We start from the raw sequence: 70,801 nt of genomic DNA, 5'->3' as shown, positions 1-70,801 counted from the left end.
TAAGTTAGCTAAAAGGAAGACTGTGCATCACAAAGCTTAGGGAATGGTCAAAGCAAAACCACAGAATGTTTCAAAATGCAAGAAAGATGCCCCTCAAAGTCTGAATCTGAATTTACTAGAGGTTAGGGCCCTTTTATTATTATTATTATTATTATTTTTAAAAGGAGAGAGAGGGTGACCTCTCCTTGAGCAAGGGGGTTGGGGGCAGGCCTTGATAGAGTTTCCAGTGCCAAATGATAGAGCGCTGAATGGCACAGGGCCTCACCCCCGCCTCCTCCATTGTCCCCCATTCTGCTTAATGAAGGCTCAAACCAGAACAGCCAATGAGGCTTGGAAAATCCGCCTGTTGTGTGAGAGGATTTTCCATAAATCTCCCTCATTCAGGCAGCGACAGCCCCGTGCCTATGGAGGGAGGGCTGCCTGGCTCCTGAGGCCCCTCCTTAAGAACAGGTGCTTTCTGGCCAGCTCCTTGCTTCTCTGGGCCTCTTGGCTCCCTTGGGGGAGGGGGTTGGTGGGGGGGGGAGGAAACCCACCCAGCTTCCCCAGAGCCATCTCCAAGGAAAATGACCTTGGGTCCCTTCCGGCCTGCCAGGGCGAGGACATGGGCTCTGACTCACCAATGGCATGGCAGTATGGAGGGTCGCTTGGCATAAATTTGCTTGCCACCCGTTCAAGTCCCACCTTGTGAAACTTTATAGACCTGCGTTATGAAGTATGGTAGCCACTAGCCACATGTGGCTATTTAATTTTAAATTAATGAAAATTAGGTTTTACAAATTCAGTAAGTCTGAATTTAGTTTATGTGCATAGATTAAGTGCTCAGAAGCCACATGTGCCCATCTAGAACCTTTTCACCATCTATTCTATTGGACAGCTCTGCCTATAACCACTGCTAGGCAGAGTAGCCTTGCAGAGGTGAAGATGGACCCATTCAGGGCAAAATTCTGGCATCAATATCAGGAACAGAAATCTGGTACTGACAGTGGAGAAGGCCTCAAGGACTCAGGGAGCCCCATCTGGGGGGCAGACAGCCCCTGTCCTCAGGGAGCTCCCAGCCCAAAGAGGGTTAACTAATTCCTTGGCCAGATCTTGTTTTCCCCGAGCAGGTGAGGAGGAAAGGGTCCAGCTGTCACTTAGCAGGCTCATTAGTGATGTCTTCTGGGGCCTTGCCCTCCCCATGGGTAATTATTAACAGGCCTCAGGTGTGAGAGAGCATGCAGCCCGGTCCCCCACCCTCCCATCCAGCTGACTGGGCCAGCTGGGCATCTTGGGGGGCCCAGAGCTGAGAGTCCCACCTGGAGACAGCCCCAGGCTGAGTAAACCACCCCCCTGCCCCCCACTCTGAGCCAAGCCTTGCTTCATGTTCGATAAGATGAACCTCCATCCAGGGACAGGGCACTGACCAGGAAAGCTGCCGACCACTTCCTGATTAAACAATAGGAAGTGTTCAGCATTGGGGGTCCATCCCTGCAACGTCACAAGGGAAGGTCTAATCCCCCCCAGATCTAGGCACGGCCTCTAGCCTCATCAGCAGGAATTTTCCACATTTGCTGAGATTTCTGTTTGCCTTCTCCATTAGCTTAACAAGCATGGATGGAAAGATGACTAAGGTTATTAGTGACTGACTGTAGCTGGGACAGAAGGGCCAGGAGAGGATGGGGTGGCAGGGGCTGGAGTGTGGCTGAAGAGGCTGTGAGTCAGCCAGAAATTGTGAGTACACGGGGCCTGGGCCAGGCTTGTGAGCCTCAGGCCTGAGGGGAGGGGGCCCAGGAACAGAGATGGCAAGTGATGGCTTCAGCCTTGTTACCGTGGAAACAGCATGAAAGAGGTTGCAAGTCCCTGGGTGGGTCAGTGGGCCTGGGAAGGAAGAGGCCTATTCTGCAGCCGCAAACCGTGGCCCAGCCAAGCCCGGCCCTCAAAGGACCCATGTTCACACATATTGACAAGGGCCTGGGGATGCCACCAAGGAGCCCCACCTGGACCTCTTGCTGGTGGGTGGAAAGGGTGGCAGGAGGAGTGAGCTGTTAGAACCTTCTTCCTGTGGCAGATCCCAAGCAGGCCTCCGGCCATTATCCATTTCAGTAGGTTTCTGATTCTTTCAATCACACACCTCTATCGATAAAAAATCTGTGATGTGTGCCCCAACAAATTTATATTTCTTTATAATTTACATGTACTCTCATACTAATAAATTGTGTACATTATTGAAAAATACACAAAAACTAGACATTTTAAAAGGATGAAAGAAAAAATAAAGTCAGCTGCCAATTCTTTCCCAAACATTGACAGATCAGTCTTGTTGCACCCCGTTTTGGAGACCACCGATTTACTTAAAGAGTGTGGGTGACACATTGTTAACTAAGCTCATTAACAAGCAAATCTTGTGTGTGCAAATTTGACATCAGCCATTCCCCCCAGGTGAATATTAAGATTAGTTGCTATCTTGAAATTAGTTTGAACGTGAGTGAACCCTTGTGCGAGGGTAGAGATGGTGGCAGAGCCGGTGTTGACAGCTGACAACAGGCTGAGAGGTTCTCCCACACACACCCCATCATCACTTTGCCTGTGTTCTTCCCTCTGTGTGGAAGGCCCTTCCACCTTTCTCCACCTTGACAATCACTCATCCTTCCGAACTCCAAATCTCTGCTCTTTTCCAGGATATCTTCCCTGAATCTCAGGCTGGACAAGGGTCCTGCCTCTAAGATCCCACAGCCCAGTATGGATACCTCCATTCTGGCATTTACTACATTGCGCTGGAATGTGTTTAACCCTCTGCTCTCCCTAGACTGTGAACTCCTACAGGGCACTGGGTTGCTATATTCATCTTTGTATCCCCGGCCACCAGCATACACAGACATGGACATACCCACCCATATGTACCCCTTGACTGGTGTTTCATGGGATCACCTCCCAAATCAGCTACTAGTGCCCAAATCCTTCTCTCCGGGGGGAACCAGACCAAGACACTGACATATATTAGGTGCTTAACAAATTCTAATTAATGAGGGTCTATTGAGCAACGTCTGTGTCCAAGACACGGAGGGTTCAAAGAGGGGAAAGCTCACTGGGCTGGAGCGGTAGCAGAAGGTTCCTGAGGAACCTGTGGATAGAGTTGGGCCATCCAGGACGGGCAGGGTGGAACAGGCAGATGGCAGTGGAGATGGAATTCCCAGGAGAAGGAAGAGCACGAGCAGAGGTGGGGATGCTGGAAAGAAGGCGACCAATCCAGAGGGCAATGAGGAAGCGTTGAGTGACACACCTCACCCTTGCCCCAAGGGGTTTCCCTGTTCCATGTCTAGATCCTGGGTTCCTCTTTCTCTGAGTCCGGAGTCTCGGCAGCTAGACTTGGGGCTTGGCATCTCAGGGGAGGAGCTTCTCAGAAATTCCACGCACTGGCAAGGAGCAAGCCCCCTCCCTGCCTCCACCCTTTGGAGCACTGCTCCCAAGAGCTTTCCCAAGACGGGCAAAGGGATTCGGCTGACTTCTGGGAAGGCTGATGCCTCCACCTGCCCCCTCTCCCCACGTCTGGAGAAGGGAGGGAGGCAGAAGGAGAGAGCCAGGGGTGCTCTCTGTTCCTCTGTTGATCATTAAATGCAATTAAAAGTAGGCAGGAAACAAATCTGGGCACGCCAAGAGTGCCCTGTAAATCCCCTCGTCCACCTTGGCCTCTGGGGTTCCTGCCTGAGCTGGCAGCCCTCCAGGCAGTGGTGGCCGCAGCAGCAGCAGTGACGTCCATCCTGGGCAGCCACACTCAGCCAGAAAAGGGCGTCCAGGTTTGCTCTGAGGCTAAGCCCCCACCCCTTAGAATGAAACTCAGAGAGGGCTGGCCGAGGAGTCCAGATACCTCATGCCCAGGCTGGCTCTGCCATCTGCTAGTTGGGGGACCTTGGGTAAGTTCCTTACCCTACCTGTGACTCAGTTTCCCCAGCTGTACAATAAAGGAAATGAATACAGAGTCCCTTCAGCTCTGATGTGTTATGTTCTAAGTCTGAGCTGCATTCTGCCCAAGGTTCTTCAGCCCAGATATTTGAGGGACTGACCCACAAATCTCAAACTAAACTGCTCTGGGGCCCCAGGCTGGGGCCAGAGTGCTATTGTAAAGACCATGACAATTCGGAAGGAGGGAAGACCAGCATTTGAACGCTCAGGCAGGTTCCAGGGGGTGAGGATCCTCACTGGCCCCTCTCTGAGCCAACCAGGCCCCAGCAATACCAGGCCCACATATTTTACGGTCAGGTTGCCTCTGGTTTCTCTCCTCTCTTCTCTTTTCTGAGGAGAGAGTGGTGATCACCTGGAGCAAGAATGGGGTCACAGAGAACACACCATGCAGTTAACCTTCTTTTCTCCTTCAGCAGGGTCTTGGGTCCTGAGAGGCACCATGGATACTATGATTCCAGGGAAACCAAAAGGGGCTTAGCACCCAGTCATTCATTGGCGCCTCGCATCTTGTGCTTCTCGCATGCCGCAGAGGGCCAACATGGAAGAACAGCATGGTCTTTGGTGGAGGAGGTTGAAACTCAGGGAAACTTCCCCACTGGTGTGAGGTCCCAGGGACCTGGCCACGTCCCGGGAAAGCGCTCTAAATTAATACACACAAGGCCCCATCCCACCCATCCACAGGCAAGCCGATGTGGCTTTTCCAGGCACGTGGCTTTTCCAGGCATCTTCAGATATGAAGATGACTTGGGTGGGTCCTGCCATGGTTAGAGTCTCTCCCTGGAGCCAGTTGTCCACAGGTTAAAGCAAATAAGGTCAGGAGCACGGGCCCTTCCTGGACCCCTTAGCCCTGGGAAATACTCCACTCTCCGACACTGGATCCATCTCACCCCAGCCAGACCTTGTAAATAAAAGCATGTCCAAATTAGAACTATAGTAAGATACAATTCCTCACCTATGAGATTGGCAAAAATTCCCTGGTGGCGCAGTGGTTGAGAGTCTGCCTGCTAATGCAGGGGACACGGGTTCGAGCCCTGGTCTGGGAAGATCCCACATGCCGCAGAGCGACTGGGCCCGTGAGCCACAACGACTGAGCCTGCGCGTCTGGAGCCTGTGTTCCACAACAAGAGAGGCCGCGACAGTGAGAGGCCCGCGCACCGCAATGAAGAGTGGCCCCCGCTCGCCACAACTGGAGAAAGCCCTCGCACAGAAACGAAGACCCAACACAGCCAAAAATAAATTAAAAAAAAAAAAAAAGAATCCAAAAAAAAAAAAAAATTGAGATCACGCTTTGTTAGGCCAGGCTGTGGGGAAATAGTCACACTCATCCATTGCTGCAGGAAGTTTAATTGTTACAGTCTCTGGAGAACAATTTGACAATATGTATCAAGATTACAAAAGCATATACCCTTTGACCAACAATTCCAGGTCTGGGAATTGATGCCACAGATATACCTAATAGTGTGAAATGACGCATGTAGAAGATTATTCACTGCCTCATTGTTTGTAAAAGCTAAAGATGGAAATGACTTAACAAGGGACTGGTTGAATAAATGACAGATCAGCTGTGCAATGGAATACTATGCAGCTGTAAAGGGGTGGGGAGCAGCATCAAGACATTCTTTATGTACCATGATCCAAATTCCTCGAAGATAAACTAAACTGGAGAGGTGAGGTACAGAACCATGTGTAAAGTATGCTACATTTTGTGGAGGAAAGGGAGGAAATAAATAGGAATAGAAACTTTAAAATGCATGCCTTCCCTTGTGGAGACAGGGTAACAGCTTAAGAGCCTTGGAACCAACTTGCCCTGCCCATGCCTCCACCTTGGACTGAAGAGTGAATGAGGTAACAGGAGAAAGTCAAGAGCTCTGGACGTTGTTACCAACCAGGGGAAGGTACCGCTAGAGCCTGGCTGCAATTAGTCCTGTCCCCAGGCCTCCCCCTCATCCCCCAGGGTCTTCTCACTTACAAGCTAACCTCAGGAAGTAAGTTTGAGCACACTGCCCGTGGCCTCATTAGGGCCAATTGTCCTGGGCCAATGAGGAAAGAGCAGAGGTGGGGCTTAGTATGTAAATGAGGCATTGTATCTGGTAAAAGCAAGCCCTGCCCAGGTCCCCCTTCAAAGAAACAAAAGCTTAAAGTATGCTGGTTGTCGCTGGCACTCTTCACACCACAAATGATGATTTGGCTTCAGCACTAAAGTGTATGTCCTCCATTTGAAATTGATTGCTTGTATTCTTTTCTTTGTAGTTAAACTGCAAATTGATTTCCGGTTTTTGAGTCGTGTAAAAGCTGCTAGTGAATGGTGTTTTATATCTAGTTGTGTGTCTGCCTATATCTAAGCGAACCTGATTGAAGTTAATACTGGGGCCCCCTAAGGATATTTTCCCCTTGAAATGAGGTTCTAGTTGGGGAGGGGGGGTATCCTCTTGGGAACACAGTAGGCGCTTAGAAAATGTTTGCTGAAATAATTATCTAACTTAAGTAGGAATCAGATGGAAGCCAGAAGGTCCTGTCCCCCTCCCCATCCACCGTTGATTGCAGTTGGTGAGGAAGCTAGGCCTTCATCAAGGGGAAGCAGGTGCCCACACCTGGCCTGCATCCTCCACACACCTGCCTGGGGCCTCCAGTTTTTTTGCCTGATCTTGTGGTGGTGGCAGACCAGGGCAGACCACTGGCGACAAGGGGCGTGGTCCCCCCAAGTCGACTGGAGCGAGTTCCTGAGATAGGGATGCAATGGCAGGAATGTGAGGGGCCAGAGGCAGTGATGGACCACGCCAGCCCAAGAGCTGAACAAATATTGACCCTAAGCAGGGCGGCCTCTTGAAAGCCCTCCACAGGATGCCTCTCGCTGTTCTCCTATCTCCAGCCACCCTCACCTAGTGCCTCCAGCTGTGGGGGAGGGGAGTAAAGGGCTGCTGCTCTCCCTTTGGGACCCAAGGCCCAGAAACCCTGGGCGGGGGACACTGTGTCAGCCTCGCTGATCCTGGTATGAGGTTCTGGGAGCTTCCAGGCCCGGGTCTCACTGTCCTCTAGGCTCTCCGGCCTAGATGTGGGTGGCACCTGGAATAGGATGTGGGCTTCCCTGGAGTTGGCTGCCCTTAAAATGCCCCATGGTGGCCCTTGTCCCAGCGCATTCATTAAAAAAAGAAACTCACTACAGGCCATGGGCAACTGTGTAGCAGTCAACTGCCTTCCCAGTTACTACTAATAAGTAACATTTATTAAGAATCTTCTGCATACCAGGCACTAAATGCTTTACATGTATTAACTCATTTAATCCTCACCATAACTTTAAGAAATGGGTATTATTTTTTTATCCCCATTTCACTGAAGCAGACACCAAGGCACAGGGAGAGTGACAAATGCCAAATAGAGAAAAGTCTCTCAGAGATATCATTCGGCCATTCAGGGTGTGGATGTAGAAATGTGGAGATGGGAGGTACTTTGAGAAGGTTGGGTACCTGCCACCTTTTACAGATGTGGAGACTGAGGCCCTGAGGGGGGGATGACTTGCACATAATTACTCGGGGCTGCAGAGCAAGGGCGCTGAATCAAAGGTGCTGCTGACTGGTTGACATTCCTAGGAAGCTGACCGCTGAGCCCTAGGGTTACCTGAGGTCTTGTCTTCCAAGAATCCCAAATGCTTTGTTTTCTTTTCCTGCAAGCCTGATACTCTGGGTAAACACCCCCAGCCCCTGTCCCCGTTGGATCTCTTTCTCCTCTCCCACCTCACTCATCCTCACCCTGACATTTTCTCACATCACCCCAGCAAATTGCTTTCCAGGTCCCAGTCCCAGGGCCCTGTCTTCTGTGGCTTCTCCAGTATGTTTTGGAAAAACCTCTATGGGTCTCCCTGAGGGCATTGGGCTGGCTGATCCCCAAGAACATGCCCTCTATACCTCTGAGGTGCTAGGAATCTCAGACTCTATTTCTGTATTCCACAGAGTGGCTTCTGTCTCCACCTGGACCCTGCTTGGACCCTGCAGGGACCCTGCAGGGAGCTGGGGTCTGCTCTCAGTTTCACAACCAGGTTGGGAGAAGGTCAAGAATGGGGACAGGAAGACAGGAAGGGTGGGGAGCTCGGAGAGGGGCATTCAAGAAGGGGTTCACTCATCACCACCCCCTAGTCTCCTAACCAGATTTCATCACTCCATCCCCACATGGCTTGCCAGCCTCCAAGGCCTGGGCTGGACCCCTAGGACCCCTCTGCTGGTGGGGGAAGAGTTCTAAGAGAATGTAAGCTGGGATGGGATGAGTTGGGGTCTGCGGCTCACTGGCCTCAGAGGCTGGCCTCCCCTCAAGGATGCTGAGGAGCCCTGGCTGGGGGTGGGGATGGGCCCCTCCAGCTCTGCCAAGGGCAGTGCCTCCTGCTCAGAAGGAAACACAGCCTGTGTGTGTGTGTGTGCCCTGGCCTGGCCCTCCCCAGGCTCGCCCTTGCCTCCCAGGTCAGTGACCTCTGGAACTCCGAGAATACTCAAGAAATGTCCCATCCTTCTGCTTGTCTTCAGGTCAGAATCACTGAACGAGATCCCCAAGCAGGGAGAAGCCTCCTGGGTGCTCGTCTCAGCTCTCACTGCCCACACGCCACTTGGGAAAAGGGCAGGGCAGCCCCCCAGAGCCCCACACAGACCTGCAGGTGGCCCACCCTCACCCCAGCCCAGCTGGGGCCTCAGTCTGTGTGGTGGTGTAGAGTCCACATCTTGCAGGGGAGGCTCTCAAAGAGGCACCAGGCTCCCCATGTCCCCAAGACATGCACTCCCAGGCTCCAGGAGAGACTGCAGGCAAGAAAGAATGATGCACAGATACCTTCCAGGGACCAGGGACAAGCACTCAGAGGAAAACAGTCTCGTGTTGACACACTGAGCAGGCTGGGAACTAAGGAGGTATCTTGGGATGGGAAGGGGAAGCCAGGCCCAGAGCATAAGTGGGTGCTTCAGAACACAGAGGAATCCCTCCATTTCTTTTTTTTTTTTTTTTAATTTATTTATTTTATTTATGGTTGTGTTAGGTCTTCGTTTCTGTGCAAGGGCTTTCTCTAGTTGCGGCAAGTGGGGACCACTCTTCATCGCGGTGCGTGGGCCTTTCACTGTCGCGGCCTCTCTTGTTGGGGAGCACAGGCTCCAGACGCACAGGCTCAGTAATTGTGGCTCACGGGCCTAGTTGCTCCACGGCATGTGGGATCTTCCCAGACCAGGGCTCGAACCCGTGTCCCCTGCATTGGCAGGCAGACTCTCAACCACTGCGCCACCAGGGAAGCCCCCCCTCCATTTCTTTTACCTGATGCAGATGAGCTGGGCTTGAGAACTCCCTAGGGCAAAGCTGTGTCTCCCTGTCAGACCGGAGCTCCCTGAGGATGGGGCTGGGTCTCCCCTCAGACTGCGGGTTGTCTGAGTTTTTTTCCTCATCAGACTAGAAGTTTCTAGAACAGGGACTAGGAGCCAAGAATAGAAGTTAAAGAAGACCAATTCCAAGCCATGACCAGAAAGAACTCACTTTTTTTTCTTTGTCATTTAAATTATTTTTATGGAAAATAAAGCCCACACACATTCTGGATATCAAAAAATTTTCAGTTTGGTCATCAAGTTCACCTACTCTGAGAAACACATCTTCATCTACCAGAAGGAAAAGATGAACAGCTAAAATTTCATCTCACTTGTTTTTTAAATTAGACAATATATCCAGATGGTTCTAATATCGAAATAATACACAAGGATACACCGTGAGAATTCTTACCCCAATACCTCCATTCCTCCCCATTCCGGCCACCATACGTAATCACTCACAGCAGCCTCTATGTGTCTTTCCAGTGTCTGTTAATGTAAATACAAGTGAATATTCTTGCTTTCCCCTACCCAGATAGAACTTTCTGGTAGCTAGAACTAGTCCAGTCAATAGCCCAGGTTTGTATCTCAGGTGTGATGCTGACCAGACTGACTTTCAGGCCCCTCGCCTGAGTGGGGGTGACCACCTGTAGCCCCACTTGCTGTGAGGAAGGTGGCAGCCTAGGTAATGGCCCAGCATACAGCAAGTGCTCAATAAGTGAGTGCTTATTGGTTGGGGGGGGGTTAAAGGAGAAATCATCTGAACTCAATCTGTTCCCTATGCCCTTAAATTGGGCTAAGCTGGGCTTGTGGGCAAGTGGATTTGGAGAGAAGAGCTCTCCAAGTAAAGAGGGCAGGGAGGGAGGGGGGACCAAGAAGTGGGGTGAGGCCAGCACAGATGTAGAGCAAGTGGCACTTCTGAGGTCTGCGGGTTCTGAGAATCTCCCCGCCAGGCATCCTGGTTCTGGAACAGAAATCGTGCCCGTGTTTCCCTGGTAGCTCAGGCCCAGCAGCCTCGGAGGCCAGGTCTAAAGCCCTATCTAAGGTACACAGCGTTATCTCCATTCCCCTCGCCCGGGGAACCCAGGCCTCCCAGAGGTCCTGGCTCCCACTGCTTCGTTAATGTTTACCATCACTGGAAATCAGCAGGCACACACAGAGCGGGCGGCCCTCCCACCCGGAAACGAACGCACACAGGGGCTTGTGAAAGCCACATGCAGCTGATTGCCTCTGAGGGTCCCTGTGAGCCCCTCCCACAGCCAGGCAGGCACCAACATCAAGTCCCTGCACCCCCCGCTGGCAGCCCTGGCTCCTTCAAGCACAGGGAGGGACAGTGAGACAGATCACCCAGACCTCACTGTCCAGCCCCCACGTGGCTGGTGCAAATCAAGACGTGCTGTAATGATGCCAACTGAGTGTAGAATGCATTCAGATTGTGAAGACTTAGCCTGAAAAACACATTAATTATCTCGATTAGTTTTCATCTATTGATTACTTGTTGATAATATTTGGGGATATATGAGGTTCAATCAATACATATAAGTATATAAAATCTATTATTAATATTAATTCACCTGTTCATTTTACTTTTTTAATGTGGCTACTAGAAAAATTCAAAATACAGACATGACTCATTACAATTCTATTAAACAGTGCTGACCAAGAGCATTACAGGAAATATATCTTGGAGGCTGTACCCTTTCCCTCCTGTCAGAACCAGGATAGGGTCACACCACCTCTTCCGGCCCCTAGAGCCTGTCCCGCCTCCTGCCATCAGATTGGGGTCCTCTGAGGTCAGGGGCCAGGTCTCTGCTCTCTCCTAATTTCACCCCAGTGCCTAGACAGCTGGGAGGAGGGAGAGGTGGCAACGTGGGAGCCGGCCATCCACACCCTCCGTCAAGTCAGTGAGGGCGTGGCCCAGGGAAGGCCCTGCCCCCAGCCCTGTGGCCTGCCATAATCACAAGTTGCTCATTTCATTCAGTTTTGTCTTAAGAGGAGGCATCATTTTCCCAAGACTTTGGATGCAGTCATTCAGCAAGTTGTGGAACACACCTGGCTTAGACACGGCTTGGAATGTTCACAAATGGCAAAATGTCATGGGGAATCCACAGATAAATGTAGGAGAGGTCATGGCACACAGTCTGTCTCCTTTCAGCCTCATTCCACCATTTTTTTTTTTTTTTTGAGTGTGGATTTTTTTTTTAATAATTTTATTTATTTGTTTATTTATTTATTTATTTATTTATGGCTGCGTTGGGTCTTCGTTTCTGTGCGAGGGCTCTCTCTAGTTGTGGCAAGCGGGGGCCACTCTTCATCGCGGTGCACGGGCCTCTCACCATCGCGGCCTCTCTTGCTGCGGAGCACAGGCTCCAGACGCGCAGGCTTGGCAATTGCGGCTCACAGGCCCAGTTGCTCCGCAGCATGTGGGATCTTCCCAGACCAGGGCACGAACCCGTGTCCCCTGCATTGGCAGGCAGATTCTCAACCACTGCGCCACCAGGGAAGCCCTCCACCATTTTTTGACACACAAACCCTTCCTAGGAGGGCTCTTCTTGGAATGGATGATGTCCCCATGTCCACTCTCTCCCAAGCTCAACATTTTAGCTCTTTACCCTCACAAAGCCTCCTTTCCAGGTCCTTACCCTCTATGCGCACCCTGCACACACTAACCATATCTCCCCCTCCACCCTCCCCAGCTGAAGCTGGTTCACTTCGTGTGCTGTTCTCAGCAGGTCAGTCACCTCCCTCGCGCTGAACCCTCCCTCCATTAACCCAGCCTATAATTGCCTTGCTCTTCAATCACTACACGCTACTGTTGACACATCATGAGTTGTCAACAAGTCTCCAAGTCTTTTCCACTAAGTCCCTCTGCTGCCTCCCACTTAGACAGTTGGTGTTGGGGACCCCAATGCAGGGCCTGGAAGATGCCATCTTGTATCACTGGATGCCTCGTGGCCACCTGTTGCGGCCCTTCTGGGTCCTGATTCCCTCGCTGGTGCTTCACTGCTCTGGTCAGTTCTAAGGTGAATCCTCAGACTTCAGCCCAGTTGCCTTCTCAGTACCATTTGGCACAGTTGGTCACCCTCTTATCAAAACCTTCTTTTCACTTGATTTTCAAGCCATCACACTCTCCTGGTTTTCCTCCTTCTCCCCTGGCTGCTCCTTCTCAGCCTCCTCCACTGGTTCTTTCTCAGCTCCCCAGCTCTGTAACATTGGAATTCCCCACAGCTATTCTTTGAACCCCTTCTCGTCCTTATTTTCACTCACTCCCCTGGTGATCTCATCTGGATCAGAGGCTTTAAATATTATTTATAAATTAATGCCTCCCAAATTTAAATCTCCAGCCCAGGCCTCTCCTCTGAATCCCAGACTCACACATCCATCTGTACATTGTCATCTCCACCCGGATGTCTAAGGGGCATCTCAGACTTAGCATTCCATACCTGACCTTCTGATTGCCCCACTCCCACCAACATGTCCACCCACAGGCCGCACCATCTCAGAATTTCGGTCCCGTCAACTCCATCCTTCCAACGGCTCAGACCAAAAACCTTGCAGTTACATTCAACTCCTCTCTTTCTCTCCCATCCCATATCCAATTTGGCAGCTAATCCTGTTGGCTCTATATTGAAAACATATCCAAATCCAACCATTTCTCTGTCACTTCCAATCTGGTTCAACCCACTATCATTTCTCGCTCGGATTTTTGCAAGAGCCTCATGACTTTTGCCCCCGCTCTTTGGATTACTACAGTTTCCCTGCTCTGCCCTCCCCCACTACAGTCTATTCTCAACCCAGCAGCCAGAATCATCCTATTAAAATCTAATTCAGATCCTAGCCCTCCTCTGCTCAGACACTTCAAGGGCTCCTGCCTCACTTGGAGTAGACGCTGAAGGTCTTCACAGGGGCCCCCAGGCCCTACATGACCCAGCTTCCCTTTCCGTTTCCTCTCCATCCCCTCCACACTCCCCCTGTTTCTCTCTGCTCCAGCCATGCTGGCTACTTGCAGCTCCTCCAACACCTGAGCTTGCTGAAGCTTCCAGGGCTTTGCGACTGCCCTCCCTCTCTGGATAGCCTCACGCTCCCTCCCTCCTTCAGGTCTTCGCTCAAATGTCACCTTCTGAGGCCTCCCCTGACCACCACATCTGGGACTGCCACCCCACCCTCTAGCACTGTTTATCATTCCTTCCCACTTAATTTTTCTTCCTAGCACTTTTTTTTCTTTCTAATATACTATATACGTTTCTTATTTTGTTACTGTCAGTCTCCTACCACTAGAATATAAGCTTCAGTGGCGCAGGGGTTTTTGTCTGTTTTGTTCACAGCTGTATCCTTGACTCCTAAAAGAAAACCTGGCACATAGTACATGTTCAATCAATATTTGTTGAATGAACAAGACAGGACTAATAACAGATCCCCTGCCCCGGTTGGCATCCATTGGAAACTGAAAACTGTCCTCTTCTAGACCTATGTGTGTTCATTAAGCAATACCCTTGGCATACGGCCTTCTAACACACTACATAATTTACTTAATTTTTCTGGTTTTCATTTATTGTTCATCTTTCCCTGTTGAACATAATCTCCATGAAGGATTTTTTTTTTGATCTATTTGCTTCATTGATGTATACCAGTGTCTTAGAGGAAAGCCCAGCAAATAGTAGGCCCTCCAAGAATGTCTGCTGAATGAATGGATGACCATTTATCCAGCTACTGATCCATAAAACCACTTCAGGATCCAGCTCTATTTCCCCATCTTGACCATCAAAGTACTCGAGAGACTTTATCAAGAACTCTGTGGAGTTCCCATACTTCCCACAATTCCCACATCTTCCAGTCTCCAATCTTCCTGAGAGTCAGAAAGTCCATTAGTCAGAAACCTTAATATGAGAAAAGTATATGAAAACTAGAGTTTTCTTCTCTCTGATTACGCAACACACTGTTCGCCAAAACACGGGGAAATAGACCCTCTCATATATTCAAGATGGGGACAAAAATTGGCACAACTCCTATGGAATTTGACAACTTGATGATATCTATCAAAACTAAACATGTGCATATTCTTTGGCTCAGCAATTCGACTTCTGAGTGTTTATTCTATAGAAACACATACATATCACATATATCAAACATTCAGGAAGTGACATATATGCAAGGTTATTCGTTGTAGAGATGTTGATGAGAGAGAAAGCCTGGGGACTGCGGGGGGCTGGCTGAATAGATGATGGGGCATTTGGACCATGGTTACCCCCAGGGCGTTAAGAAAATGAGGTAGCTCCACATGCACGGCTATGTAAAAATCTCCAAGATATATTGTTAGAGGAAGAGAAAGATTTAAAAATGACAAGTGAAATATGCTACAATTTGTCTTTTTAAAAGGATAAGTAGGTAGATAGGTGGATGGATGGATACATACATGGATAGATAGATAGATAGATAGATAGATAGATAGATAGATAGATAGATAGATGATAGATGGATAGATAATATGCATCACCAATGGTAACACTGTTTGCCATTGAGGATGGGAACTGGGAGGCTAGGAGTCGGGGGTAAGAGAGAGACTTTTCACTGTATACCCTTTGGTAATTTTTGAATTTTATTCCATTTTATTCTGATCTATGTCTCAACACTCTTGTTTTTAATTGGACTGACACACTAGTCACAGTGAGCCCATGCTGGCTCCTGGTGACCCCTTCCTTTTCTAAGTGCCCACAGACCATTTCTTTCCCAGTCTACAAGGATCCTGGCCCAGGACTGCCCTCCACTGTGTAGCTGCATGTTCTGACCTCCTCCTCTTTTTGAAACTCAGAACCACATTTCCACTTTACTCTTTGAAACTCAGAACCATATTTCCACTTTACTGCATACCCATGCCTTAAACTTCTTCCGAAGGGGCCAAATGTACACAGCAGTCTTGTTCACAAGCTTCCTTTGTGCCTGAAATGGCATTTTATACGGGGAGACCTCCGGCACATCCCAGGAGAAGCTGGTAGGAAGAGCTTGTCCTGCCTCCAGGGCCCCCTGGGCTTCTCTTTCCTCTCCCAGTGTGATCCTGTCCTCTGGGTATGAAGGCAGGTCTCCTGGTCTCTGGAAGAGGAGCAAACCCCAGGAGCGCCACCCTCTAGCCACACCCCGCCCACATTCTGCCACCAGGCCCAGCTGCAGCCTCTTTCTCCCTTGGTCTCCCCCAGGCTCTGGTCCTGACCAAAAAATCTTGAGTGGCCCCTAGTATCTTTCACAAAGTTCTGCCAGTTCTTGCCTTCCAGACACCAGCTTTACAGGCCTGCAGTCCTGTCTTGTATGTGCCCTTCTCTTTTCTGCTCAAGCCTTCTCAAAACAGCAATCTGGCAAAGCCCATGCTGCCTGCTGTCTCTTTGGCCACCTCTCCTCTTCCTTCATCAGTGGAACATAAACCAGCCTGTGTGTGATTGCACAGTCTGATGTACATTTTTGGGAGCTTCCAAGCCCTCTTGAGATATCTTTCCCTCCCAGAGATTCATGCCATGGAATCCTGACTATCTCGTCGCTGAAATATTGTCAGGCTGACTTTGGAAAGTCTTACTACAGGCCCTCGGCAGCTCTTGTCGAGATGTTTGCAAGAACATTCTTGTTTCAGTCTGAGCTCCTCCCAACCTCTCTCATCCATTCTCCCTACCAGCACTGGGTGATCTTTCTAATGTACAGCTAACCAAGCCCCTCCACTGCTGAAAGCCATTCAAGACCCTACAGGATAAAATCCAAGGTTGCCGCATGACTTACAAAGCCCAGCATGGTGTGGTTTCTGGTCACGTCTCCACCTGCACCTCCCACCTCTCTCTCTCTCTCTCTCTAACTCCATCCTTTAACTAAATATTTAATTGTGCACAGTTTCCTGGACTCACTATATTATTTCACATCTTTACGCTTCTCCTCCTGTTGTTCCTTCAAAAGAGGATGACCTTCCAACTGTTCTTGATAGGGGTACTCAAGACCTCACTCAGGGGCCACCTTTTCCAGGGAATCTTCCCTGACCTTTCCCTCCCCAGGTAGGGCTAATTCTGCTCCTCTGGTTTCTCTTTGCTTCCTGGGCCTGAACTTGGCTCTTATTACACATGGAAGACACTGCTCATTCTCCCTAACAGCCATACCCCCTACCCCTTCCTCCTTGCCACCAGAGCCCATACCTTTTCAGGTGACAATGTATCCAGGCCAATAGAATCTAAAAAAGAGTGGGTATGTGTATACACATAAATGATTCACTTTGCTGTACAGCAGAAACTAACACAACATTGTAAATCAACTATACTCCGAAAACAAGTTTTTTAAAAAAAGAATAAACCCTATTTTCTCTTTGGTCTTTTTCTTTTCTGCTTTGAATATAAATGTAGGAGGCACCATAGCCACCAACTTGCAACCATGAAGCAACAAGCATGTGGACAAAAAGTTAACACGTTGAGGATGGCAGAGCAGAAAGAAAAAGCCAGAGTTTTTTATAACATGGTTGAGTCCTTCCATCAAGCCTGAAGCCACCCGCCCCCAGACTTCCTGCTGTGTGAGATTGATAAATGTCTTTATTGCTCAAGCCACTATCCATTGTGTATTCTGTTACTTGAGATCAAATGTACTCCAAACTGCCATAACATGGTATATGAAAATGCTCTTGTTGGACTCTGTCTCCATGACTAGATGGTATGCTTTTTTTTTTTTTTTTAACATCTTTATTGGAGTATAATTGCTTTACAAGATGGTATGCTTTTGAGGGCAGGAATGGTGTCTTATTCCTCTTGGTGTTCCCAGAGCCTGACACAATGACTCAAGAAATGATGGTTCAACTAAACTGAACCAACTTCCCTTCCCTGACTGTTAGGAGTAAGGGACAGGCTCACCTTTATCCCACATTTCCCGTATCGCTGTCACTATGCCAACCCACTCTGTCAACCAATCCTCCTGCCCCCATTCACCTCCCCCAACCCTCTGAGAGATGAAATGGTCCCCAACACCTGTTAAGAACTAGTCAGATGCCTGGCGAGTCCTGGCAGATGAGGTGCCCCCCACCCCTGTGTCCCGCCCTGGGCCAGGTGGGCACTGTGCATCAAGAAAGCACCATCCCATCCTTGTCCTTCTGCTGCCCCAGAAGCCCCATGGGCAGGACACACCCTGTTAGCCCAACCAGAAGGTTCCTCCTTCCCAGTATCTGGATCCAGATTCCTACTGCTTCGGGGTATCTCACCTTCACTCTCTTTAGGAATAGACGTTCCTCAAAGGCAGAAACTTGGCCTTCAGGATGGAGCCTAGCCTAGCCAAGTACAGTAGACACCTCAGTAAAAAAGAGGGCACTGCATCAGCCACTCCCAATGGCACTACCTACTACTGCCTTTCCCAGGGCTTGGCTCGGGTAAATGAGAACTTCCAGAATGAACTGCCAGCCCTGCCAGCTCATTATTAATAGAGGTACAAAACATACTTTTTAAACCTAATCATGCTGAGCATTTAAACCACTGATAGCATTTCATATTGATTTCCAAGGGCTCCAAATATGTGTACCCAATACTGAACACAGAATTCATCTCCTGGTTAAATGTAACAGAGTGTCACCCTGGGGACAGCTCCCCCCCCTTGCCCACATTCTCACCTGGTGACCAACCTCACCTGGGGCCTCAGCCGATAACCCTGCACTGCCTCCGTGAAGCCTGCAGACTTATGCCCATGGCAGGGAGGGCTCGAGACAGCCCCCTCCCTGACCCTGGGGGAGCTCTCCAACATGCCCACCCCTTTCTGCTCCCACCAGCCAAGCCACGTGTGTCCCAAGAACCGCTTTATTTGTCCCTAAATCTGTCTGCCAGTTGTGCTTGTTATTGTAATTATGTAATTTAATCAACTATGACACAAAACAATGAAATATGACTGTGAAAAGAGTTTTCTTTTTTTATTAAAAAAATACAAGTTGAATGCTTTGGAAGTTTTGGTAATAGCAAACCACTGAAAAAATTGCCATTGAGTCAAGTGGGAAAAAGACAGACTGTAAAGAGTGGGAATGGCAGGCCTGGGAGGGAGTCGGGGGGGAGTATGGGGGGTCCAAACATCTGGAAGAATCCTGCCCTTGATTGGTTTTTGGTTTTTTTTTTAAGATGTGGACCATTTTTAAAGTCTTTATTGAATTTGTTACAATACTGCTTCTGTTGTTTATGGTGTTTTCAAATTTATTTTTGCCACAAGGCATGTGGGATCTTAACTCCCTGACCAGGGATCGAACCCACACCCCCTGCATTGGAAGGCAAAGTCTTAACCACTGGACTGCCAGGGAAGTCCCCTTGATTGATTCTTAAGAGGTATGAAGTTCTCGCTCTACTTTAAATAAACCAGAACTGGAGCTCAGAGAAGACAAGAGTGTCAGGGGTGGTTTTATGCAAGAAAGACCATTCAGCACTCAGGAGAGCCTGGGCCCAGGGGAGGAGGCCTCAGCCACACACCTAAACGCAGGCAAATGTTAGTGCATCCATGAGTCTCCAGTTAAAATGAAATATTTACCCTTCATACGTCTAATTATTTTATGATCCCCATGCTAACCAGCCAACTGCAAGCCTTGATGTTATTAGATAGGAGGGCTTCGTTGCTCCAAGTATAAACCCTACAGCAGAGGGCTTATCACTCTGCACCTCCATTTCCTCATGGATTATCATTTGACCTGCCTCGGAGGGCTGTGAAGATTAATTGGGAGACTGAAATAGTTAGCAAATCGCCCAACACATAGGAAGCACTCAACTCACCAGCCAACCAATTAAGCAAGTCGGAAATTTTGGAACCACTGCCAGCACCTCCCTCTCCCTCACCTCCCAACTCCTTCTACCCAGCCCATCGTCGTAACCCTGCCAAGTTCACTGCTAAAAAAGCTCCTGACTCTGTCCTAGGAGCTCCATCCTCATGGCAACCACCCCAGGCCAAGTCACCACCTCGCTGGAGGACAGCACCAGGTCCCTACCTAGTCCTGCTGCTTGACCTCTCATCCCAACCCAGAGTCCAGCCTCCTCCAGCAATAAGAGGGATGTTTTAAAAACACAAATCTGATCATGTCACTCCTTTGCTTAAAACTCTTCAACAACGTTTCAAATTCCTTTAAATGGCTGAGAGAGCCCTACACACACACACACACACACACACATATGCATGCACTCAGAGCATTCCAACTGCGCAAGCCACCTGTCAGCTCCTCAGAATGCACTCTGCCCCGCCTGCCTCAGGACCTTTGTACATACTGTGCCTGCCACCTAGAACAGTCCTTACCCCTTCTGGGCCTGGTAAATCCCTCCTCACCCTTAAGGCCTCTTAAATGCCGTTTTCTCAGGAATTCTTTCCCTTTCACTTATACAAAACTTATTTATTCGGTACCTTCTACATGCCAGGCACAGTTCTAGAAACTGGGAATACAACAGCAAGCAAGAGAGACAAAATCCCTGCCCTCCTCAAGATTATATTCTAGTGGGAGAGAAAGATAATATACAATTAAATACTATTTTCAGATGGTGGTAATAAAAGCATCTAATCAAAATACAATTCATTTTATTATTAGAAGAAATAAATTATTAGAAGACATGATTTACATTTTTAACTGTTTAAAAAATTGTTTCAATAATAAGGCATTTATTTTGATATATATCAAATATATGATACAAAGTATGATACCTACATGTATACATATATATAACAGGGACTGTTAAAATTTAGTTCTAGAATGTTTTTTGTTTGTGTAATTTGGAAAATATGACTGCAGCATGTTCCCTCAATCAAAAGATAAAATAAAATACAATGGCACTGCTCATGGATATACACACATGAACACACATTCCTCAAAACTGACATGCAGAGCCCATTACAGGCCACAGGCTCACACATGTACATACACAAAGACACACCAGGCTTGAAACAACACCCACACACACAAACTGACAGTCATAAACACACAGAGACCACCCCCCAAAAGCCGGCCCTGCCTGCTGGAGGTGTGATTACCAAGGGTGACAAATCTCCCCCCCTCCTAAGTCACCATCATTCAGATGATAATCAGCAGCTGGGGTGGCAACAGGAGGCCCTAAATTCTACCCCCATTCCCAACAGTTACCCAGAAACCTGACCCCCCAGGCAGAGGCTGAGGTTAAATTAAAATAAAGAGAGATCAAGGTACCTTGTAATTTTGTGGTCACTCTCTACACTGACCTCTGCTCAGCCCCTAAGCCCAGCATCAATACCAATCCCGTTCCCAGCACAGACCACCCCACTCAAGGCACAGGCACCCACGAGCGCACACTCTACCCACACTTCACACCATCCCCATCCTCACGTCCCTGCACACACACTTACAAACCACACACTCCTACACAAGCCCATCCCACTCACATGGAGATGCAGGTCAGCTACCAGGCTTCTCGGGAGATGGGAACATCTGGGGTGTGAACCCGGGCTCCACACCCACACATACCCAGTGCCCATGACCTGCCTTCTCTCCTCACCATTGCCTGAAAGTTGTGACTCACTGCTCTTACACCCAGAGCCACCCAGGCAGGGCCCAAGCCAGCCTCCAAGCCTCCCCATCGTCCACTGGCACCTGACCCACCAGCCACACTGCTCGCGAGCATCAGAGGAAAGGCCAAAGTCTTCAGGACAAGGAAGGTCCTGAGGACAAGGTCCCTCCTGAGTGGGTCGGGGCAAGTCACAGGATCTGAGGTGACGTCAGGGGACTCGGGACATCAGGAGCCCAGGGAGGGTTGACCCCTGGGCAGAGGGCACAGCTGACTGCCCAGGTCCATGTGGGCCTGGCACCCTGGGGCTCAGCTGGCCGTGACAGCAGGGCCTAGTGAATAGATGGCAGTGGGGCAGCCCACAGAGGAGTCTGTCCGATTGCCACTGGGGAATCATCAGGGATGTCCCTCCGCCCTCGCTCTGGGGCTTGGCTCCCAGGTGCCTCTGGAAGTAACAACAGTGCCAAGGAGATGATCACAAGAGTCACCTCTTAGAGTCTCTGGAAGGAGACAAGACCAATACCCTTTCAGAACGTCTTCTCTCTGATTCCCTGGTTCCAAGAGAGAACCAGGCAGCTGGGAAGCCATACGGAGAGCAGGCACAGAATGGTTCAGGCCCTTCCATGGGAATAGAACAGCCCTGAGACTCTGTGATTCTAGGACTTGGGGCAGGGGATACAGAGGAGAAAGAAAATGGAGAGAAGCAGCCCTCTTCCAGCTCCCACTGTCCTGAACTGTCACCTAGCCCACCCAGCCCCGGTGCCAGGCCAGCCCCAGGCTCCCCTTTAGGAAGTACTGAGAACCAGTAGTTTTCCTTCCTAGAGGTCCTTTCCAGAGTGAAAGGAGACCAGGACCCAGCTGTACAGCAGGACAATGGAGAACAAGACCAAAAGTGTCAGGAAGATGCAGCAGGAGAAACTAAGGTCGGAGTAAGGAAGGACTGCCTGGTTGACAAAAGAAAATTTAATTCAGTTAATAAATACTGTACGAGCAACAGCTCTGCATCGGGCACTGTGCGAGGTGCTGGGGCCACAGTGATGTAGGGAGTGTGTTCTCCGCCCTCAAAGAACTGAGACTATAATGAAGTAATAAGAACATCCAGCACCTATATAGTGTGTACGATATGCTAAGCGCTGTTCTCAGGGTTTTTACACATCATATGACTCTCATAACCAGTCTTCTAAAGTAGATACTATTTTTACTCCCATTTCAAAGATGGCAAAGAAACTGAGGCATAGAAGGGTTAAGTAACTTGCCCAAGGCTGCACAGCCAACAAGAGAGGATTCAAACTGGGCACCCTGGCTCCAAAGTCCGTGCTCCTCGCCGTCTTGCTCTCCTCCTCCTGTTGGCAGCAGCAGGCTGTCTTGTGCCCATTTCTCCATAGCTCTGGGGCCCCTCATCTTTCCCAACCCTCCACCCCAGCCTGAATCATCTGTCATCACACTTAGGTCATCTTCACCCAATCACCAAACACACACTGAGCACCTGCTATGTGCCAGGCCTTGTGCTGGTGCTGGGAATGCAGCCCACAACCAGGCTGGAGTCTGGCCCCGGGGAGCTCTCTGTCCCTGGGTGAGGTCAGCCAGGTAAACAGAGCATCAATGTGGGGAGACAGGTCTAGAGGCAGCGTAGATATGGGCCACTCTGGAACCCCGTGTGAAGGAACCACAATGACAGAAGCAAGAACTACCGGCATTCATGGAAGTTTAAAATCCTTTGTGTATCAAAAGATACTATCAACAGAGTAAAGAGGTGACCCACAGAATGGGGGAAAATATCTGCAAGTCATATATCTGAGAAGGGATTAATACCCAGAATATATATACAGAACTCCCAAAACTCAACAACAACAACAAAAACAAACAACCCAATTAAAAAATGAGCAAAGGACTTGAACAGATATTTCTTCAAAGAAGATATACAAATGGCCAATAAGCACATGAAAAAGTGCTCAACATCACAGATCATTAAAGAAACACAGATCAAAGCTACAATAAATATACAAATATACCACCTCATACCCATTAGGATGGCTGCTATCCAAAAACCCCAGATCACAAGTGTTGGGGAGGATGTGGAGAAACTGGAAATTTCGTGCACCATTGGTGAGAATGTAAAATGGTGTAGCTGCTGTGGAAAGCAGTTTGGCGGTGCCTCGAAATGTTTAAAAAAAAGAATTACCATACGATCCAGCAATCACACTTCTGTGTACATACCCAAAAGAACTGAAAGCAGGGTCTTCAAGAGATATTTGTACACCCATGTTCATAGCAACATTATTCATAAGAGCTAAATCATGGAGGCAACCCAAGTGTACACGGATGGATGAATAGATAAGCAAAATGTGGTCTATACATACAATGGAATATCATTCAGCCTTAAAAAGAAAGGAAGTTCTAACATATGCTACCACAGGGATACACCTTGAGGACTTTTTTTTTTTTTTTTTTTTTGGCTGTGTTGGGTCTTCATTTCTGTGCGAGGTCTTTCTCTAGTTGCGGCAAGCGGGGGCCACTCTTCATCGCGGTGCGCGGGCCTCTCGTTATCGCGGCCTCTCTTGTTGCGGAGCACAGGCTCCAGACGCGCAGGCTCAGTAGTTGTGGCTCACAGGCCCAGTTGCTCTGCGGCATATGGGATCTTCCCAGACCAGGGCTCGAACCCGTGTCCCCTGCATTGGCAGGCAGACTCTCAACCATTGCGCCACCAGGGAAGCCCTTGAGGACATTTTATTAAGTGAAATAAGCCAGTCACAAAAAGACAAACGGTGTATGATTCTACTTACTTGAGGTATTCTGCGTAGTAAAAATCATAGAGATAGAAAGTAGAATGGTGGTTGCCAGGGGCTGGGGGAGGGGTAACGGAGAGTCGTTCAGCGGGTCCTGAGTTTCAGTTGGAACAGATGAAAAAGTTCTATAGATGGATGGTGGTGATAGTTGCGCAGCAATATGAATGTTCTTCATACCACTGAACTGTACACTTTAAAATGGTTAAAACAGTAAATTTTATGTTACGTGTATCTTACCACAATAAAAATAATTAAGTAAAAGAACTAGAGGCAAATCATAACTGCAATGCCAGCCAGTCCGAGGTAAGAAAGTTTGCCCGAGGCATGGACAGGAGAGAGGCCACGGAGAAAGCAGCAAGAGGGAAACTTGGGTGTGGGTGAGGGCAGAGCTGGCCTCTGCCACCAAACCTCATTATGTCCTGTCACTTACTCGCTCGAGGGCTGTTTCCTCATCTGTCTAATGGGATTGAAAAAAACCTGCTCTGCCAAACCCATAGGAGATCGCATGTGGAAAGGGCTTGGGAAAGGGCTTGGGAAAGGATAAACGGGCAGCTTGCTGTATTTGAGAGACAGGTGACAACCGTTGAAAGGCACAGCCGGGGATCTAGTGGAAGGCGTTAGATTTACACACCTGGAGAAAGCATTCCTGAAGAACTCTGTGAATAAATGTAGGACAGGAGCGTGAGCTTGAGACAGAGCCTTCCCAGAGGCAGGGACAGGCCTTTCCACAGAGGGCTTTCCTGTGAGGGTCTTCTTGTCCATCCCTCTGCCTCCTCCAGGCCTGTCCTACTCTACAAGCCCCTCAGAGCCCCTGCCCCTGCCCCTGCCCCTGGGGAGCACCCGGGGCTGCAAGGAGGCCACAGTCACTTGCAGCCACGGAGCCCAAGGCAGTGACAGGAGGATCCAGCCAGGCTGAGCGCAAGGTTCCCCACCCCCCCTCCCCCCGGGGAGGACAAGAAGGAGAGACATGGGCTGGATGGGTAAATCTCGAAAGCTTTCTGGAAGCCTGGCCAAGCCAGCCTGGCGAGGGAATAGCAGGGCCACAGCCCATCACCCACAGTGGCAAAAAGCACAGAACGCTGACACAACCCAGGCCAGGGGTCAAGCCCCACTCTTCTCCTTGCTCTCTGTGCGATCTTAAGCTTTCCAGTTTTCATTTTCTACTCTGGTAAAAACGGGGGTGACATTTGTACCCTTCTCATGGGATTGTTGTAAGGAATACAGGCGAATCTATATACTGTCCCCAGGGTCCCACGAAGTTATCATTATTATTACTTGTACTCTGCTTCCCAAGGCTGGGGGGTGGGGTGGAACAGAGATGAGAACAGAAGGACTTAGGGTGTTGCTGAGTCAGGACGGGGCGATGCTGGGGCACCTTCAAGTGTCTGCGGGTGAGGGGCCCAGGGGCCTGCCCAGCCAAGGCCTGACCTCCTAAGTCCCAGACATGCCCCTCCCTTCGGTTTGGCTAGGAGCCCCCTTCCCACCTATGGGAATCCCAAGCCTGGCATGTTTTATCCTCTCCCAAAAAATTGCTCTCCTGTCAGTGCCGAGGGGCAGCACCCTGGACTTTACCCTCCCTTTGGGGCTCACAAGTTCCCTGGGCTGTTTGCCCTTAAAGACCCAGGTCCCTCCTCATGGCCCATGGCCAGCCAGGAGAGGAAGCAACCCCAAGAGGAGGTATTCAAAGGAGCCATCATCTTCCTCTTTGGGTCTCTTCTTAGCCCTGCCCTGGGCCACCCCTCGGTCCCCACCTCCTACTCAACCCCACACACACTGACATCTGGGTCTGTTGGTGACCCAACAGGTAATCATTAGCCTCAGGGAGAAGTGCTGGCCCTTTAAGGCTGCCCTGGGAAGAGATGACAAAATCACCCCACTGGACTTTGTGCCCTGAGGCAGCTGTAGAAAACAAGGCCTGGGAGCTACGTGCAGCCTGCCCAGGCAGGCCCACAGCCGGGCAGTCCAGCCTGGAGAGCGGCTTTTCCTGGCCCCTTTCCCTTTCCCTCTCTCTCCCCCTGATAAGCTTGCCCTGCCAGTGAATAATGGAACCAGGCTGTGCACTCAGGTCCCCAGGAGTCATACTCTTGAAGATGGGCATCCTTCTGCCCGAATTGTGAGGCTTGGTTCATACCCCACCTTCTTCCAATAGGTGTCTCAGCCTGGATCATCCTTTCAATGTCCATCTGTCACTGTGCGAGAAGGGGAGCCCTGGTAAGGGCCGCCCATCTGTGCCCAGCACCCAGCCCAGAGCCCAAGGTGCCGACCCAGCAAAGGCACTGGCCTAGCGAAGACAAGGGCAGGTGGTGATCTATGGGGGAGGAGCCAGGACACTTGGGTTCTGGACCCAGCTCTGCCCTGAACCATCAGGGGCCTCGGGAGTGTCTCTGCCCATCTCTGAGCCCAGTGTGTCTGCCTGCAGGCGTTGGGCCTTCTCATTGCCAGCCAGTGGCCGTGGCTCTGCAGCCCTCGGATGGCGATGATGGAGCAGGTGGTGCTGATGCAGGGGATGGCCTCCACCCTCCTCTTCCCTGTGAACCAGGACCACAGGTGGGTCACAGGCATATCTTGGGCTAAACAAGATGGGCAAAAGCTCTCTTAAATGGCTTACGCCAGATGTATGGCTGTGTAAGAATCTTTCAGACTTCTTCAGGGAAACTTTCTCTGACATCCCCAGCATTCGGCCCCAACCCTGAGGCACTGTTCTGGTAAATATCTCACCTCCGTGAATGCTTTGTACCTCCTTGAGGCCAGGAACCGTATCACCTCTGACTCTGAGAGCCAGAGTAAGCCCAGTGCCTGGCACATCAAAGGCCCTGGGCAAATATCTTTTGAGTGAATAAATGAATAAATGTCAATGGTTTTAAAATATCAGCACTGCACGCAGGGGGAGCCCCAGATCTGAGTGATGATGTGCAGGTTGGGCCAGGCTGGGCCCAAGCTCTTTCATCAAAAAGCTAGGTGAGCTTGAGAAATAATCTGAGCTTCCTGGCCCAACTTTGGCCCAGATTCTACAGGCCAGTTAGTTGGTGAGCGTCCATTAGGGGCCACACGGGAGAATCAGAAGACATGGTCTCTGCCTTTGCAGAGCTCACTTGTGGTCGAATGCACCCCTCTGAAATAATCTGAGATCAACAGCAAGGAGAAATCAGGATGGGATAGATAGACCAAAGGTAGGAATGGGAGGATGATAGAACAGGGTGGAAGCAATCCCAGGAGGCTTCCCAGAGGAAGTGAGTTTGGAACTACAGTACAGACCCAGGACATGAGTCTCATTCATCCATTCATCCAACCATTGAAACAGACATAGTTAATAGCCAGGCCCTGACGATACAAGAGCAAATGAGCATAGCCCTTACCTCAAGGAGCTTACAGCCTCATTGGGAAGCTGGCATCTAAATTCAGATGACCACACAGTCTGAGATGTGACCTGAGATATATAGACCATGTACCCGAAACTGGAGGAATGGGGAGCCTCTTGGGAAGGTCAGCTGTGAAGAAATCCCCACCAAAATCTGCCCAGTGGATCTGAGCTTCAAAGGGAGCAGGAGACGCAGGTAATGAGAAGGGGCAGGAGGAACCTTGTAAGGCAACAGGTACCTGGCAGGTAAATGAGGTTAATGAGGACCTCCTGTTTCTCCAGGTTCTTGGCGACCCCACCTTTGACCAACAATTTCCTGGCACTGGCTCAGGCTGCCAAGGGGGACAGAGGGGGAGGAAGAGGATGGTAAACAGCAGGTGAGGTCAAAGGTGGCTTTGGAAGGCAAGGGGCACATTCCGAAAAGTCTCCCCAGCCTCAGGCCTGCAGCAGAGCCCAAAGTCCGATAGCAAACCCACACCTGCATTCCAGACATCCAAAGAGGCCATAAATACCTGAGAACCCACCAGAAAGGATGCTTTTGGCTGCCTGGGCATTCCTCCCTTTCCCCACTCCACAGCTCAGTTCCCCTAAGCACCACTTTCTCCAGGAGGCCTTCTGGATTCACTGGAAGGAGCTGAGGATTCCCCCTCTCCCCGGGCATGACCACCTCCTCCTCTTCTCCCCTCTCCTCACTCCCCTTGGCCCAGACTGGCCGGTGGGAACCCTAGAGAGCTTACTGTATGCAACCCTCCTGGGCAGTGTAAGGAAGCCCTGAAATTTCTCAGCCAGCAGCCAGAGCTGGGGGCCACTCTGACCCTCACAGGCTGTGTGACCTTGGGCAAGTTACCAAACCTCACCAAACCTTGGTTTTATCATCTGGAAAGTGGGGATGCTGACAGGAAACCCCTTCCCAGGGCTTTTGGAAAGAGTAAATGAGAGAAAGTATGTGAAATAAAATTAGGCATTATTGTTCTAAAGGCTGGATGTAACTAGAGTTCACCCAAACTTCTAATGTGACTGATGAAGAAACTGAGGTCCAGAAAAGACCTGAAAAAAATGAAAGGACTGGGTATTCTCCCCTCCCCCTCTTTCTCCTACGATTCATCTTCTCAGTTCAGTCTGGCCTTCTAAACATGGGTTCCTAAACTTTAGGGTCACAAGCTCCTTAGAGAAAGCAATGAAAACAAGGACTTTCTCTCCCCAAAAGGCATTCATCGACATACCCACAACTCTGTGCAGGCAATTACAGGGGGTTCATTTCCCCAGATTGGAGACCCTTGCTCTATGACAGAGCAGAAAAAGAGAGGCTGTCACAGTCCCCAGGGAAGCAAAATGACACGAAATGACAAGGTGAAAATCCTGAACTTTGGGGAGCAAACCTCACCCAAGGGTCCCCCAAAGCTGATCCTCAAGGTCCTGGGAAGAAAGTCCTGCCTGAGCCCCCCTCCAAATCGCTCATCACCATGTCCCTTACCCCAACCCATTCATTCCCTCTCAATCCACTAAAACCTCCTGAACTGGTTAATTCTGGTCCTTGAAATTCAAGCCGAATCTTAGAGACCATCTGTGCAAACCTCTTTATCTCTCCAGTGAGGACTACAGACAACAAAATGTATACCGACTTGCTTGAAGTCACCCAGGTAATCGATACAGGGGCCAGGCTGCCTTAACCAACTCAGTCCCACAAGCAGGCGCCAAGGACCTACTTTGGGTTCTGTGCCCTGCTGGCAGGGGTGGGGCAGCCAAGAATTGATGAGTTGTAACTTGATTGGCCAAGCAGGCCTAAAATCCTTGGAATGAGAGTGCAAACAGGTTACCAGGCTCCTGATTGTGTAAGAGAGCTTGCAAAATCTCTACAAGTTCAGCAAAGGCAGAGTTGGAGCATTCATCCATTCGACAAATATGTATTGAACCCCAAGCACTAGACATGAACATACAGTGGTAAATCACCTGGACAAGGTTCCTGCTTTCCTGGAATCCTAGAGAGGGACAAAGATGATAAACAAGTAAACACATCAAATTAATTCAACTAGAGATAAATGCTATAGAGAAAGTAAATACGGTAAGAGCTGAACATCTCAGCGATGTAATTTACATTGCGGGGGGAGAGGTGTTCAAGGAAGGCCTCTTGGAGGAGGTGACATTGATCTGAGTCCCGAAAGGTGAGGAGAAGGCATCCACACAAAGGTGTGGAACCAGAATGTTCCAGAAGGAAGGAACAGCAAGAGCAAAGTCCCTAAGGCGGACATGAATCTGATACGTTCAGGAACAGAGAGGTCAGTGTGTGCAGGGGGTGAGGGGCCCTCTCGGGGAGGTTGTCAGGAGGCAGATGAGGAGGACAGACTTTATGGTGCACAAGGAGGGTTTAAGCAAAGACAGCATGATGCCATGTGTGTGGTGTCAAAGCTCATCCTGGCTGCTGGGAGGGGCAAGAATTGGAGGGGCTAGAGGGGGACCAAGAAAGCCATGGAGCCCAGGCCAGATGGTGGGAAAGGGGGAGCAAGGGATGGAAATATTTTTGAAGTAGAACAGGCCCCAGGGTTGCTGATGGATTTGGATGTGGGAGATAAAGCAAAAGCGCTGATCAAATATGAATGCCAAGCTTCAGGCCTGGGCAATGGTGGTGATGGAGGCACCGTTTACAGGTACAGAAAGAGGTTCCAAGGGAACCAAGGGTTATGAGTTGTAGACCTGGGGAAAAGCTCAATGTCCTTTGCTCACAAAACCTGTCCCGTTTGCAGATGTAGAGAACAAACGTATGGACACCAAGGAGGGAAAGTGGCAGGTGGGGTGGTGGTGGTGGGGTGAGTTGGGAGATTGGGATTAACATATATACACTAATATGTATAAAATAACTAATAAGAACCTGCTGTATAAAAAATAAATAAAATTCAAAAATTCAGAAAAAAACCAAAAAACAAAAAAACCTGTCCCGTTTGAATGTGCTTTATAACAGTGTGTCCATATGACAACAAAAGATAGAGCCTTTGAAAGAATTCAAAGGAGGTTGTGACAGATGGGGGAAGCAGAGGCCGGGCTCTGACAATGGTCAAAAATGTCCAGAAATGTATCAATCATGAGTAGAATTTCAAAATTGCTTTCCTTCTGGGTTTTCCACACAGTGAGGCAGACGGCCAGGCTTCTCCCCTGGGGCCAAAGGAGAGCGGTCAGGGACAGCGGGGTTGGCAGGGAGGCCTCGTGCCCAGTGTTTGTGGTTCTTTAACTCTTGCTCACTCTCTCATCCCATCTTCATATTATGGGAACAGTGATCATTGGATTTTGACTTTTTTTTTTTAAATAGGAGTTCCTTTTTATTGGAAAAAAAAGTATCAGCTGGAATCATATACAAAACCACACTCTGGGTACCACATTCTGAGGGAAACATGGGCATGGACCCTGCAGCCAGAGCTCCCACTGGAAGCCTCCCGGATTACAGGGTTCCACTGACCACTGCCCCTGGGCCTATCACTGCAAACCCCAGAGAAAGACCCAGCAAATTCCTTCCTCCAGGGATTCTAGTTGGGAAACTCAGCCTCTTCTTCCAACTGTGTATCCCGCAAGGCCCCACTGAACCCCAAACCCACAGTCTTACCCAGCCACAGTCTCAGGCCCAGGCTCAGCCCGGCCTCTCTCCTGGGCCTCTGCTGACCTCAGCCACATCCTTCCTCTTTCTCCCCCATCCCAGTCCCTCCTCCATGTGGTCCTTCTTTCCTTCTGACTGAAGCTGTCAGATGTCTTCCCTCCTGGCTGGTCTAGCACCAGGCCACCTCCTCTAGGAAGCCCCCAGGGGTTAAGCCTGATGCCACCACCATCCACCTAGATGTAGGGTTTCCAGCCCTCCTTTCCTTTCTGCTCTGTACGCTGATGTGTGATGACCCTGGAGAGTGTGTGTGTGAGAGACAAGCCTGGAAGAACACATCTCCTACTCAGGATGGGGGATCTTAAGGGGTCTTGAAGTGACCAGTGAACCCCCTCCCACTCTCTTCCTCCAGAATTCCCCCCTTTATGAGCCTGTCCCTGGCCCTGCCTCTCACTCTCCCTAGGCTCTGCCTCAGGTCCCTTCCATCCAGCTGACAAATATTTACCAAGTGTCTATTCTTTGCCAAGCATGTGCTGGGAGGGCACCAATGGATGGGGGCGTGGGGAGTAGGTAAGTAGTAGAGATGGAGAAAGACAAGATCTCTCCAACAGGGATGGGTGCTGTTCACTCACTCGACAAATTGAACACCTATGATGTTTTGGGTGCTGTTCCAGGAACTTAAGATATAGCAGCAATCAAAACAAAGATACCGGGCTTCCCTGGTGGCGCAGTGGTTGAGAATCTGCCTGCCAATGCAGGGGACACGGGTTCGAGCCCTGGTCTGGGAAGATCCCACATGCCGCGGAGCAACTAGGCCCGTGAGCCACAATTACTGAGCCTGCGCGTCTGGAGCCTGTGCTCCGCAACAAGAGAGGCCGCGATAGTGAGAGGCCCGCGCACCGTGATGAAGAGTGGCCCCCACTTGCCGCAACTAGAGAAAGCCCTCACACAGAAACGAAGACCCAACACAGCCATCAATAAATAAATAAATAACAAAAGTGATTGTTTTAAAAAAAAAAAAACAAAGATACCTGTCCTTGTGGAACTTAAACCCTAGTTGGGGAGAGAGACAATACACAAGGCACATAACGAATAAATGCCATTTTATAATGTGAGAAAATTAGAAAGTGGTTGTGCTTAGAAGAAAGATAGAGTAGGGTAAGAGAGATGAGGGTGTGGGAAGTATGTTGCCCTTTTAAGTAAGACACTCAGGGTAGGCCTCCGTGAGAAGGTGATTTCTGAGCAAAAACTTGAAGAAGGTGAGGTAGGGAGTCCTGCAGATATCTGGAGAAAGACTCTTCCAGGCAGAGGAGAAAAGCTGTGCAAAGTCCTGGGCCAGGAGCGGGCCTGATATGTTTGAAGAACAGCAAGGAGGCCAGTGGGGTTAAAGCAGTGAGGAGGAGAGTTGCTGAAGGTGGAGTCAGGGAGGCAACCTGATTGGGAAGGGATCATGTAGGACCTTGAAGGCCATGGTGAGGAATTTGGTTTTTACTCTGAGGAAAATGAAGAGCCATTGCAGGGATTTGATGCACGCTTTCCACGTTACGTGGTGTGACTGATAGACAGTGATCGGGGCGGGTGTGTGTGTGTGTGTGTGTGTGCGCGCGCGCGCGCTATTTATTTATTAGCTAATGAGGTCAGGGAGGTCTCTCTGAGGAGGAGCATCTAAGCTGGGGGCTGAGGGGTAGAGCGTGGACATGCCCACCCTTCTATCCCCTCCTCTTCCCCAGTCTGTCAACCAGGGAAAAGCCTTCTGTGGTCCAACTACCCCTCCCTCTCCTTTCTGCCCCCTCATCCTCTTTCCCTCCCTGCCTCTCCTCTCCCACCCCATTGCTGACCCTCCTTCCTCTCACCTCTTTTTGTTTTCAGCTTCACGCCTGGAGAAAAGGGCCTCTTCCTTCCCACAGCTCTTAGAAGACAGTTGTAAAAAGCAGAAGGAAACCCTGCAGCAGGCCCTTGGCAGAAGGGAGGGCAGCAGATTACAGTGTCTGGTGCTGGCCGCTCACCCTGTAATCATCAGGGTGTCTCGGGTGCACAGGGACCCTGGGGCATGCGCCTGCCAGGCCAGGACTTCCCAGCCTCAGCCAGCCCCTCCCCAGGCCCCCACCTCAAGCATGGGGCGGGGGGCATCTTTTGGGCCCTGGCCTCAGTCCAGCCTTCAAGCCCTGACAGGGCAGAAGCTAAGAGGAACCACCAAGCTTTCAAACACAGCCCTTCATGGTACAGAGGGTGAGACAGAGGCCCTGAGAAAAAATTGTGCAGCTCTAGGTCACATAGTAAGAGTCAAACCCAGGACACTGTCCCCACCCCAGACTGTCTCATCCTGCAGCCCAGGCCTCGCGCTCAAGAAGCCGGTCTTGGCATTCCCTGTCTCAGACAAAGAAGGGAGGGCTGTCATGGGTAGACGTTGTGCTCTAAGGGCAGGGCAGGGCGGCGTACTGCTGGACACGGGCTCCAAGTGGCTGGGAAAACTCTTTCCCGTTGAGAGTGACGCTAACCCCACAGTTCTGGGAGAACAGGGATGGCTCTGCCCAGCTCTGCTCCCACCCCACTGGAGGAACATGGCCAGCCAGTGGGTTAAAGGCTCAGGAGGAAAAGAAAGCCAATGGGCCCTCTTGTCATCCCCAGCACAGGGGCCTGGGTTCGAGGCCTGAATGAGAGCCTCCTGTCATCTAGGAAAGGGGACTCGCAATGTCAGCCTCCTGGGTCATCTGTCTGTCCGAGAACAGGCCCGGCTCTTCTTGGTTGTCACGTGCCACGCGTGGCTGTGGCCTCCAGCACCTGAGTCATCTGTGACTCATTGCCCTCTGTTCTTGGTCTCAAGAGGGCTGGGTCAAGTGGACTTGGCATGGGGATGGTAAGACCTGTCTGGTATCCCTGGTCCAGGCCTGTCCCTCCCCCTCCCTCCACCCTGTTCGGAGATACAGGAAGGGCCAGACCACAGGCAGAGGACACGGTGTGAACACACCTCTGCTCACAAAGGACCCAGAGCGGCTCGTACCAGATCCCCCCCCCCAGTTCACACACACACACACACACGCACGCACGCACACACACACGCGCGCGCGCACACACACGCACACACACACACGCATTCATGCTGGGTGGCCCCACCTCCCCCAGAGTCTCCATCTGGCTCAGAGCCTGGGCCTGGGACTTGGGCTCTGCTGTTACTCCCTAGGTGAACTCAGGCAGGATTCCTCCCCTTTCTAGGCCTCAATTGCCTCCTCTGATTCTGGGACTCCCCGATCTCCAAGACCTCTTCCAGTCTGTAATCTAAGAGGCGACTTTCATGAAGTGATTTCAGACCTGTGGTCAGCCAGCAAAGGGAGACCTGGGAGGGTGATGGTGGCCACAGCTAAGGGGGAGGACTCCTTCCTGGTACCTTCCAGATCCCACCACACCTAAGGCTACAGGCAAGCAGGGGAAGGGATGGTAATGCCCTGGCAGACTCTTCCCAAACAAGCTGGCTGAGGGCCTCCAGGGCCCCTCTGCAGCCGCCATCCCCAGGCCTAGGAAGGAGCCTTCCACAGGGCTCCCCCTCTCAGACCGGGGCTCCCCGAGGACGGGGCCGTGTCTCCCCCTGAGACCAGGGCTCCCCGAGGGCGGGGCCGTGTCTCCCCCTGAGACCACGGCTCCCCGAGGGCGGGGCCGCGTCTCCCCTCAGACGGGGGCTCCCTGAAGAAACTAAGGCTGTGTCTCCCCCTCAGTTGAGAGCCCCACAGGTCAAGAGCTTTTGGTTCCACTTTTTTTTCCAAACCAAATCTTCCCCTTCTTGCATGATCCTGACCCAACACCAGAGCCAGTTCCCCTTTCCGCCTGTTTTACATACGTGACTTGGATCCCAGGGTGACAGCTCCCACAGGAATAGAGATGAGCAGTGATGTAGCAATCTGAATAGCGATCTACCAGGCCTTTTGCATCTTCCACCTGTTTTACCTCAAATCATCCCAGGAATGTGGGTCACACCTAGATCGCATTCCCCAGAGGAAAGACAGGGCAGAGTTTCAGAAAGCCAGGGATTTTCCAGGTCACACAGCATGGGGTCCCTAGCTCCTCACCCTCTGTCTGTAGTGTCCACGCACCCAGACCCTGCACCTCCTGCTGAGGGCCGCCTCTCCCACCCCCAGGAAGGGGTTAATGAGCACTAGGTCTCGCAGGGTGGAGGGCAGTTGGGAAAGTTAGGGAGGGAGCAGTGTTTCTCCACTTGGCCAGAGCTTCAGTTTCCCAACCCAGTGTTACTGTGGGGCAGAGAAAGGAGCCAGGAAGGCGGGGCACCACCAGGCTGCAGATCCCAGCACTGTCTCCTGTCTGAGAGTCAGAGGAACCAGACTAGCCCCTGAGGGCTCTTGGCCCGGAGAGGCCTGGCCTCTGGGGATGGGGGCCCAGGCCCAGCTGAGGCTTCTACTTCAGAGAGTGAAAAGGAGCCCCAGAGAGGAGGCTGCTGGCAGGGCTGGCATCCAGGAGGTGGAGAAGTAGCAGACACCCTCTTCTGGGTCTCCAGTTGCCCATGCCACCCTTCTGTCACAGCCTCTGAGATATTGCCTTCCCGAAGTTTTTGTTTTACCATAACTCATGTGAAAAAAATACATCCTTCATGGGACTCCCTGAACACCTATGCACACACACATACCCCAAGAGTTTCAAGAAACAGTACTTACCCTTATTACGTGCAAGCTTCTCTGAATATTTTCTACCCTGTTCTCTTTCATATTTTAGAAAAAGCATCCTGCTGGTTGCAAACCATCCCACTGACCTCATGACCCATTGATAGATGACAATTTGCAGTTTGGAAAACACTTCTGCAAGCTCACCAAGCTAGATCCATCGCCAATGCGCAGATGGGGACACTGAGGCCCAGAGGGGAACCAAAGCCTTCCCAAGGTCACCGGGCTGGTCAGTGACAGAGCCCCAGCCGGAGTTCAGGTGGCTCCCAGGGAAAATTTTCCTCTGTAGATTTCCAGAGCCTGGGGGACTTCTTGAGATAGCTGCCTGCAGAAACAAGGCCGGGGGCGGGCAGGATTCCCGCTGGCAGACCATCAGAAAAGATGAGATAGATGTTTGCTAACCGGCAGGCTCCCCTAGACCTCCCCCAGGTCACAGCGCTCAAGGCCATATTGAGCCTACGTAAAGGTCGGGCTTGCGGGGGGTGGTCAGCATTCAGTGCCTCCAGAAAGGTCCCAGTGTTGAGGGAGAGGTGAAAGGGAGGCTCCCAGCCTGAGGAGGGAGACACAAAGCCCCTCCCTCCGGGAGCCCCCATCTGAGCGGGGAGACCCTATCTCTGCCGCGGGCAGAAATTGAGGACATATCCAGAATGAGGGCCCGAATTCCATGTCTACACTGGGAACCTCTCTGGCAAAGCAGCGAGAAGGGTGAGGAGGAAGAAGGGCCGCATTGAAGCACCTGAAGGAATCACCTGGGTGGAAAGGCCAGCCAGTTCCTCCAGGCAGCGTTGCCAGATTAAGTGTAGGATGCCCAGTTACATTTGAATTTCAGATAAACAATGAAAGTGAAAATTTAACCTGTATTTTCCTGTATTTTCATTTGCTGTATCTGGCAACCCGCCTCCAGGACTGACCCTCCTCAGACCTAATGGATCAGGTTGACCAGGGGCCATGAGGCCCAGCTGGGACTAACGGCAGGAGAAACTCAGGGCTCTAGGTACCCGGTACTGATCAGGGGATCCCGTCAGCCTCCAGCAGGCAGTCCTCGAAACCCGCAGACACTCCCGGCCTGAGCAGCTGCCTCCCCCCGCCCCCGCTCCCGGAAGTGTGGCTGGGATGGGGAAGGCCCGGGACGGCCTCTGGGGTGGGCATGTGGTGGTGGCCAAGCGAGAGCCAGCAGCTCCCTTTGCCCCTTCTCTGCAGCCCCACTGGGCCAGTCGAGATAAGACGGTCTTCAGGGAAACTTCCTGTTAGGCAAACGCCAACGGCCGGGCCTGGCACACCACCGGCATCTGGAGGCCGTTTCTCTGAAGTCATGGGCCCTGGGGTGGGGGGAGGGTTTTACCAGCCCTGAGTCAAGTTCTCTCCCCCACCCTCACGTCTCTTCTGCCCTCCTTCCTCCCTGCACCCCCCAACATGCCACCCACAGTTGTGGCTGTTAGTGTGGCCACTGGGGGCAGGCAGTGCCAAGGGTATGGCTGGGGTGGCCGCAGCCAGAAGGCAAGGGGGTGGTCCCACTGTCCTCACCGGGAGGGCTTTCCCTGAGCTCCTACAGCCTTTGTGGCCAAAAACGTCCCTTTCCCCAGACCCAAGAGGGGAGCTAAGTGCTGGGTCCCAGGCCCTGCCTGCACCTTATTACTGAGAGGAAAGGAAAAGTTTTTTCTATTTCCCTGTGGATTTTTACACTGGCTGTTTCCACATTCCACACCAACCAAGGGAATAAACTACCTAAACTGCTGAGCCTTCTTTGGGTACTATAGATCAGCCTCAAGGAAGCAAGCCCAGAGTGGCACCCCCGTCCTCAGGGAGCACCCAGGCTGATAAGAGAGAATCCATCCCTGCCCTTGGGGACACTGACAGAGTGATGTGACTAATATCCACTCATTCATTCATTAAACAAGTACTCTATTGATTGAGCCCCTCTTAAGTAGAAATTACCTTATATTCATTACCTAATTTAATCCACAGTAACACCTGGGAGATAGATTTTACCATGCCCATGTGACAGATCACGACAATGAGGCCCAGAGAAGTCAAGCAACTTGCGCAGGGTCACAGGGCCAGAAAACACTATCGATGTCAAAAGTACAGCCCAGCTCTGTCTGATCCCAAATCCTCTTCTCCTACACCCTGTGGCCCGTCACAACAGCGACGACAGCTGACACTTGGGGGGAACTCGCTACATGCCAGTCACCGCTCTCAGTCCGTCCACATTTCTCCGGGCCTCAGGTATCATGGTACCCGTTTAATAGACAACAACTGAGTCTCAAAAAGGTAATTTTGCCCCAGAACGTGTCTAGAAGTTGTCAGCGTTGGGCCTGTGTTTAGGGTTTGGGTTTTGGACATCAGGGACCCAGAATTACCCGTCGGGATTTGAACCCAGGCAGTCAAGCCAGGCTAGGCCAGAAGTGACCCAGTGTTATCACTTCTGTGGCTGCCAGATAGCAGGTTATTAATAGCTGTGAGGTGTTCATTATTGCTGAACAGTCAGCAGCTCCCAGAGGGGAGCATAGGGTCATGGGACTCCAGCCAGGTCAGCCCCCCGCCCCCCAGCCCCATGGGGGCTCGTCCTGAGAAGCCGGATCGCTCAGCTGGGTCCCACAGCCCCGGGAAACCTTACCCAACCAGGCGGCCGCCCCATGACTGGGAGTGGTGACCCCTGTCACACTTGTGAGTGTGCAAGCTGTGTGGATGTTTCGGGAGACCTGTGACCTGGTGTCTTGCTCCGGGTGAGAGGAGGCGGTGAGGGTGTCTACCAGGGGCTGGCCTCCCCACGGTTCCCAGCCTCAGGGGCCCAGCAGGCCCTGAATCCAGGCCCAGCATCCTCTCTCTTTCTCAAGCTGGACAGAGAGGAGCAAGGATGGAGCAGCTGGGAGGGAAACCATGGGGAATGAAGCAGAGACACCTGGGGTGGGGGTGGAGATTCTTCTGGAAGCCAAAAGCAAACAGATATGCAAACACCCTCTGTGAATTATTTCCCCGGAAGTCATCTTCCTGCTGCCCCCCCAGGAGATGGCAGCTCCCAGCTCTCAAAGTCCCAGGGAAAGCATTCTTCTCCCTGCCCCATCCCAGAGCCCCGCTCCCACCCCACCTGTACCACAAACCTTTCCCCCAGAGATCCTGGAGCCCTCCTGGGAGGGCTTCTGAGATGGACGCTCCCGAGGGCCTGGCTTGCCCGAGTCGTCAGCAGGGGAGCAAGGATGTACACTTGCAAAGATGGGTATAAAACCCAGTCATGGTATTTTGGTTTAAAAATTAAAAAGTGAGGAGGGAGAAAAACAACCAAATTATACTAAAGTAGGAGAAGAAAAAGGCATTGACGTGGGCACTAGAAATAACAACATAATTATAGTGACCATTGTGAGCACACCCTACATACCAGGCACTGTACTGGGTACCTTCACACGTCAACATCACTTCCTCCCCTCAAGCTCAAGAGCAGGTATGATTGTCCCCATTTTGGAGATGAGAAAGTCGAGGCCCAGAGAAGTGATTTGGCCAGCGGCAGACCCAGGATTCCAACCTAGATCTGTCAGAAGTCCTGGTGGGGCTTAGGGCAGCCCAGATCAGGCTCTGCAGAGGCAGCAGGCAGGATGTTTGAGGAGAGGTCCGTAAGGGCTGGCCTCAAAGGCCATCACCCCACCTCCTGGGGACTTCTGGCCTCCAGATGGCTACACCAGCTGCAAATGGGGTGCGAAGTGGGGACACAGTCTCCCCACAGGGAGCCGGAGGAGGTGATAGAATGGGGTTCTCAGAGGAGACAGGCAGAGCCCCAGGAGGGAGGTACGTGCTGGCATCTGCCCCACTTGGAGCCAGACCTAGGGAGCATCAGGGGATGCGTGGGGAAACATCACGGCCCAGCCACCCTTGGCTCATAACAAATACAGAGAAAAGTCGGGTGGGGACTGCAAACGTGCACTGGGAGGTGAGGGAAGGTTGCAGGCCCCAAAAGGCTCATCAGGCGCCAATATCCCATGATTCCAAACATCTACAGCAGCCGAATGAAGGCGAGGGGGTGCCTTCCTGAGAATGGTGTCCATCTTAATCAACAAAGAAATGTCTGATGGCGGGGATTCTGTCTCCTCCCTCAAACTAGAAACTCTGGGAGGGCAGGGAGCACCCTGAAGGCAAGGACCATAGCAGCCGCCTCAGACTGGGAGCTCCCTGAGGGTAGTACTTATACTTTCTTCACTAACAGACTAACCACCCAAAGGCAAATGCAACCTTTTAAACTCTGTTTCAGCTGTCGGTCCTCTGGTCCTGAGGGGACCCAGGCCCGGCCTTCCTCCTATAGGCCCCTAGGCCTGACGGGTCCTTTTCCTTTGAATCCCTGTTCCCCTCGGTTCTAGCTCATCCGCCTTTGGAGTCACTCCCACCTCCTCCTCTGCAGATGCTCAGCCAGGCCCTATCTTTGCCTTGCATTTTCCCTTTCCAGGCAGATTATAAGTATTCACTGATTCCTTCCCTGCCCTCCCCTGTTCCCCATGTCCTGATGGATAATGTCCTGTGGATGCAGCTGAATTCTCTTCCTCCCAAGAACTCTGAGGCCAACCTGGTGGGGCCTCCCAGAGGTCATCTCGTCTGGCCCCCATCTTTAGACTGGTACGTGCTAAAGCCAGCCCCGGTAAGTGAGAGCCCATTCTGCACCAGGGCATAGCCCATATGGCTGCTATTCCATAAATTCTGGAGGATGCGAGGGAGGAAGGAAGGAAGGGAAGGACAAGATTCCATAGCCTTTTTTTTCCTCCAAATCCCTTGTGCTTCTCTCTCTGCCAGTTCTTCTCAGGCTCTAGTCTCTCTCCCTCATGCTGTAGATGAGGCCTACTTTCTTTTGGTGAGACTTCAATAAAACTGAGTGGCTCTCCTCATTCTAGAAATTTGGACAATACTTCTTTGTCCTGCCTGGGTCAGCCCTTGCCCTGAGTCTTCCCACCAGGGCAGACTGCTGCTGGTCTCTGACTGCTTTATAAATGTCCTTCCTTCCTGGAACCTCCCTCCACCCCCTGGGACCATCATGCATCCAGCCAAGACTTATGGATGGGAAGGGACAAAGGTCCTAGCCCCAAAGAAATGACCATTTAGTTAGATGGTTCAGATATGATTGGTGAGTAACAACTACCCCAAAACATCATAATTTGAAACAACAACAGCCATATATTTACTCACAACCCTGTACATTTGGGCAGGAGATTGCTTCCCTCCTTTTTGTGTTGTGCAAGAGTGGCTCACCTGGGGCTAGAGAATCCAAAATGACCTCACTCACACGTCTGGGGCCTCACCTTGGGGTGGTTGGAACAGCTGGGGGCTGCCTGAGCCCCTCTCTTTCTCTCTACATGGCCTCTCTCTCCAGAAGAGTAGTTGAACTTCCTTACAGCATGGCAGCTGCCTGCTAAGAGGGAAAAAATGGAAAGTGCAATCTCCCTCAAGGCCGAGGCCCAAAAGTCCCAGAACATCTGTTCTGTCACATCCTCTTAGTCAAAGCAAGTCATAAGGCCAACCCAGATTCAACAGAGAAAAAGTAGACTCTTTTTCTTGCAGCATGCAGACGTAGGGGTGGAAAGCGCTGCTGGCAGCCATATTTGGACCCAGGCCACCACAATGGCACTAACGCGTGAAACTGATCCAGAATCACCAAGTTCTGTATGGATCCATCCAGCCTCCTGGAAAATGGGAAAGGGGCTCAGGCTGGGCAGAGCAGAGTTGAGAAGGAGCGCTGTGTCTCCAGGGAAAACAGTGGCCAGACCAGAGGGGAGGGTGTGAGTCCCACAGAGGGGAGAAAGACTGGAACAGCTTGGCACTGAGCCTTGAGAGGTCCTTTGGGAAGGCTGCAGGGGGTGTATGAGCAGGTCTTATACAACTGGGGGATGCAGCATGTTCGTTTCATCCTTCTTTTTCTCCAGAGTCTATTTAAAGACTGTTTCTGTCTTCCAAGGCTGCGTGTTGCAATCTCTTCCATGCTTAGGTTTCGGATCTTCTACTGACGAGCCCCCGCCCCTAGAGACATCTCTTGCCTTGCCACGCTTGGGGAAATCTGGATTTCAGCCCTGGGTTTGGCCACCACCACATCCTCCCCCGTCCCACTTTTCTTCTGCCTGTTTGTATTCAGTCTAGACGATTCATTTTTATTTGTTGATGTTCTGCCCTAGCCTGGGGCAACTGTGGTGAGGTGGGAAGAGCACTGGAATCGGAGTCAGGAAGGCTGGTTTAAATTCTGGCTTGGCCATTTACTGGCTGTGAGTCGATTCGGGCAAGTTATTTACCCTCTCTGACCCTCATCTACCAAGTAGAAATAATGAGCCCCATCTCCAGGGTGGCTAAAAGGAGGAGACAGGGCCTGGCACAGGGGAAGAGACCTCTCTGTTCCTCATCCCCACCACCAACTCTGATTTCCCCGCTCCTCACCCAGCCCTGCTCAAGTCCCCACCTGTCAAAAAGCCTGTCTACCCACCACTCCCGCCAGTGCCAGCCATCACCTACCTCCATAGTCTTGGGATAAAACAAACCCTCAGTCACCAGGCCTCAGTTTCAACAATGTCAGTCAGATAACAAATGTTTATTGAGCATGTCCCAGGCACGTTCTAGGAGCTGGAGATACAATGTACAACATTGAACGAGACAGATAAAAATCTCTGCCCTCACATTGCTTGCATTCTAGTAGTGGGGGAAATAAGAGGAGGGGTAAATTTTAAAGCTACACTGTCCAGAATGGTAGGCACCAGCCTCATATGTATACTGCATACTTGACATGTTGCTACTCCCAATTGAGAAGTTTGATGAAAGCAAAATACACATCAGATTCGAAGACTTAGTACCGAAAAACATAAAATCTCTCATTAATCATTTTTATATTGATTCGATGTTGGGATGATATTTTAGATATGTTGGGGTTAAGTAAAATATATGATTAAATTAAACGTCACCTGTTTCTTTTTACCTTTTAACTTCTGGCTCAGAGAACACTTTAAATTACATACATGGTTCATTCACATCATAGTTCTATTGGGCAGACCTGTTCTAGAGTATGTTAGATGGTGGATGTGCTATGGGAAAAAAAGAAGGATGGTGAAAAGAGGACCCCAAGTGCAGGGTGTTGATTGTAAATGCAATAGTCAAGCAGCCTTGCTGAGACGGTAACAAAAGTTGAAGATGAGAGAGCCATGCATGCCACATCTGGGGGAAGAGCACTCTAGGAAGAGAGGACCGCACGTGCAAAGGCCCTGAGGTGGGAGCGCACCCGCGAGGAACAGAGAAACCAGTGTGGCTGGAGCCGAGTGGCCAAGGTGGGGTCAGAGGTCATTGAGTTGGGGAGATCAAGGCAACACAGATGGTGCAGGGCCTTTTAAGGCCATTGTATGGACTTCGGCTTCTTTCGCCGAATAAAACGGAGTCTGCAGGGTTTTGAGCCAAAAAGTAATATGATTCAGCTCACATTTTAACAGGCTCACTCTGGCTGATGAGAACGCAGGAGAGAGAAGAATCTGGGAGGCCAGTTGGAGGCTCAGGCAAATATCCACTTGGGATGACAAGAGCCCCGACCTCATAGGTCGTGTGGATTGTGTTAACCAGCGGAAGAGCCACAGGTGGAAAGTGCTTGGAAAATGAGCACTTAACTAGAACCAAAGCTGCACGAGGGCAGGAACCTCACCTCCCATGTCCCCCCCCCGCCACCCAGCGTGGCCAGGAGAGGCAGGGGGTGCCCTCCCTGATCAGCCACCGAAGTCACCGCTACCCTCCTCAGGGTGTCTCCCACAGGAGGATTACAACCACCTCCCTGCAGGGGTGGTCCCTGTTTAAAACCCCTCAACTGCTGTTCATCCCCAGGTCATAGGCTCTTGGCGCCGTGGGTGCGGCAGGCAAGGGCTATTCCTGCCTCTCTCTCCCACCTTCATCCCCTCACCCACTCCCTGCCTGAGTCCTCCCTCCATGCCTTTGCTCACACTGCCCCTTCTGCCTGGGATGTCGGCTTCAACCCTTCCACCCGCCCCTCCATGTTCTGTCTTCTCCTTCGCACTCTTTAAGGGGCAGCCTAAAGGTAATATAATGAGCAGACCTCCCAGACTCCACCACCCCCAGTCCATCCCCACTCCCAAGCTGGGTCAAATGCCCCCATCAGAATTTATGTATTTTTCTATTTGTGGATTTATAGCTCTGTGTCTCCTCACCCACCCTCACCAGATCCTTGAGGGGTGGAATTGTGTCTTATTCGTAACAGCATCCCTTGCCCCGGTACGATGGCTGGTGGCCCAATAAATATGGTTTGAAGGAATAAGAGGCTAGAGAAGTGGATTTGGAAGCACTGTTCATAAATGCCAAAGACCCAGACAGCTTCCACCTTCCCCGGGCCTGCAGGAGAGCTGGGCCTACGCAGCAAGGCAGGGCAGGGGGTCCCCTCAGGGGCAAGCGGAACTGTGGGCCCACCTTCCAGAGGCTCAAGGAACTCCAGGACTACTATGTAAAACTAATTTACACCCTGGGGGTACAGGCCCCACACAAGCACCCCCTTCCCATTCCCGGCCTGTTGTAGCCAAGGCTCCAGAGCCAAACCCAGCCCCCTCCTGTCCTCTGGGAAACAAGCTCAGAGACATGGCCAGTTCCTTCCCTGACAAGGGACATTGCCTGGATCACATGACTCCTGAAGGCAGCTCTACTCATTGCAGGGCCCTTGGCTCCTATCTAAGGAGCTGTCTCTCCCTCCCCCACTTCCACAGATGGCAGAAGATGAACGAGCTCCCCCAGGATGGGCCCAGCCAGAATGGAAAGACTCTGGCCCCCAGCACAATGAGGTGGGTCACCCCATATCCTACACACCTGGAACCCCTTTCCCAGACCTCAGGCAAATGCCATGTTTCCCATGGGAGGAGGGAAAGGGGGCAGGAGGAAGTCTGGAACAAAGATTCAATGGAGAAGGAGAAACCAGGAGGAGCTTTGAGATCAGAATTAAATTCTTTAATACAAAATGCTTTTTTTTAAGATATATCTGTATTTCTTTGTTGTTGTTTAAAAATAAATATGTACTACGGAATATCTCGAAAAACTGCACTAGAGACAAAGATGTGATGTTAATATCTTTTTCCCCCACAATTATTACGGATAAACAGTAGCACCAATAAATAAATGATAACAAATATTAAAATTAAAAAAGGAGAGAGATTTAGTATGTAGAATTCTCTATTTTTTCTTGTTTTGTTTTTACATATAAAAAACAGAATAGCAATGTCTATCAGAATCATATATACATAAACATATATATATATATATATATATATATATATATACACACAAACACAAGTTGCCAAATATATATATAGTATGTAGATGTATATTGAAACCTTATTTCAAAGGAATGTGTGGTGGGGAGCCAAGGGAAAGGGGAGGGCAGAGCTGAGTGTTAGCAAAATTAAATATCTGTTCAGGACAAGCTAGTGACTGTCACCGATCAGAGCAAGAGAGATTGGAAACAGGAATTTTATACACAAAGACCAGTACAAATAAGAGAGAGCGAGACAGCAAGAGATAGATCTCATAAATAGTTGAAATTAAATATTAACCAAGAATACTGAAAAAAACCCTACTCTTTAATTAAATTAACTGTTTTAATTTCTAATTAAAAGGGCATATTAAATAAGTACCATATATAAAACACTTCTCTTTTCTCTGCCTCCAGGGTGGGCACGGGGACCCTGCCCTGTCTCTCTATGCCGCAGGAAGGGTCGGGTTGGGGGATGGAGGTGGGTTAACCACTCACACACACACAGCCAGGTCTCCTGGGGGGACAGAACTAGTGGTTTCAATGGTCTGAGGACATCGGGCCCTCCTGGGCTGCGCCCGGGAAGCAAAGCTGGGAGAGGGCCAAGGCAGGAGGCCCTTCCCTCGGAGGACGAGCTGTCACTGGGCAGCCCTTCCTCCACCAACGTCTCTCTTCTCTTTGCCAAGGCATGTCAGTGGCCTCCTGGGCATCTTGGAAGCGGGTGAGAGAAGGTGAAGGCTGCCCAGACTCCTGAATCTTCCAGGCAGTGCCCCTGGGGGCAAGATGCCCGTGCAGCACGTGGAGGGGTTCTCCAAAGCACAGCAGTGTCCCGAGGCTCCCCCAAACTCCTGGTCAGAGCCAGCGTCCTCATGCCCTGTACCTGTTGCCTGTCTTTCTGTCCGTTTGACTCGGGATAGAGGCTCGGGGCCAGGGCTGGGTTTGTCGGTGTTTCCAAAAGCAGGCCAAATTTGCCCCCGTGCCCTGGCCTTGCGCGTTCCCAGGCAGGGGAGGGGACCCCGGCTTCCCTAAGAGGGATAAAAAGATGATGCCAGAGTCTCTCCTTCCATCCTCTTCCCTGTCAGGATCTGGGTGGGGACATTCTCCTCCCAACTCAAGTCCACAGCAGTCAAATACATCCAGTGAAGACACCAATAACATTAGCAATGTTAATTTAAAAAAAAGAATATATATATTTTATATATATATATATAAAATATATATATTTATTTTTATATATTTTATATATATATATAAACGTATGTATGTGGGTGGGTGTGTCTACAGGAATCCCAGAAATAAAACTCTCTAATCTTCCGGGCTCGGTGATTTAGCAGCAAGAGAAATAAAATGGCGATCCAATTCCAAGAGGGACCGTGCTGGGTCACCCGCCCGGGAATGCTTCTGCCGGAGTCTTGCGCTCCGGACCCAAAGTGCTCTGCGCACAGCCTCCTCTTCCTTCATGTCAGGTTTCTGGATTCAGGACTGTTCTGTTGATGGTGGTGGTGGTGCAGGGGCAGCGGCTATGGGTCATTCTGTGTCAGTCTTTCCTGGTGAGACGTCTCGTTCCCAAAACCCTGAGGGAGGCTCCTTCCTCCCACCCGGCTCACCGCCTTGGCTTGTCACATCTGCAGAGAACGGGAAACAGAGGCTGGGGGTTAGGGCCAGGGGAGGAGCCCTGGTGGGGAGGCTGCAGCCTCCCCTTCCTGCAGCCCGAGGCCAGCAGGGGAGAGGACAGAGAAAGCGCGGTCCTGCCCCTGGGAGAGTGGCAGCTACGTCCGGGGCTCCCAGTCTGCCCTCTGGAGTTTACAATCTAGTTGAGACAAGACAAAGACAGAATGACATCTCATCACAAGCAACAAATGAACACGTCCCAAAGAACAGTCCCTACTTCACATTTAAGAGCTGATAGGTGAGCAAAGTTGGACCAAGTTAATCAGCAAAGCGTCCCTGCAGAAGGAGATGTTTCAGTGCAGTCCCTATGGTGCTGGTTTGGGGGAGCGAGTTGGGAGAGCAAAGGATAGGGCCTGTGCAGAGGCCAAGCAGGCCAGGAAGCTGGGGAAGTGAGGCTCCCAAGAGAGGCGCAGCCAGCAGGGCCCTGGGAAGGTGAGGGACACACCTCCCCTCGCCATGCCCACCGTCCGGGCCTCAGCTGCAGGCCCCAGGTACCAGGCTGCCTTTCCTTTCCAATATGCTATTTAACTTAGGGTGGGGGAGGCAGAGGGGACTCCTAGAACTTTCCCATCATGCCCCTGCACCTGGGTTGCTCGCCTTTTACCCTCCCCACTTGAAGAGAGGTCAGAGCAGGCCCTGCCCTTCTGAGAGCCTAGGAATGGGGATCCTAAGCCTCCTATTTGAGGACTGAAATTCCCCCATACAGCCAGGTGAGAGGATGGGTTCGGGTAACTTCAGTTAGCCCCCAGGTCACTGCAGACATCCCCCATCCCATCTCTGCAGAATGATCACCGTGGTAACCCTAAAATGGCAAATCCCTTATCTTCTCTGAGGCCCCTGGGAGATGTGGAGACCCCTCAACCAGCCCTGGGGTGAGGCAGAGCCCCCACCCCAGCACTAGTGTACACTTCCTGCCTTCACGTACCGCCAAGACAGACAGAACCCACAGTAACACCCCCAGGGCTGATCCCCAGCCTCCCTGACACTCACAAGCCACAGGAAACAGGAGACAGGGGAGAGAGCTACACTCCAAGGACCCTGTTAACCAATGAGGCATCTGGACTAGCTGGGGGCACCCTGGCCCTGCCCGGGAATCCCCATAAAAGCCTCTCCTTCCTGGGTGAAGCTTACGCTGGCCCAGAGGTCTCCCTACCTTTGAGCACAGGCCAGACGGGTATAAACACAAGTGAGGCATCAAAAGATTGCCAGCCACCTGTCACGGCCCCGTGCTCTTGCCCTCACCCCTGAATTCAGCCATGTATTCACTCACGCACTTGACACTTCCTTGGTCCCAGGTGTGAACAAGGGACAGAGGCACAGATGCCTGGGGTGGGGTCACACAGACGAATAAAACTTAGCCCCAGGTGTGAGGAGCTCACAGCCTAATATTAGGAGAATGGGTGTGGCTCCCTCCCTCCACCCATCCTAGGGGCATTTGGAAATAGGTGGGCTGTTTGGGGTTGTCGCTGTGATGACTGGAGTATTAAGGTATCTAGCGTCCCTTGATGTTAAATCTCCTATCTGCCCTAAACCAACAGGCAGAGCCCACACCCTCCAGGACCCCAGTCTGAGGATGAACTCAAGCCCTGTCCCCAAGGAGGGACACTGAGGGGATGAGAAACCCAGCAGTGCAGACCTCAGAGGCGGTGGCGAGGCCCCCGAGTGTTTGCGCTTTGTAAAGGCAGCATCCCCCCACGCCGGGAAGGGCCCTCCCTATTAGCAGCAAAGGTAGGAATCACGACGTCAGAACCAACAGCCACTACGAGCAGGACCACAGGACACAACACTCAGCCTGCGTCCACACCACCACAGGAAGCCACACTGGCCTGCCCACTCACACAACCAGGGCAAGCTCTGAACTGGCTCTGGCAGGCCAGCCAGCACCCGCTGCCCAGCGCAAGGGCCCCGCGAGCAGAGAAGGCGGCAGTCACCAGGCAAGCAGCTAGAAGCTGAGCAAGCAGCTGGCCCCTTTCAGGTGCGTGCTCGCTCGCTCTCGCGCTCTCTCTCTCTCTCTCTCCCCATCTCTGTGCAAAGCCCCTCTCTGACTTGCTCGCCCTCTGGGAACCAACCTGCAAGTACGTTCGTTTAACTCAAGCTGCCTCGCCTTGCAACGCGAGTCTGTGTTTTTGCAGGAACATTTACACGTCTGCGGATCTTGTACAAACAAATGCTTTCTCCGCTCTGAGCAAGGCCCACAGGGACTGCAAAAGGCAAAAGGAAAGACATCTAAGCTAGAGCGTCAGCAGAGAGAGAGAAAAAAATCCATGCAACACCCCCTACCAGGTCGGCAGCTGCACCCCACCCAGCTCACAGGCCCCACACCCTTCCACGCCCTGGAAGGATCCTACGCCACAGCGGAAGACAAGAGAGAGCGGCGGAAAGAGGCAGCACTGGCTAGGAAGCCTGCCCGCAGGAAGAGGCGGACGCACACGGGCAGAATGCAAGGACAGGGCTGCTGTAAGGGGCAGCGCTGTCCCACGGGCACAAGTGCAAGTCTCGGGCCACAGGGCACCAACGGCTACCACCCCCGAAAAAGCACACCTTGACTCTCCACCTGCTGGGGACGGCAATCGGGGCCACCTCCTCCCTGTGCCATGGCTCACGCCCAGGCCCCTCCACCAGAGGGGGGCTGAAGCAGGGAGTGACGGCAGGCTAGGCCCAGAGGCAGGGTCCACAGGCCAGGCCACTGGTGGCCCAAGGGTCCCCAACAGCCTCAAACCCAGAGGAAGAGGGCACCCTACAGGAAGGCTTCTGTGGGTGCCATGGATTGGGCTGGAATAGGGGGCTCTCCTCCAGAGGCCCCAAGTCCACAAGGAGGGCCCGCGGTGGTGTTTGACGCCACATCCTCCTTCAGCCAACAACGAGCTGCCTCACCTCATCCACGCCCCTTCCTCACGCCACGTCTGTCCTCCCCACCCCCGCCCCCCAGCTTCCAGAGAAGTGCGGAAGCCTAGAGCAGTGGAAACCAGTTGGGTGAGCAGGCATCAGCGCCCGGCACCCGTGCCAACATGGGCCCGCCACCAGTGCCCAGTGGGTGAGGGAAAGGCGGTGCCCAGCCAAGCCAGAGGCCCCTCCCTGAATCCTCCAGGCCCACTCTGCCCACCCGCCCACCCCCAACCCTGGACCAGCAATGCCGCCACCACATCTACCCATCGGTGCCAATTAGTGGAGTGAGAGTGAGAGAGAGACACTAGGGAAGATGGAGGACGGGAGCCAGGGAAGGGGAGCAGGAGGGAGGCAGGGTTCCAGGGTCCTGCAGGCGGGAGTTTGATTGGGGGCTGGGGAGGCTCCGGGAAACGAGACAGCGGTGGCACCACGTACGCGCTCCAGGATTTATACCGGGATTTCTTGCGCTTTCTTTTTTGCCCCTTTCCCTTTCCTCGAACTGATTTTCTGGAAAATAAAAAAACAGAGACAGACAGAGAGAAAGCCAAGGGGGTAGGGGAGAGGAAAGGAAGCAGTGAGGAGGGCAGGACACAGGACACGCTCCGAGGCACGAGGAAGAGCTTGCACACGTGCACGCACGCGGGATGGGCCGGGGCAGCAGGCACTCAATGGCGCCTTCTTTTCACTTTACCCTGTGGGGGGTGGGGAGGCAAACCCAGCTCCTAGCAAGGCTGTGTAGGGGGTGGGGATCAGAGGCTGGGTGGAGGGCACCGGACCCACAGGCCTCCACACTCATGGTGTCTCCTGCTCCCAGGCAGGGGGCAAAGCCTAGAGGGCAGGCTCTCTGTCCAGCATCCCTGAACAAGTCTGACCCTGAAGGTCAGGGGCCGTAAGAGGTAGGCCAGAGTTCGGGGAGAAGGTCAGAGACCTGACTCGATGGGGGGCGAGAGAAGGGGGTGCAGGCTGTACTCCAGGCACCTTCTGCCTTCATTTCCAAGTACCAGGGCGAGGGGTCCCTCCAGAGGCCCTGCCTCTGTGAATCCCAGTGTAGGGGAGCAGCTATCTTGGGAGCTGGCGCAAAACCAAGGGTGGCACATGAAAGGCACCAGCCAGCCCAGCCATAACCTGGGCTGAGAGGCGGGGCCCCAGGCAGGCGGCAGGGTGGGGTGGGAGTTAGGGAGGTGTGGGGAGGGGGGCCTGGGCGGCACTTGGCGAAGCGTCCTCTCCCCAGCCTGTCAAAGCCTGCTACACCATCTCACCGGACTCCCTTCGGAGCCCAGGCGAAACCCCACTCTCCCTGTGGGCAAGGCAGGCGTTTGGGGAACAGGCAAGGGCGGCAAGCTGAAGCCTGTCCCCCTCAAGGGAACCAGCCCTCTCCACACCTGCCCAGCCCAGAGAATGCCCCTCAGGATGGCTGCCACATGGGAGAAATGAAGGGGAAGGGATGGAGGAGAGGGGCAAGTCTGTTCCCTCTCGGGAGAAAGTTCTGGAGGAAGGAAGGTCTTCACTCACACGGGCACAGACACACTCTCTCTCCCTCTGAGCCTCCTGTCCCCAGTCACTGCTCAGCAATCCTGAAGTTGGGGACTTAGGGAAGAGGCAAGGGGTTGAGGCCTAGGGGGCTTCAATGTCACCAGAGCATTGGGGGCAGACAGGATGATGGGTGGGGGAAGGGCAGAGGTGCTCTCTCTCAGTCTCTTCCCCTGCAGGCTCTCTCCCGTGCCAGCCGCTCGCCCTGTCTTGAAGGATCACCGCTGCCAGACCTCACCCCCTGCTCTATCCTGACCTGACCCTCCACACTGAGCAACTGAAAGCCTCAGGAAATGGCCAACATTCACCTCTTTCTCCCTGGCCAAGGGGACTGAGCGTCTCTGGCCTGCCTCATTCCTGCAGGAGGGCATGCACCAAGAAAACACCCCAGCTGGCCCCAAATCCAACCGAACCACCACTGCAGCCACCAAAAGAGGCCATTTCCTCTAACACACAAAAGCTGGCCTCTCTGCCACCCACTCCCTCTCCCTGCCATGGGTGACAGGAGGCTAGAGCAGGCCCGGGAGCCAGCATCCACGACGGCCCCCAACACACCAAGACCGCAAGTCCTGGCCGGGAATGGCCCGGAGATGCATCGTCTCTTCCAAAGGAAGTTCCAGGCACCAGGCTGGGTTTTGTCAGTTGTTCTAGAGCCATAATCCTAGAGTTTGCTCCATCCCATTGCTGCCACCACAAGTCCCCATGAAACCAACTCTCAGACCCAGTGAAGCCATCAGACCCCCCTGAGAGAGGAAGCCAAGAGCCCCAAACCAAGACAACCAGCCAAGTAGAGGGAGAAGAGCAAAAGTCATGGCCACTTACTTTTCTTGCCTTGCTCTATCTTTCTTTGGTCTGCAGTGGGTAGAGAAAGAGAAAAGAACAAAACAGAGAGGAGTTCAGATGGTGATGGTAACAAGAACAATAATAATAATAATAAAAACTTAACATAGTATTTATGATACATCAGTACAGTTTTAATCTCTTGACATATAATAACTCATTTAATCCTTATAACAACGCTAGGCAGTACATACTATTATTGTGCCCATTTTACAGATGTGGAAACCGAGGCACATTGAAGTAATATCGAAATGCCCACAGTTACACAGCTGGAAGGTGGAAATGGGCTAACAAGTGGAACGTACTTAACCCTGGCCCGGAGTGGGCCTCCTGAATTCGTTCAGCAGCCATTCACTGAACGAATGACTCCGTGACTCCATCCTTACCTGCATTCACATTTGTTGTGCTGTAGGAAGCTCATCTCTCCTATGTGCTGGCCTTGGTGAGGTTTGATCCGCATAATCTGGAGGGAAAGGAAGCAGATCACAGCGGTTAGTGACCCAGCCAGCCATACCCAGGTGGGAGACCCCATGGCTCCTGCCACTCAGCACCCAGGGGTTCTACAGAGCAGGGAAGGGTGGTGGAAGTACAGGGGGACCAAGGGCTCTACCAGAAAGAGCCTCAGGCCCACCCCAACTCCCTCCGCCCTGCTGACCTCGAGGAGCCCCTGTTTCTCTTGAGGGCAGACATGGCTGCAGGGTTGGCCAGGCTGGGAATTTGGGTCCTGGGTTCTTGCCACTCCCCATCCCTCCCCTCCTCTTATCCCCTCCAGGCCTCACCCTACCTCCAGTAGCTACCCAAGAGCCACCCACTCCTCCCTGGGGTCTCAGAGTTCCCTCCAGCCCCATCCAGGCTGAGATGTGCCCCATCACCAGGCAGTACCAAACAACTGGCTTTTTAAACTCTCCACAGACCAGGCTCATCCAGCTTCCCAAACAGAGCCCCCAGGGAGGGAGGGCTCTCTCCCTCCTAGAGAGGAAGGGAGGGGCTCCTGTCATAGGTGTCAGCCCCCTCCTGAGCTCAGGGGACAGAGGTCAGGGAGGAAGAGGAGGTGGTCGGGGCTTGCTGGAGACCTGGGCTGAGAAATGCAAGCATCTTTTTCTCCAAAGAGGGTAAGACCTCCACATCTCCCCTTGACTGACTCAGGGGCGAGAGCTGGGCAAGGCAAGCCTGGCTCCTCCCTTCGAGAGCTGCCCAGGAGAGGGCCGGGGACCACCTGTTGGCAAAGCCTAATGCCCCCCCCCCGCAGCCCCTCCCCCGCTCCTCGCAGGTGCCCACCTGCATGGTGATGTTGAACTCTTCGGTGGGCACACACTCCAGACCCTCATCATTGCAGCAGCCCCCACACCGCATCAGGGGCACACAGGACGGCTTGAAGATGTACTCGATCTCATCAGGGTACTCCTGGAAGATGTCCACCAGGGTCTCAATTGGACGGCAGTAGCTGCGCTGGTAGACGTCCATGAACTTCACCACTGCATGGCAGGGGGTGACACATGAGCCCAGCAGGTCACGTAAGAGGTAGCCGGCCCTTCTCTCCACCCAGCTCTGTAAGGCCGCTCCTTTCTGTGAGAGGTACCCACTATAGTCCTTCTGAAAATCTAACTTAAGTCTCTTGGCTGTGGGTGAAGTCCTTTCCTATCTTTCCACCATCAACACTGATGAAGGCCTGTTTTTATTCCAAAGATCACATGGCACTGTCAGGTTCTAAGGGAGTCAGCCTGCCACATCTGATCCCCTTGCCTCGCCCTGACAGCCAAGCCAATCCCTAGGTCAACCTTGATGCCAGAGGACAGTCTGAGTATGAGTATACCTGTTGGGGGTCTCTAAGCTTCCCGTGAAAGGAGGAGCAGCCAGCTTGGCAAACCCGCTCTCCATTTCCCTCCAACTCCCCACAGCAACTGCCATACCATTAACCGACAGCCACTTACTGAGCACTTCTTATGTGCTGGGCACTGTGTACAGGAGTCCATAGATGTTACCCCAAACAATTCTCCCCACCATGGTACTCTGAGGTTCTAGTAGGAGCCCCCATTTTACAAATGGGGAACTAGAGGCTTACAGAGGCTGAGTAACTGGCCCCAAGGCCACACTGCCAGTAAGTAACAGAGTTAAAGTCACCTCTGACATCAAAGCCTTCCCAAGCCAACATCCTGTGAAACAGAGGGGAAGCATCAGGGGGCACTTTGCCACCTGCCAGACCCCCTCCCCAGACTCGGGCTGAGGAGGTGGTGGGCATCGGCACAGGGGTTGGGTCTGCCTAGAAACAGCAGGTGGCTATGGGCGGGAACACTGTGCTGGCCCTGCCAGCCACCGATAACCCCACCCAGGAGGGCAAACTGCTTGCATCATGGAAAAAACGGTGCCGCCACTGCAGTCACGGAGCGTTTCTAGAAGCTGATCTGGAGGGAGACCAGGGTAAAGACAACTTCCCAGGCTGGCCGTGGAGCCTGGGGTGCACCGGAGCATGAAGGGGTAATTCTGGGCCACAGAGGTAGGGCCCCTGAGAATAAATAAAGTCAGGACTCTGAATGACTACTCCAAACTGTGGCCTGGCCTGCCACTCCCCATCACCCCTCCACCACCACCACCACCACAGAGCAATCCTGTCCCTGAAATGAGTTTCCCCTGAATAGAAGGGAAGAAGCAGCACCCAGCCAGCGAGGAAGCCTGGGCTCTGGCCAGGACTTGGTGTGACCTTGGGACAGTTCCTCCCTCTCTAGGCCTCAGACTCTGCACATCTGTGTAAGTGGGTTGGGCTGATCTCTAAAGACACTGAAACAGAGGTTGAAGTGTAGGGTTTTGCCTTCCATCTCCAGCCCTAAGAACAAGCGCCCTTTTCTCAGGCCAGGTGACACAAAGTTAGAACCCCACCAAGACATCTGGAGGGCATACTCCCAGCTACCTCTCCCCAGAGGCCATAGCTGAGCCTCTCCTCACTCCTCCCTCCAGAGCGGTGAAGGAAGATGAGCCTGGGTGCTGGAGAGGGGCGTATATATAGTGGATTAGGGAGAATGTGAGGAGCTGAGGGGAAGTGGGGAGGCTATACGTGTGAAAACAGGAAGGAAAACAGTGGGGGCTCCCAAGCCAGTCCTTGGCCTTGCCTGAGGTCTCTGCTTCCCCATCGAGACAATGGGCACAGAATTCCCCACCGCTACAAGGGTTAGGATCAAGCGTCATCAAAAAGAGTACAAACTAGACCAGGGATCTGAAGAAGTCCTTTTGTAAGCCAAGTCTATATTGAAGAAGATGACTAATCAAGAATTCTTGCCCTGACACTTCGTCGTGGCTGGGGATAGAGGTGGCCAAGACTTCAGGGCCACAAGGACAGGACGGCAGAACAGTGTGGCCTGGGTCATGGGAGTTGGTAGCTGACAGTAAAAAGATCCAGGGTGGGAATTCCTTGGAAAAGCTCCCTGGAATCCTCAAGGCCCACAGGAGGTAGAGGGGGGTGACTTCACCACACCCTTCGCACCCCAGCCAATACCTCCAAGGAAAGCTGTCCTGCTTTTGCTCAGGCATGGGCACACATACACTCCAACTTCAGGCTTTGTGGTTTTCTTTATTTCTCTAAGACAACCTTTACCCCAGCAAACAAAGACCATTTGTCTTGCCTCTCCCAGACCTCAGAGAGAGACCACTAGAAGCTGAGGCGGGGTGGGTGCACCCTGGGAGCAGAGGCCTGTCAGTGGCACAGGCGGGGAAGCCAGGCCCTGGGTCAAGGAAAGGGCTCCTGAGTGAGGAAGGAGGCAGAACTGGCCAGGCATCACCACCAGCCTGGGGAGTAGAAACACTGCCCCTGGCCACCATCCGGGCCACTGGATTTGGGTCAGGGAAACTCGCCTGGAGGAAGACCCCAAGGCCTTCCCTTCTCAGAGGTGGGGAGCTGGGGGAGTGGCACATCGGGCTGGAGCAGAGGCCACATTCAATAGTGGGGAGAGCCAGGGCATCCCTAGAGAAATGGGAGGATCTGTACTCCAAACCGCGGCAAACAAAAGGCAGGCAGACTCAGGCTGGGCAGAGGGGCGGGGCTCCTGGGAGCTACAGCCAGCCCTCTGCTGGACCAAGAGGGAAGTTCACAAGCACCCAAACCTACTCCCCAGGAGGGCAGGGGGAGGCTGTAGGGCTTTCTCTCTCTACCCCCAAAGGAATGCCAAGTGGGGGCAGGGAGTTCCATGAGCCTGGGCCCTCTGCACCTCCAGCTCGTACACAGCCAGCAATAGACAGCAGGGGTCACAGCCTCTGCCACACAGACCCCACAGGTGGAATCTGGCTGGGTTGGAAGTGACATGGAGTACCCATCCTCCCCTGGGAGTAGGGGGGACAAGGGACACCTCCCCTGACATCTGGGATCCTTGAACACTATTTGTCTTCCTGGTCTGTGCTCACAACTCCCTCTCCAAATAAAATTTTACTGGAAAGAGCAGAAGAAAAAGACCACAAGTCCTATTTCTAGCCGTGGTCTGAGTAGTACAGACAGAGTCCTCCAGAATGGAAGGGTTAATCTCCCGGAGCTCACCTTCTCCTTTCTAGATCCCCAGATTCCTGTGCCCCTTCCCTACCCAAACCCCAACAGACCTGAGAAGGAACTGGGCCTTTCCACCCATCCCCTGGGGGATCAAGGGACACCCCCCCCATCCATGTGTAGGGGTGGGCGTTGGGGGGGACTTACCTTCGTGAGGTTTCTGCTCTCCTTCTGCCATGGGTGCAGCCTGGGACCACTGAAGACAAAACAAAGAACGAAGAATGGGCCTGGGCAGAAGCAGGGATGCACAGACCCAGCCACCCCGCCCCTGCTCCCTCCTTAAGTCCCTCCCAACCCGAAGCCTCTGGCTTCTCCGCGGCTTCTGAATGGAGCAGGGCACCTCCGGGGGCTCTCCACCCCTGGACTGCTCCAGTTCTGAAGCCAAGGAAGATAAAGACTGACCAGATATTGGGGGGGGGCGCCTCAAAACACAGGAGGAAAACACCAGAATGCTGTGCTGCCCAGGTCCCTGCCCCTCCCCCACATTTCCCTTTCCCAGCCCTCACTGGCCCCTTGCTGAGCTAAAAGAAGTGAAGTCTCTCAGCCCCCCTGACTCCCTGGTCCAAAGCCACGGGTAAGTATTAAGGTCAAACAGGAGGACAAATTTGGACCGGGGCAGGAAGGAAGGACTGGGGGCAAGAAAAACAACATGGTGACCTTCTCCTGCTGACATAACAAATACCAGGGTGCGCTGGTGCTGGGGGGGGGGGGCGGTACAGAGGACCGAAGGGCACCAAGCACCCTCCCCCATCCAAACTCTTCTATCCTCAGGAATACTTAGCAAAGCCACAGGTTGCCTAGAGGGTAAAACAGGGGAGGAAACCCTGGGGGAGGGGAGGGCCCCATTTCTCCCTGTGCACCAATCTCCCTAGAGCATGAATTTATCTCTAAAGCCCCGAGCCTCAGGTTCCCACCTTGTTCCCTGGTTTCTTCTCCCTCCCAGATGCAGGGGGGGGTCCCAAGTCCCTCTCACCTGCTGGGCACCTTCCTCAAAGGCAACCAGGGAAGCCTTTTATGCCTTAGCACTGCCCAACCCCTAGGGGGCCCCCTGCACTACCTAGGCCTGAGGCCTCTCATCCTTCCCCACCCCCACCAGATCATTCCTCCCCTCCCCAGAAGCTGTGAAGGTCAACTAGCCCAACCATGTGGACCTGACAGCACCCCGCAGGCAAAGGCTTCTCCCAGCCCTTCCAGAGGGTCTCCAGTTGTCACCAACTGCCCACTCCACCTGCCCCTCTTTTGGGGCAGATCCTGAACAGCAGAGCTGCACTCTAGCCCACAGAACTGCAGACTCTGCAGAGAGTCTGTCTATCTGTCTGTCTCTCTCCTTCCCACATCCCCCCACCAATACACCCCAGACCCCCAGCCTTGCCTCCAGGGCCAAGGTCAGATAACAGTTTCCAGGATCCCAGCTGGAGCCTCCCCCTACAGTTCCCTCAGGGACCCCCCTGGAGTCTCTGCCTCAGCCCCTCACCCATCCCCATGGCACCCCCTGGCTTCCCTCTGCCAACATTCTGCCTATGCCCTCCACTCCTCCTGGGCCCCAAAGAGCAAAGGGGTCAGAAACTTCATACCCCCTCCAAGTCCAGGGGGCACTGGGAGGGGCAGTTCTGGGCGGGGAGGGGCCAGGTGCCCTTCTCTGGGGGCCTCTGAAGGTCACACTGTGGCCAGGCGGCCTCTCCTCCCCCTCCCCCCCCCCTTGGAGGCCTGGAGCCAAGGCCTTTGTGCCAGGGTCTGAGGAACTCCGGGTGGCAGCAGGGACCCCAGCCCATTTCCTTCCTTCTGCCACTCTCTAAGGGGATTCTGTGGCTAAAGGAAGAGCGCAAAAGGATCCCTTAGGTGGTTTTGGGAAGCAAGGTGGGTGGGCAAGTTTGGAGTTCCGAAAAAACCACCTGCTCCCGCTCCAACGCCCATTTCACCAGAACAAAGTGTGTTTGCAAGGCTGGCAGGAGCTCCCTCCAAAGGTTCGGGGAGAGCTAGTCCCACACGGCCCATGTCACAGCAAATTTCAAACCATTTTTCCAAAAAGTGTAAAGTGGGATGAGGACCCTCTTTAAACCCTCCCTTAGGCCACCCCCATAAAAGCTAAAGCACAGCTCACTCGGAAGTGTGGGGGAGGGGAGGGAAGCAGACTGTCACCAAGTCGGGACTTTAGGTTGAGTCTCGACAAAGCACCCGGCTGGGCCCAGGCAGCCCGACTCCTGACAGCGATCATTCTTTTCCCGGACTCTGGGGCCGGAGAGAGGTTAGATGGGTCTTCTCAGCAGAGGGGAATAAAAAATAAAGAGGTGGCAGGGGCTTCTCTTCGAGCAGAGAGGAAATGGGTAAGAGACGTTAGGAAATTCCTCCTAGGAGGGGGTTAAGGGCTGGGGACAGCGGGAGGGAATAGGGGTGGTTCTCCGGGTCCTCTGCATGGGACTACCTCGAGAGGTCACCTTCCCGCGGAGGGCAGGCGGGGGGAGGGGCGCCGCTCGCCGCCCCGGGTTCCCGGCTCGGGCCGCCGCGGCTCCGGGAACACGCGGCCGGCCAGGCCCGGGCTGATGTAATCGGCTCCGCGCCGCGCGCGCCCGGCCGGGCGGGGGAGGGCGGGCACCGAGCGGGACGCGAGCTGGGATGGGCGGGGGTGGTGCGGCGCAGGTGGCCCGGCGGAGAGGGGGGGGGTCCCAGCAGCAATCCACCCCAAAACTTTTCCCCAACTCGAGACGAGGGCCGCAGAGATCGAGCGGCAGTGACAGCAAGCCCCTCTCTCGCCTGCACCCTGCCTCCTCCACGCTGTCTGCCTTCCCCCGGTCCAAGGTCCGAGCACCCCCACCCCCGCCCGCTGGGCTCCGGCTCCCGCCCCCGCTGCCCGGACTTCCAGTTCGTCGGGGACCAGCGGCCGGGAGCAAACTTCAGCCGCCAGCGGCAGCGCAAGCCCAGCCCCCTCAGCTGCCTCCTCCGGCTCCCGCCCTCCGCTGGTCGGCCCAGATCCTACGTGCGGTAACTCTGGTGGGTGGGCAGGGCCCGCGTGGGCGGTGAGACTCTGTCCCGGTGCCCTCCCACCTAGCGCGCGCCCCCTCCCCCTACACGTATGAAGATAGAGGCGAAGCCGCGCGCCTGGTGCCCAAGGACCCGCGTGGGGCACTGAGCCCCCACGCGCGCACTCGCATGCACGTCCCCAGCCGGGAGAGGCGCTCGCAGCGGCCCGCGGCGCCAGGCGGGCACGGCGGCTTACCTTGGCATGGTGGAGGTAGAGCAGCAAGGCAAGGCTCCAATGCACCCAAGAGAGCAGAAAGTTCATGGTTTCGGAGGCCCGGCCGGGGCCGGCGCGGCTCGCGCTCCCTCTCCGGCTCGGGCTGCGGGGCGGCCCGCTCTCGTCGGCGCCCAGGCGGGCGCCTCTTCCTCCCGGAGCCGAGGCCCGGGCCAGGGCCTGAGGCGCGCGCGCGGCTGGAGCACTGTCTGTGCACACAGCCGCGTCACCCGTCCATGAGCCCGGCTTCCGAGAGCCGAGTCGCCACCGCGGCCCCCTCTCCTCTTCCTTCTCTTCTTCCTCCTCCCCCTCCTCGGACTGCGGCTCCTCCCGGCCCGAGCTAGCACTTCTCCCGGTTCCGCTCGGCTCGGCTGCCCCGGCGCGGACCACGGCTCCTCCGGAGCGAGAACAGCCCAGAAGTTGGACGAAAAGTTTCAGTGCAACGCCGCGAGCCCCGACCCCCTCCACCCCGCCTCCGGGCGCGGGCTCCGGCTCCTGCCCGCGGCTAGCCGCCGCGTCCACCGTCGGCCGCCGGCCGGGGAGGAGGTGGGCGCTGGGGCAGGGGGCGGTGTCTGTCTGTCCGTCAGCGCGGCTGGTCCGACGCGGGATCCCGAGGGGGAGGGCTCGCGCCGCGCTCTGGCGGTCACCCCCAAAATCAGGTCACTCACTTTGCCCCTGTCCCTCTCGTTTCTCGCTCGCCAGCGCGCGCTCTCTGACTCGGTCTCTCTATCTTCCTCCACTTCTCTTTGGAGCTCTTGCTACCTCTTGCTTCTCTGCTGGTTTCCAAAATCCGAAGTGATTTGGGGGAGTTAAGGAGCAATCTCCCCAAACGGTCGGCCCGATTTAGCGGGGAATGGGAAGCAAAAATAAATTAAAAGGGGGAAAGAATACGGTTTAAAAAAAAAAATGTTTCAGAAGAAAAGGAGGAGGGTAAACCCTGGATAAATGAATATCAAATTCCAGTGCGGAGACTCCTGGCTGGTGACGCCGCTGGTTCGTCCGCCTCGCCGATGCGTCTCCCGACCGAGCGCCGCTGCCGCCGGCTCCACTCGCCCCCTGCGCCGCGGCCTCCTTGCAGCCCGGCTGCCCCAAGCCTCTCCGATTCTCACCGCTACGAGCCGACTAAAAAGAAGGCCTGGCCCCGCCCCGACACGCCCAGGGGCGGGAACAGACCCAGCCTCGGCTCTTTGAGTCCGTCCCCTCCGCGCGTCTTCGGCCCCTGGCGCTGCCTTCGCCTGGGGACCCCAAGCGAAACCTGGGCCCCCACCCACACCAGCGAAGCGAAACCTCGACCCCCCCCCCAAGGTTCACAGCCTGAAAATTACCTGTGCGCCCCCCTTTGCCCGGAGACACACACGTCCGCGCGGTATTTGGGGGGAGGGTACAGGAAAGTGAGGTTATGTGCGGACAGGACTCGAGAGCTATTCCCTCTATGCTGGGAATATTGGAGGGGGCAGGGGTTTGGGGGAGTCGGAAAGGGACTGGTGGAAAGAGGGACACACAGATCTACTGGAATCCTGGGGTGACCCCTGGCCTTCTCCCCCGCTCCAACACTCTCAGCTACCCCCCCAACACACTCACACGCGTCCTCACTCTCACGCAGATGCTGCTCTCCCTCTCCCAAGTTCACCCAGCTTCCCTGTGGTGGCTGAGCGCCCCCTAGTGACTACCGTCTGCACACCCCAGCTCCGGTTCAAGAGGCCTCAGGAAGAGGGTTGAGGGAGATTACCCCTGATATCCCCATTTCTGACCTCTCAAACAGTGGCATGTTTGGGACTCAAATGGCCCCATGTGCACAGAGCCCAGTGCTGGGCACAGAGGGCATGATGTATCCATCTGGACACTGTGCCCTTCTGGAGCCCTCATCTGGCCTGCTGCAGCCAACAGGCTGGGGTGACTAGGGTCCTTTGGGAAGTGTTCAGGGAGTCTCCCCTGGGGAGAAGTATTTGGCACCGTGTTCGTGGGGCTGAGAACAGGAAGCCGTGTGGTTCTGGGGTTAGTCAGTGGCCCAGAGGGGAGAGGACCTGTTGGAGCCCACGTATGCACTGTGGAGTCTGGCAGAGCCCAAAGGGAGAGGCAGCTGGGCAGACAGAGGCCCTTGTTCCTGCTTCCCGCCCCCCCCCCCCGAGATGCTGCCAGGGAACTGAGGCCAGGGGGCTGGTGGGGGCGGATGGAGGCCAGGGCCTGAGTGATGATTCAAACCTACTCACCAGCACTAAGGAACGTCTGTAGGCCAGCTGCCCAGAGCTCCCACCAGGCCGGAGGCCAAGGCTTCTATCAGCCCCAGAGTCCAGGCTCACAGCTCATCTTCTGAACGGAATTGGGGAGTTCTCCTCGGCAGCCCCCAGACCTCCAGGATCCCTTGCCTACTTCTCGCAGCTGGCAGTCTCTTCTCCCTTTACCTCAGTCACCCCCGTTCCTTCAAAGCCTCCCTCTCCCCCAACTCCTCATGTCTTCCCTAAGTGCTCCCCAAGGCCCCCCAACTCACCCTTGCATACAGGAACCAGCCTGGAAAAACTCCTGGTTGGGCTTTGACCCAGCAGCTCCCAGGCTCCCCCAGGGAACAAGGGAGGGGGGGGGTGATACCTGTGGGAAGAGAGGGACTAACCGGTCTTATTATTCATCCAGATCTGGCCAGGGCCTGGCCTGGGGCTGATGCAGCCTCTGCGAAGGCCTGGGCTGAGAATGGGAGCTAGGCTGAGAACAGAACACAGCAACTCCTCAGCTCATGGCGCTGTGGTTTGGTGGGGGTGGTAGGTTACCCCTTTAGTACCCCAGTTCCACGGGAGTGGTGTCCTGAGGCCCTTACGAGCAGAGGGGCTGGCTCAGCCGCCACCCTATCACACCCTCTCCATCGTTCATGCCTCCAGTCCTGTCTCCACCACCTGGCAGTCTCCCCAGCAACAGGGACAAGGTCTTTTTACAGTTAGTCTCCACCTCCCAGGCAGGCCTCCTCACCAAGGCTCCACCCTCCACGATGCCACATGGGACATGGAAGCGAAGCCACTAGACTTCCTCCTTGCCCAACCTGGTCCTCGTCTAACACCCCCAGAACATAAGATGTGGGCACCTTGGCAGGGATCCCCTGCCTTATCCCTACCCTGGGGCCGGCAGAGCCCAGGACAGAGGCTCCCTGCTTCACCACCGGGGGTCACTCTGGCCCCCTCCTCTGCATCCCTTCTCATCCCAGCCTTCCTTGGCCCCCGGAGAGGCCTGAAGAGGTCTTAATAAAGGACCCTGAAGTTGGGAGGAAGACGGAGGGGTTCCAAGGAGGGATGGCCATCAGTTGTCACTTAATAGCCACAAGTCTCTCCCACACCTGAGCCAACCATTCCCCATTCAGCAAAGTGTGTTACAGCAACCTCTGTGAGCTCTGCTCAGGAAACCAGGGGAATGAGGGAGCAGAATTGCAGCCTTGCCTGAAGGGTTCTGAGCACCCTTCACTAGGGTGAGGAGGGGTCTCCCATCTCCACCCTTCATTTCAGAGCCACAACCTGGTGGTGACTTGGGGGTGGGGGGTTGACTCTGGGTCCCATCCCCCAATGTGATGTCACCGGCTTTCACAATAATACACTGTCATGGATCCAACCCCATGGGCTGTCATCAAACTGAGAGCCCCACGCTCCTGGGTCTTCAAAAGTGGGGGCCAGAAACACACAGAACAAGAACACAAGTCAACAGCCATAAGACCACATCACATCTCTATAGCATCTTCTCCTTCCATGGACTTAATCCCCTCCAACAAACTTGATTCCACTTATCCTCCCTCTGCAGGCCGCTTCAGGACAGGGACTATCAGGGCAGGCTTTCCCCCCAGAGAATTCCAAGGGTACAGAGGGACCCAAGGTCACCCAGCAACATGGCAAGGAGGGGTGGGGGCGTGTGGAGCAGCGAGCAGCCCAGACAGAGGTCACGCTGGGCCCCCTCAGCGGCAACCTCAGCCCCACTCGGAGGGCCCCACCTCATGGCCAGGGCAGCCTCGGCCTGCGGCTCTGTAGTAGTTCAGAAGGAGCCAAAGAGGAAGGGGAAGGTGTTCCAGGTGAGGGGGAAGGGGAGAGAAGGGCAGAGGTGGGTGGAGAAGAGCATGAAAGGTGTCCAGAAGCCAGCAGTGGCCCCAGACAAAGGGAGTAGTGATCGGGCCCAAGGCACAATAGCTGTACTTTGTCCTGATGTCCTGACACCTCTGATGTTCAGGGTCGCTCTCCCTGTGTGGGTGGAGGCTGTTCCCTGCGCAGGTAAAGAGGCAGAGCCTCTCTGAAGCTAGAAGGGAGATGGGGGAGAGAGGCGCCGAGTCTCACTGTTGTCTAAACATTTCTCCAAGTGGTTTCTCTGGGATGGAAGAAAGGTGTCTCACTCACTCCATCCCCCAACCCCCAGGCGCCTAGCAGGACACAGAGCTGATCCACAGCAAGGGCAGGAACAGAATCTGTTGAATGGAGGAAGAGAGACTTGGTTTGGTTTCCCTCAATTCTCTCTCTCTCTCTCTCACTAGGTCTTTACAATAAAGCAATGGGAAGATGAAGCAAAAGCAAGGAAGAAGGCCCTCTTTTTCCAGTGCCAAAATCATATTCCCATCTGGTCTTGGAGGTCTGACTTGGAGTAATGATGCCAACTGGGGAACAAGATTAGAGCAGAGGAAGCCCAGGAAGAGGATCCAGTCAGGAAAAGGGGAGGGAAGAGGGAGAGGAAGCAGAAGGGGCAGGGTAGGGTCACTGTCTGAGGGAGCACCCCTACCCACAGCAGCCCCAGACCCATCAACCACATCTCTGCCCCTCCTTCACGGGCCTCAGTTTCATCCCCAAACACCAGGCTGTCTCTCTGGATCGCTTCTCCCCAACAGCCCCAGGCATGTCCACTTCCTGACACCCCAATCTTTGCCATCCCTCAAAGTCTGACCCCCATCCTGCCCATTGCTGCCCCTGTTCACACCCTCAGCCAGTCTTGGAGGGAATCTCTCCACTGAGAAGAAGGTGGTGGCAGAGGTGGCAGCTAAGGACCTAAAGCTGCATTCTCCCTCCCCACCTGGGCCATGCGTGGGAGCCAAGCTTTGTTCCAATTTGTGGATCTTTCCCAAAGCCTGACAGGCACCAGGCACTGTGCTAATATTATAGAAGATACAGGGACACCTAAGTGGAAAGCACAAGGACTCTGGATCCAAATGGACCCAAATGGTACTGCCACTCCTTAACTGTGTGACCTTAGGCAAGTTAATCAACCTCTCTGACCCACAGTTCCCCTCGTCTGTAAAACAAGAGTGAAAACACCCGCCTTGGGAAGTTGCTGCACACAGACAGCTGCCCACAGCTACCCAAGAAGGTAGGATGGGAAAGAGGCCCTGAGAGAGGCACAAAGTGTCAGGAAGGTACTGAGGCAGAGCAGTCAGACCGGCTGGAATGGGCATCAGGAAGGGCTTTCTGTGGGAGGTAGCTCTGGACATTTATTCCACAAGCAAAAAAAAAATTTTTTTTGCCACACCTTGCAGCTTGCGGGATCTCAATTCCCCGACTAGTGATCGAACTCAGCACCCTGGCAGTGAGAGCACCGAGTCCTAACCAGTGGACTGCCAGGGAGCTCCCTCCACAAGCAAATATTAAACTCAGCCTATGAGCCCTGTTTTGGGCTGGGCCCTGGGGCTACAACAATGTAGAAGGGGCTTCCTGTGTGCAGGAGAATCAAAGAGTACACTGAAAATAGAAACTCTCTGAAGGGGCACATGATTGCTGGGAGTGGGAGAAGGCTTCCTGGAGGAGGTGACACTAGAGTCTTGCAGGAAGAGCAGGAGTCTAGTTTGCTGAGTGGAGCGGGGATAGGGAACAGGCAGGGAAGTGAGGTCTGGGAAACGCTGCTGGCTCACCCAGCTCTCCCACTGCTCCCCTGGGTGACAGAGACTTTGAGGCTAGGCAGAGTAGGGAATTAGGGCTTCTTCAGAAACATTCCCAGCCAAAGCGCAAAGGGACAATGCTGCTCCCTCAGGGGGTGAGCCCCACACTGGTTTCCCCGCCTTCTGGGACAGCGTGCCTCTGCCAGAGTATTTAAACAAACAAGCAGACACTAGAGGTAGGTCCAGCTCGCACGCTGAGCACTGCTGTTTGCCCCAGGGGCGAGAGGAAGAGGGCAGAGGACACCAGCCTGTGACAAGCACAGGGCCACTCAGCTGGGGCAGAGCTCAAAGCACAAAGACCTTTCCTCCAGCTCTGCCCCCTTCCTATCCCCACCTGGTGCCCAGAGCTCTCCTGTCTGCCTGCCACAGACATGTGGAGACTGGAAACAGCCCTGGGCAAAAAACTCAAATGTGCTGCATGCTGTGTGACCTTGACCAAGTCAGTCCCCCGTTTTGGACCTCAGGCTTCTCCTCAGTGAAAGAGTGAGGTTGCACTCCCTAAGCTTTAGGGCTCTGTAACAGCTCCATCAGACACTCCAACTGAGATCACTGATACAAAAATGTCATATCTTCCAGGGGTCTGTGTGTTTTTAAAGGCTCCTAGGGAGGGCAATGCTTAACTCAAAGAAATCCAGCACAAATGGTGAAATCTGGAGCACAGCACCAAGTGGTGGAGGGGAGATGTGATTCCAAGGAACCCCTCAAATCCTAGCAGGCAGAGAACTGCTTCCTCTCCCACCTGGCAGGCCAGGACCTCTGTCCTTTTTGAAAAGACCCTGGCTTGGTGAACCCTCACTGTGAAACGCCCCCACCAGCTCCCCTGCCCCACCCTCCTCCCCCGTAGCATGCAGTGGAAAAAGCCAGACAGGCTGGGCTCAATCTTCATTCACCACGTCCAAGCCATGAGACTTTGGACAAGTCACTTCACCTGCCTGAGCCGCAGTTTCCTCATCTGTAGAATGAGAGTCATGGCGCTTACCTCCCAGGGTTAGTAGGGAGATATATGGAGACAGCGGATAGAAGCAAAGCTTCTGGCCTAGAGTTAAGCGTCACATAATGTTACTTCCCTTCCCGTTCTCCCGTCCCTACCCCCATGTGTGAGCAAACTCTCAGAGAATGCAAACCTACTATCATTTGGCTAAAGTCAAACAGAAAGGAATAGGGAAATGGGTTTATCCCATCCCTCTGTGGGGGGAGAGGGGGAAGAAAAGAAAGAAAGAAAGGAAAGAAAGAAATCACACAGTGCATGCCAAAGATGACTAGGGGTGGGGGATATGTTGGCTTAGTTCCTGCTTTAGCCTTTCTTTGGAGCAACTGTGTCACCAGGTTGTCACTGAGTTGGCTACAATGTAGGTTCCTTCAGGGAAATCCTAAGGAGAAAAAAAAAAAAAGAAAGCAAGGACTCAAGGTGGCCCCCACCTCTTAGCAAGAAGGGTCACTTCCCTCCTCCCCCAGTGACCCCCTGGGCCTGGGCCGGAAGCCTGGCCCAGGACCCAGGCCCCCCAGGACGGTTCACAAAGATAAAGCCAGTTAATGATTGGCCCCCTGAGAGGAGTCGCCCCACCATCCTGCCTGCCTTTGCAGACCCAGAAGTGCAGGGCGGGCCATGGGCAGTGGGGGAGACTTCCCCTCAGCTTCCAGGAGCAGCCTGCCCTAACATCCTCGAGATAATCAGTGAAACACACAATTAGTCAAGGGGTATCCATGTCAGGAGAACATCAGACCGATTCCTGGAAGACCTGGGCGTCCTTAGAGGTGGGGCAGCAGCGGGAGGCTGTGGGAGTGGGCAGATACAGCACGCCCAGTTTTATCTGCCTCGTTGATTGGAATTTCGCTTGGGATTTCGTTTGAAGAAAAGGCTCCACTGCTACAGAAGTATGAAAATCCCTTCCCTGGCCAGATGAGCAGAAGGAGGCCCAGGGCTGTCTGAAGCCAGCCAGGTCTCTTGACTCATAGCTCAGCCTCATGGCTGCCTCTCCAAGGGCCACTTAAGCCCTTCATCAGGACCCAGCCCTGAGCCAGGCACCTTTGGGATACACAGGGCTTCAGCCCTCTGGAGAGCCAGGCAGTGCCAGGGAAGGGTGCTGGCACTAGGTGCCTTGTGCATCTGGAGCAGGTCAGCTTCCGGGCCCAGGACTCCATTGTCTGCTCCCCCTTCCCACGTAGAGGGACTCAGTACTCCCTCATTCCGTGTAGTGCCCTCCAGAGGGCACAGCTTGTGTGAACCATGCCCCACTGGGGTCCCCTGGAGAGATGGCTCTTTCCACATTTCCCCATATGCCAGCGCACTCATTCAGACCCATGTCCTTCCAGAACACAGCTGGAAGCATCAGGAAAAGTAAAGTAGGGCAGCTCCAGGCTGCTGGGCCTGCTGCCAGCCTCCCCAGGTCCTAAGACCTGGCCCTGGTCTGCTCCAGCTTTGGGACACCAGCCCCCTCAGTGGAGGGTGATGGCCAAAATATTTAACACCCATTTCGGCCCAGGCACAGTTTACATGGAGCTGGGGGCATATGCTGAGCCAGACATAAACCCCTCAGTTTCTGGATTGTGGGGAGGGGCAGGGGACTTAGGAAGGGACTAGGGTGGCCAGAGAGGCATATGGGGGACTCAGGGGCTGGAACAGCAGCTATTTACCAATCAGGTGACCGTGCCGGCCTGTACCAGCTGAGCGCCTGCCCTGCCCCAGTCTCCTCTCAACTCTAGGCTGGAATGTGCAGTTCCCAGCTAGAATGAGGACTGTCTGGGGCCCTGGTCTGCATGCCTCCATATCTCCTCCGCTCCTGGGAAGATCAGGGCACGACTCCCCCCATGCTCCACCCACAAGTGTAGCCCACACCCAACATAGCAGGGACCTCGCCATTCATGGGTTCCAGCCACTATCGAAAAAAGCGCAGGTACGGCCAGCCAGAATTCCCAAGTGCCCAGATCATGGACAGTTATGAGTAATCAGAGCATTTTCCTTTCCCTCCTTGTCTCTCTTTGCTTGGATATCTCATCCCTCCTCATCTCCTTCTCTCTCCAACTTTTCCGCCGGCTCCCATTGTCCCAGGGGACCTCCTGGCCAGTCCTGTTAGCTGAGTGCTCCTCTGGCCTGTCAGAAGCCTCAGCTTCTCAGAGCCCCCTGGGAGGTGACCATTCCCCACTTCCCATTCACTGTTGGGGGGCAGGCTGGGCAGTGGGGGACAAGCTAGGGGAAAGGATGGTCTTCACATCTCCCCAATTCCCACTGGCCCTCCAGGGACTATGGGAGAACTGCAGAAGGGACATTTCTGAGGAGATGGGATGTGCCCCTGCCCATCAGGCACCAGGGTTGGTGGGGTGGCAACTCTAGGGGCCAGATCCGCTCCGCCAAGCCCCCGGTGTGACCTGAGGCTTTAAAGAGGACAGGTGTAGGCATGGTGAGTCTGCCCTTCACCAGCCCCCGGCCATTGCCCTGGGGGAGCCGCCCCACCCTCCCCCACCGCGTGACCCTCTCCCCACCACTCATCTGCCAACCTCCTCCTCTCCATCACTCCTCGGATCTCCAGGCTGAAGGCTGCAGGGACTAATAAACCGCGTGCAGGCGCGCACGCGCACACACACACACACGCACACGCACACGCACACCACCGCCCATGACAGAGCCCCACAGAGAAGAGAGGAGTATTCCCAGAAATCCAGCTGTTCCAGGCAAGCCAACCTGGGTCACGGTGCCCTTCCTACAGGGGCTGCGGGGAGAGACTGGGCGTCCCCTGAGCAGCCCCTCTCGATACCACCGCAGGAATTACCTTGAAAGTCCCTCACACAGAGACTGTCTCTGAGGCCCTGCCAATAAGTACTGCTGCTTTTCCAGAGCAGCTCCTCAGAGACCAGGTGTGGGGCTGCGACTGGAGATCAGGACACCTGAGTTGAAAACCAGGAACTGTTGCTGCCTGGCTGGGTGACCTGGAGCAAGGCCCTGCCCACCTGTAATATCAGTGTCTTCTCTGTAGAGTGAAGGCAAAGGCTGATTTCTAAAGCCCTGTTAGGGATCCTACGCCATGGCTGTGGGGAATGGGGAGGAAGCAGTAAGGATGAGAGCTGCGTACACGCTGGCGTGTGGCCTGGCAGACTGAAAGAGGTGGAGGGAGGACCGGGAGCACCACGCCAGCACCACCTCTTAGAGATGCTGTGAAGGTCACAGGAGCATAGGTGGATGGGAGGCAGAGAAGGGCATACTCTCTTCAGTCCGCTGTCTGACCAGCAGCTGGGTTTGCCTGTTGCCATCAACCAGAACAGCTGGTACTGCAGCCAGAAGGATTTGAGTTAGATACGCAGAAGCCTAGCAAACTCATCTTCTCTGGAGGGATTTATGGGATGATGGCAGCGGGATGTTTATCTAGAGACTTCTAGGCCCATTCGTGGCCTGGATGAAATGTCAGGGAGTAGGAGGAGAGAAGGGGAGAGAAAGGAGAGGGAAAGACAAGGTGTTAGCTCCCCCCCACCCCCTTTTAGGGGAGGAGGTGGGTGGGGTGCCCGTGCCTCCAGTCTGGGAGCTGAAGTGGAGGAAGGAATTTGTCAGGGGTGTGGTGGGCCCGAGAGCAGGGCAGCAGGGGAATGGAATGAGAAGGCTGTCGAGTGGCGAAGCAAGTGTTTGCGGGAAATGGAGAGAAAGACCCTTCCCGGGTTGGAGGGGGTGAGACGGAGCCTCAGCCCAGGGCTCCCTGCCCTGGGCACCCCAGTCCCACTCCAGGCTCAACAGAACCTCACTGGGGCAGGGTCTACGCCTCTGCTGTGACTTCAGCTTGGGCACGGGAGCCCAGAGCCGCTGTCTGAGAAGTAGAGTGACACCTACCCAGCCTGGGCCCACTGGGGAGGCACTGGGGAGGGTAAGACTGGCAGTGTCCACCGGGCAGACTGAGGACAAGGGGCCTTCCTTCCCCCAAGACTGCAGGACACTCAGGCCCGTTCTGCTTCTTCTCTGGGTATCACCCCCACCTCTCACCTGGGGCCAGCTGGTAAGGCTCTAGGAGAGGGTCTGCCCTTGCTCTACTCCTGGCCTAGCCCTTGGGCAGGTGGGAAAATTCTGAGACTCATTCCATAGTCCCTCCTCCTCTTCTGTCCCAAACCCAGGAATCTCTGGTCTCCTGAGTGAACTGAGGCTGAAAAACCACCCAGGAAGTCCCTCTTTCCCTCTGTCCACCTTCCTTTTTGCTGCAGTGAGGACCAGGTAAGGAGGAGTTGAGCAAGAGAATGGGGCCAAGCCCTGCAAATACCTCAGCCAAATAATGAACAATCTGAGGTGAAGCCCGGGTACCTGGATGCGGGCCAGGCGAGCAGATGTGCTGCTATGCGTGTGTGTTACAAGGAAGCTGGTCGGCCACCCAGTTCCCTCTAGAAGCCCAGGTCCCCAGCTCCCAATGTTCCAGCCTGAAAAGATTTATTAAGTGATTCCACGCCTCTGTCCACTCTGCCCCCATCCTCCCAGGCTCTCTCTGCATCACCATCCTCCTTCTTCTCTGTCTGTCCTACCTAAGCAGGAGTTGAAGGTTTCTCCCACCACCTTCCCAGGTCTGTCCTCACAAAGCCACCTTGGGACACACCCCTCACCTCTCCTCCTCTCCTGGCCTAAAGCTCTTCCAGAGATTCCTGGCTGTCAGAGGACAGGGCCGCAGTTGTCCCCACCCCACGCCAGGGCTGGCAGGGGCAGCCTCCAGCCTCCTTGAAGCTGCCCAAGGGGAAGGTGAGAAGCGGAAAGGAGCTGTCCTGCTGCGCTGGCTGGGCGCAGGCTATAGGGAGCCTCATCGTTGACTGGCTGTAACCCAGACAGAGGTGAGGGGCCTGGAACCCCCTTCTACCTGAACCTACAGCACAGCCTCACCGGGCACTTC

General features: G+C 53.5%; 1 protein-coding gene and 1 long non-coding RNA gene across 2 annotated transcripts; both read right to left on the bottom strand.

The window, feature by feature from the left end:
* Nucleotides 1–44,067: 44,067 nt before the first annotated feature.
* VEGFA (vascular endothelial growth factor A) lies at nucleotides 44,068–59,731 on the bottom strand (the record flags this gene model as incomplete). Its single annotated transcript, XM_082347259.1, has 8 exons — nucleotides 44,068–46,015; nucleotides 48,131–48,262; nucleotides 49,383–49,454; nucleotides 51,300–51,329; nucleotides 51,704–51,780; nucleotides 52,596–52,792; nucleotides 55,990–56,038; nucleotides 59,057–59,731. Coding segments are annotated over 8 exons (1,254 nt in total), but the record flags the coding sequence as incomplete, so codon positions are not given.
* Nucleotides 59,732–59,969: 238 nt separating this feature from the next.
* On the bottom strand, nucleotides 59,970–68,298 carry LOC309607821. The gene is made up of 2 exons (XR_014232566.1): nucleotides 61,560–68,298; nucleotides 59,970–61,381 (listed from the first exon to the last, which is right to left on the bottom strand). It is a non-coding gene; the product is annotated as an uncharacterized lncRNA (long non-coding RNA).
* Nucleotides 68,299–70,801: the final 2,503 nt, after the last annotated feature.

Source organism: Balaenoptera borealis, assembly GCF_965194805.1.
Source record: "Balaenoptera borealis genome assembly, chromosome: 12".
Lineage (NCBI taxonomy): Eukaryota > Metazoa > Chordata > Mammalia > Artiodactyla > Balaenopteridae > Balaenoptera > Balaenoptera borealis.
Note: the sequence above shows the minus strand (reverse complement) of the source record. Positions and strands in the feature narration are given on the sequence as shown.